At 41.0% G+C, this 72,089-nt stretch overlaps 2 protein-coding genes across 2 annotated transcripts in view; both read left to right on the top strand.

The window, feature by feature from the left end:
• LOC128970257 (carbonic anhydrase 3-like) overlaps positions 1–11,169 on the top strand; it is a 12,369-nt gene extending 1,200 nt beyond the window's left edge. Inside the window, exons 3-7 of the mRNA XM_054385367.1 lie at positions 6,093–6,211; positions 6,821–6,913; positions 7,810–7,875; positions 8,708–8,863; positions 11,050–11,169. Coding sequence (XP_054241342.1) covers positions 6,093–6,211; positions 6,821–6,913; positions 7,810–7,875; positions 8,708–8,863; positions 11,050–11,169 — 554 coding nt within the window. The remainder of the gene's footprint in view (positions 1–6,092; positions 6,212–6,820; positions 6,914–7,809; positions 7,876–8,707; positions 8,864–11,049) is intronic.
• A 30,460-nt stretch (positions 11,170–41,629) lies between these two features.
• On the top strand, positions 41,630–59,374 carry CA2 (carbonic anhydrase 2). Its single transcript, XM_054385297.1, has 7 exons — positions 41,630–41,794; positions 42,294–42,491; positions 52,686–52,804; positions 54,224–54,316; positions 55,046–55,108; positions 56,122–56,277; positions 58,578–59,374. The coding sequence occupies exons 1-7, from the start codon at positions 41,761–41,763 to the stop codon at positions 58,695–58,697; spliced, it is 783 nt and encodes a 260-aa protein (XP_054241272.1). The 5' UTR covers positions 41,630–41,760; the 3' UTR covers positions 58,698–59,374.
• Positions 59,375–72,089: the final 12,715 nt, after the last annotated feature.

Here is a 72,089-nt window from a genome sequence, read left to right as displayed (position 1 = left end):
AGCCGCTTGGAATAGAGAGTGTGGTCTGAATGCCCCATTGCTGTCAGAAGGTCTCTGTGTACTGCTGGCACGTGATGCACAGGTTTCTCCAGCTCGAGTGCACTGCCCAACTTGTAGGAAGGTCCTGGATCCTCTTTTAAAGTCCATAGGGAAAATCCTAGGGAATGGAGAGAGCACAAAGAAGCTGGTGCAGGGTGAATGAAGGTGGAAGGTAAATTTCTGAGCTTGCAGAAGCTGTTGAAGTTGTGTTGCTTTCCAGGAGCAAGGAGTCTAGGACTCTCTCTGTGAGGACTCTGTCTGTGAGGACTCTGTGAGGACTGACTTCCATTCAAGCTGTTTGAGATGCCCAGCAGAACATCATAATGTCACAGTATTTCAAAACCATACCCATGTAATTGCTTATAAATGAAGTAATGAACCAGATGTTGCCATAGAGTCATGGTTTTTAATCAGTTAAAACTCCCTTTGGCATTCATGAGATTCTGTCCTAATGAGGATTATTGAGCCAAGGAATTCCAGTGTGTCAGTTTTAATGCCCAATATCTTTTATCTGCTTGTAGTTAATGACAACATACAATGTGCTGCATATATAATAGGTAGCTTTTAAGAGTCAGTGTGTTATATATTTTGAAGAGCTATGTTTATTCTGCTTAACAGGTGCTAGAAATATTTAGTTTATGTTGGCAGAACCACTGACTTTTGTGTTAATACTGTTGGCTGTATTTCAAAGGAAAAAACATTACTGAAGGCAGTATGAAATTACATTAGTACTGTGATAAAAGGAAAAATCAAATGCATACATCTTTATTCATATGTCAAGGTCAACGGAATTGTGTTATTATTTATAGTACATGAGATTGTAAGGAAAGGGAAAAGAAGTTTCAATTTCAGTAAAATATTGAAAAGTCTGTCATTCAGTGTTTCTTAACTGCATTAAAGGTTCCAGTTTCTATTCCAATATAACTAGGATTGACAGCTATAATTACTAGGAGGAATTTTGCTAATAGGTTGATTGGCCTAATGGATTTTTAATGAATGACTTGGGTTTCATGAAAGCTGAGGATCAAAACGTATGTAATGTGGACTGGCTAATACACTGTCAAAACTTACAAATGACTATGAAGTTGAGTTTGATTACTTTTCTAGCAAAGTGTGACTCTTTAGTGTTACTTGGATAAAAATATTATTACTCTTAGATAACACAATGTGTCAATAAAGAGATGTAGCTGTGGCACATGAGAAAACCTCTGTGGCCATTACTTACCATTTTTACTAACTCTTTTTATTTGTTGAAACAGTTTGAAATATATCAATGGTTGCATTTTCTGTGTAAATGTCAAACTAATAATAGTTATAATGACTCAGATTTTTGCACAGAAGGGAGCCTCCAGCACAGCAATCTAAAGCTTGGCAGCAGCACTCTGGCCACAAAGAACAGAAAGTTTTGCGATGTTCTGAATTGTTTTTTCAGATGAGCTGCCCAGTAACTATTGTGTTCTGATCTCAGAAATGAAAAGTGACTCACTGGAAAAGAAGTAGGTGTATTTCTCAACTCTTTGAAGGCGAGAAACATTCAGTGTTTATTGTTATGTCTCCTTTGTTATACCATTGCCTGCAGGGTCTGTGGGTGGTGTTCCTTCTTCAATGTAATGCTAATTGTAGAGTGAATTCCACTGTGCATGTTTTACGGTGTTTAGGATATGTGCAGTGACTTACTTTTTGTGCAAAGGAACCACCAGCTGCATAATACATATGCAATTGCAGTCATATAGGAAAGAAGCTTTTATTCCTTTGGAACAAAGACAATCTGTCTATCTATCTGAATTGTTTCTGAGTTAACTAGAAAACTAAGGGCTTTCTTTATTTCCATTTGTCAGTTAGAGTGGTGATACATCTCCAGTTCTATCTAGATTTTCATTAAATTTTCATTAATGGTAGGTGAAATAATTTGCTGAATGTATTGCAGAGGTAAGTGATAAAACAAATTACTTTGGATGTTTCCCAAGTTCTACTTCGATTGTGTTTTTCCTGCCAGGAGTACTGTGAATATTCACCATTTGGATAGTTTCTTTAACTCAAATGATTTTTCTGGGGAAAGTGCCATCCAGTATAACCCAATTATTATGCTGGAAAAGGCCTTATTACAGTTATCTTTGTAATTAGTCTAGAGGAAGAAATTGGAGAATTTATCTCCAGCAATTTATAAAGTCTGATTGAGTTTAAGAATTCACTACACAATGACAGATACTTAACTTTACGACCTGTGTCATGCCTCTGCTCCCTGTCAGTACAAGTTAATGGATTGTTGTGCACTCAGTTGAGTTAGCACACCTATGCAGAAGAAGGACCTTAAACACTGTAAAATCATAGCAGGTGAAGGTTGTAGTCTCAAAATGCAGGGAAGAACTAGGAGCTGAAATCAAAACCTCTTAGGTGGCTGTGCCTCGTAAAACCCATACCAGAACATGGGTACTTTGGCAGCCCCTACAATAACAGTTACTTACCAGTGTGATGAGGGTTTGCAATGATAAGGCACTGATAAGGAGTAAATGCTTTTCTCCCTGGTGGTCTGTATATTCCTACAGCTCAGCCATGTTGCTTTAATGTCAGTCAATTTGAGGGAGTTAGATTTTGGTAATGCTGTGACCATCCTTTTGCTTCCTGTAGAGCAGAAACAGGAACAGAAAAACATGTCTCCAGTATTGAGAAGTAAGTCCAGACACTCAGCTAGCCATGTGAGGATTCTGTAGTATTTCAGAGGACTAAGAAAAGAGCATGGTGCTCCTGTATCAGGGAGTGAGCCTGCAGGCTCCTTTTTGAAAGCCCTTGCTTTTGGTTTCATGCAGTTTCACAGGTAGGAGCTCAGAGTGAGACATTGGGCCCTCTAGAAAAGTATCCTTTGGTAAGTGTTTTGTGATAAGGAAACAACCTTAAAACTGGGAGTCTCAGATATTTAAGGTGAACATTTCCTGTGTGATAATTGTTAGAATAATTCCTTGTTACATATATGTATGTAAAAAAATATATAAAAATAAAGCTGTATTTTAACAGTACTGAAAACCAAATTAAAGATACCATAATTTCTTTTATAAACTTCTATTCTTTTTCTAACTGCTGTATGAGTGTGGATTTATTTGTGTTAATATTTTCTGAAAGCAAAATCCCAAGACGATAAAAGTACCTTTAGAATTCAAGGTCCTAGCCACATGTTTGACAGAAGTAAAGGTTTCTTTTACTAATTTTGAGCTATGCAGACATACTTTGGGATTTTTTTTTTAAGCTTTAGATACTGGAGAACTTCATTCTTGTATCTGTCTTTTACTTTACCTTTTCTAAGGCAAAGGAAAAGATTCATTTATTGACCAGGACATTTCATTTACTTACATTGTCATTTCATGTATTTCTAAGTTTTATACAGTTGCAATTCAAAGAAAGAAAACACCTTTTTGTCCTTCAGGAGATGCTGGTTCATAGGCATCTTCATCTTTGCATCATTCTGCCTGTTTAAAGAGTGCCAAGTAAAAGCTACTGTCTATTTGTGGATGAGTGAAGCAGGAATGTGTTGGCATGTGGTGATGCACAGCTTCACCTATAAGCCAGCTGAAAGTGTCTGCTGATAGCCCACTATTAGTGGAACTAATGACATGGTTTTACCTTAAACTGGATTATTTGGTTTTACACATCTATTTTAATGGAGACTTGATGACCTTGTCAGCTATTACTGTTACTCTATCTGTATCAGCCACAGTACTGCATGTCAGTGGGAACAAGTGAAAGCAAGTTGTTGAGAATGACAGGTTGCTCTTCATGTTCAGCAGTGAATACTCTTAGTGCTGCATTTCTTGAGACGATCATGGATTTCATTCCTTTCAGATTTAAGGATATTTTTCTCTATCATATTGAGATCATAGAGTGGCTTAGGTTGGAAGGGACCTCAGAGATCACCTACTCCAACTGCCCTGCCATGGGGAGGGATGCCTCTCACCTAGACTTGGTTGCCCAAGGTTTCATCCAGTCTGGCCTTAAACACATCCGGAGAGGGGCATCTTCACTCATTCTGGGCAACTTATTCCAGAGTCTCACCACCCTCATACTGAAGAACTTCCTCCTAAGATCTACTCTAAACCTACTCTCCCTCAGCTTAAAACCATTCCCCCTAGTCCTGTCGCTAGACACCCTTATGAAAAGTCCCTCTCTAGCTTTCCTGTAGGATCTTTTCAGGTATTGGAAGGCAGCTATAAGATTCCCCTGGAGTCTTTGCTTCTCTAGGCTAAACGAACTAGCTCAGCTTATTCTCATAGCAGAAGTGCTCTAAGTCATCCTTGTTCTTGATAGAATCATAGAATCAACCAGGTTGGAAGAGACCTCCAAGATCATCCAGTCCAACCGATCACCCAGCCCTAAGCAATCAACTAGACCATGGCACTAAGTGCCTCATCCAGTCTCCTCTTGAACGTCTCCAGCGATGGCGACTCCACCACCTCCCTGGGCAGCCCATTCCAATGGGCAATCACCCTCTCTGTGAAGAACTTCCTCCTAACACCCAGCCTATACCTCCCCTGGCACAGCTTGAGACTGTGTCCTCTTGTTCTGCTGCTGGTTGCCTGGGAGAAGAGACCAACCCCCACCTGGCTACAACCTCCCTTCAGGTAGTTGTAGATAGCAATGAGGTCACCCCTGAGCCTCCTCTTCTCCAGGCTGAACACCCCCAGCTCCCTCAGCCTCTCCTCACAGGGTTTGTGTTCCAGACCCCTCATGATCTGCGTTGCCCTTCTCTGGACACGTTCCAGTACCTCAACATCTCTCTTGGATTGAGGAGCCCAGAACTGGACACAGTACTCAAGGTGTGGCCTGACCAGTGCTGAGTACAGGGGAAGAATAACCTCCCTTGTCCTGCTGGCCACACTATTCCTGATCCAGGCCAGAATGCCATTGGCTCTTGTGGCCACCTGGGCACATTGCTGGCTCATGTTCAGCCTACTATTGACCAGCACCCCCAGGTCCCTGATCTGTTCTTGAGAAGTGCTGAATGTTTTATAGTAATGCTATAACTTCTATCTCCAAATACAGTGGATGAGAATCAAATATTAATTAGTATTTTGTGAATGCAGAGAGGTTTTTCCATTTTTACTGTGAAATCCTTTCAAATACACCTCCTTCACTTGGTATATAATGCAAATTTTAAAGAAAATGTAGAATGCAGGGTATTGTTCATCACAGGCTGAACTTTTCTTTAGTAAAATAGCTTCTCAGAGATTGCTTTTCTGGCTCATTTGCTGGTTTTTTTCCTGCTCTTCCACAGCCAGAGGGAGCAGCAATTACAGCAGGAGCAGCATCAGTAATTTCATAGCTTTTTAAACAGACAATTCATAGACTGCAGTAAGAGACACAATTTGTGGAATTTTGTGGGAATTTTTTTATCATCCAGCACTTCAGTAGTTGGTCTTAAGCATAGTTATTATTGTGTGCTTTGGTACAGGTAGCTATTAGATGGAATTTGGGGGAAGATTAAGACATCCAAGTTAAGGTGTCTTATGTGGGCTTTTAAAAGCAGATGGGTTATGTCTCTCAATCCCCATTCTACTCAACAGAGATGGTGTCACACTTAACCAATGGAGTCCACAGAGCAATTCAGATCACCATCTGTTGAGTGTCTACCTTAAGACAAGCAGAATTACTCTGTGTTCTGATTAGGGGCTTGTTTCAGTTATCCAAACACAGGCATCTCCTGCCTATTTTGATGCCTTGATGCCATCTTGCTTTAGAAAGGTACAGTTCTACAGGTCTTGTATCACATCTTCCAGTCCTGTCCAGGTATCTTTGGTATATCTCAGAAGGTATTAGATGCACATTTATGCAGCTGAATTAAAAATGGTCTCTGTTGAATATAATGGAAGCATAAACCCAAATAATGTTCTGCCTGTAAGTGCATATAGCTGAAGTGCTTCTGAAATCAGTGTAGATTTCCAGGAGGTACTGAGTGGTCTCAGAACATAGAACATCTGTACATAGTAAATAGTTTAAATACATCTTTATTTTAAAAGAATTGGCAGATACTTGAGTCTAATGCTGTTGCAGATTATCAATTGCAGTGCTGAGAGGTGGGCCACTTCCAGGAGTCTACAGGCTGCGTCAGCTTCACTTCCATTGGGGTTCATCAGATGACCATGGCTCTGAGCATGTTGTGAATGGAGTGAGATATGCAGGAGAGGTGAGGCTCACCACTTTTTGCTTCAAAATAGAGCGTAAAATAACATTTGGCATTATCATTCAGGTGGGACAAAATGTGCCTGCTTCTCAAGGAGTCCCTTCTAATTATTTACCTGTGACATTTTACTCTTACTCACATCAATTCTTATAAACATGAGTGAGGCTGAAGTAATTCTCCCAGGGAAGATGAGAACTATAGACTAATAATATACAAAGCTTGCATTCCTATTGACTTTTTGCTAGAATTGCTGTAATTTGAAAGCCAAATGGAAGAGTCATATATCAGTAGATGACTTCTGAACTGCATGCTGTAGCTGCTTACTTAAGCATCTTCTCTGCATTCTTCAGTTTTTAAGATGAAAATTCTGTTATTTTGTAATTTCTGTATTAAGGTGTTTATAGCTTATCTTAAAGCAAATAGTAGGCAAAAATGCAACTCATATATGAATTGATGTCCTTTTTTTTTTTCTTTTCTTTTTTGTGGAAGGCTTAATCCTCATTCTTTGTTGCCCTGAACTCCCTTATGTATATGAAGAACACTAAATTCAACCTGTGATGGCTTGCTATTCAACAATAGATTATTTTTTACCATGTTTTTCTTTATTTCCAGATGCATTTGTTACACTGGAATCCCAAATACAGTAATTACCTTGATGCTGTGAGAAGAACTGATGGAATAGCTGTTTTGGCCATATTTTTGCAAGTAAATGGAAGCATGCAATCCTTCATATTGCAGCTGTAGAGTTTTCTATTCTTACAGGGTTAAACAAGCAAGTGTATTTCGGAGAGATGGTACCACATGGAAAGGCCTGGCTTTTAGCAGTGCATGCTTTTCAATTTACAGAGCATGAGTCATCTTATCTCAAATGGTAGGCAACATTACATACACTTATCCCAGCAGCTAGTGTGTCTCTGTGTGGCTGGTGGAAGCTGTAAATCCAGATGTATCTGCCCCTGCTTTGGGGACACAATGTCAGTAGTGGCCTTCTGACCAACAGCAGTCAGTTGTCTTCTATGCTAATCATGGGCTGACATCAAGGACAGATGCTGACCCTAGGCTTTTCATGAACTTTCTCCCAGGCAAAACCAACTCCCAGAGAATATGACTTACTCATCCTTTTCCAGAATCTTTTGGGGGGCTTGCAGTCTTAGCCTGAAATAGTGGCCCCTGCTCTCTTTAATTAATATTCATTAGGGATAGAAAGATGGTTGTGAGTATTGAGATCAACAAATGCAAGCATGAAATCAAATTTTTTAGCTAGAACAAAACTTCTCACAAATGCTGTACTGGAGACTGCAGAGTTGTAAATCTCTGTTAGGTTAAAATTCAGTGTCAGCAGAGTCAGAGGTATTGTGAAATTACCTTTGGTGCTCAGTTTCTGTACTGATATAATTTCCTCATTTGGGTCATAATTTCTGTTGGAGTACTGGCAAAGGGTAGAGACAGAAGGCAGTGTCAAGGGTGATATGTTGGGTTAATGCATTGTAATTTTATAGTTGAGCTATGCTTAGATGCACATATTAAAAAAAAAAAAAGAGAGAAAGAAGAAAACTGATGGAGCAGAACTCTTTGGTTAGCTCATGCTTTCTTCTTTACAGGTAGGGAAAACTCCCAAACCAGAGATGAAGAGAATTCTCGAAGAAATAAATGCTATCAAAACAAAGGTAACCATGTTGGGCTTTTCAATATAAGAAGATTGCTGCAAATTCTCAAGACAAAAAAAAAAAAAAAGAAGCCAAGAAGCATGACTTTCTAGTTCCCAAATTCTGCTCTGCAACATTGCCAGACTATACTCATCAATGAAACCATGGGTGGCTTTTCCTCAGCAAGGAAAGTCCTTTCTTCCATGTAGATACAAGCCTGGCTTTAGTGGGCCTTCTGATGTTGTGAAAATGATAATCACCTTGCCAAACTTTACTCACCTCAAAACTAGGCATGCAGTCTTATTCCCTCAGTGGTCAGTGATAAAAAAAGAGCACCTTTTGAAATTGATCTGTTTTGTCTTGAAACAGGCTGCTTAATGGACCTCTGGAAATGCCAGTGACTAGGCATCTGTCTCAGATAACATGTGATAAGAATCTCACCGTCATAGGCTGTCTTGTTTATTAGCACAAGTGTTACAAATGTAGAATACCTCTGTCACACTTCATTGTATGGTGCCCTGATCCAATATGCAGTAGATAGGCAGACTGTCCTTAAGAAAAGAAGCTAGAAGGGAGAGTGCTTCTGCACAGAAATGAGTAAAGCACATTGGTAATGACACTGCTTCACGCTAGCTCAGGTACAAGAAGTAGCATCATGGAGTTGTATGTTGTGTCCTGCTTCTCTGGGCATCTGTAAGGGTCATTTAGCACACTTATCTTTACACTGCAGCATCACGTCTTGTGTAGGTGTGTGATTTGTTTCCTTAATTTGTGCCTTTGAAGTATCTTTACCTAATCTTGACTAGAGCCGTTGAAGAGTTTTCTGCTTGGTTTTGTTGTGATTTTTTTAAAGGGGAAAAAAGCTCCTTTTCCAAACTTCGACCCTTCAATTCTTTTCCCTAAATCTCATGACTACTGGACATACCATGGGTCTTTCACTACTCCTCCCTGCGAAGAGTGCATCACCTGGATTATCCTCAGAGAGCCTATCATAGTCAGTTCAGACCAGGTAAACTTCAAATAAATAATACTGTGACCACTTCTTTTTAGTTACATGTCATAACCTGATCTTACTCTTTTGACAAGTAAAATGCCCATTTGTTCTGTGAGAAATTGTCTGACTGGTTTCCACAAAATAAATCTGCTTAGAGGTTTGTATTACAGATCAGCTCCAGATTTCATTGGGAAGAGTGTAGTCATTGAGCATTTACGATCTAAAATGTGGTTTTAATGGAGTACTTAATCACATTGATTCAGCTTCATGAAAGGAGTTCTGGATCACTGCTGTATTTGGGTCATCGCTTTTTTTTCTTTTTTTGTTCAGTTTATGCAAATTTGGTGAGGTTTGGGAAACACAGAGACTGTTCTCTCACTAGCCCTACTATAGAAAAGATGGAGCATTTAATGTCAAAAGGGAATAGCTACACAGAGATGAGGCACTGGCTCTTACCCTGAGATAGCCACTCTTCAGGCAGAACTGGCAGTGTATGAGGGACTCGGTACAAACACAACAGAAGGACGTTCCTCACTTCACAGTGCCTGTAGGCTCCAAAGAATGTGTTCATAAAAGAGGATTGCGTTACCAATTATTCTAATCCTAGAAAGTGTACTACCATTGCAGTCTCATTAACAGTAATTATTTGGAGTGTGTGTGCATTTACAGTGGAACACTTGGATGTTTTTGCAGCCAGATGGTAACAGTAAATTACCTCCAAGGGTAAGTGCAGTCACTGTGAATCAGGATACTGCAGGAAAAATCAATCCAGCAGAAATCCCTGGGACATGCAGAGTGGGTGGCCAGGATGCTCAGATTACTTTTAATGAAAGGGTAGGAATTTAACAGTGGAATAGCTCTATGCAATCACAGACTAATTTGTTCACCTTTATGTAACTATAGCATGAATATTTGCTGCATTTTGAGACTTGTTTTTACTAAGTAGGGCGGATCTTCCACAAATAATAATAAACCCCAGCAATCTATTCTCTGATAGTACTTTATCACTATATAGACTATTTTCAACTCCTACCGTTCTATACAAATTATACTTCATCTGAAATTTAAGAAGAATCCAGCAGATGGCTAAAGAAGGCTCCAGAGAGACCATGTAGAAGCTTTCCAGAATTCGAAGGGAACCTGCTGGAGAGGTTTTAAAAAGGCATATTGTGATAGAGCAAGGGCTAATGGCTTCAGACTGGAAGAAGCTACATTTAGATTAGACATTAGAAAGAAATCCTTCAGATTGAGAGGGGTGAGGCACAGGAACAGGCTGCCTAGAGAAGTTGTGGAAGCTCCAGGCCTGGAAGTGTTGAAAGCCATGTTGGATGGGGCCTTAAGCAACCAGGTCTAGTAGGAAGTGTCACTGCCCATGGCAGGGATTTGGCACTAGGTGTCTTTTAAGGTCTGTTCCAAACCAAACCATTCTATGATTCTGTATTTACTGGTTGCAAATGCAATGTCATTATTGTTAGGCAAACTGAGGTAGCTGTCTTTTCTGAGCTGTGCAGTGAAGACCAGTGTGGAGATACCTGGACTAGCTCAGTCCATGAATTGGGATTAATATAGTCACAGTAAACTCAGCTTTTAGATCCCAGACAGAAGTTCTCCTTCTATCAGACTTTAAGTCTGTACCATAAAAGTTAGATGCATCAATGTATTGAAGTCAGTTGGAATACATTGAAGTGTGCCATTCATGGGGCTCCATTTTCAGTGTGCACCTGGGAAAATGTTTTTATCCTTCTCCTGATGAGCCTGCAGCAGAATAGATCCTCTGTTGAAGACCCACCATGGAAATGAACAGGTAGTTTATAACTGACCCTTAAAACCTTGCAATTCCAGGTATTTCTCAACAATCAGACACTAAAGCAGGGTTATCATAGGGAGAGCTTTATTGGAGCATAGGCTGTTCTATTTGTGTTTCCCTGGCTGTACACAGTTCTGCAGACAGTAAGTGACAGCACTTTTCACAATCCTGTTCAAGCAGAACCCATTTTTATTGTTCTGTCTGTTTCTAAGAGTGTTATTGTCAAGGGAACTGTTCTTGTGGTGATGGAGTGAAGAACATCTTCACAACTGAGAAGGAGACTTTCTTGCCAGCTTCTGGGGCTAGGTCCCAGGCTCCTTGGTTTAACTGTTGAGCTCTAGATTTGATCTCAAGAGAGCTCCATCAGGACACTTTGGTTTTTGCTTTCCTGCAGATGGCAAAGCTTCGCAGCCTATCCAAGAATGCTGAGGATGAACCTGATTTGCCCCTGGTTGATAACTGGCGCCCAACTCAGCCTCGGTATTTCAGGATGGTGAGCGCATCATTCCTCTAGGACCTGGATGAGGTTGGGTGTCTCTGAGGGAGGTAACCTCTAGAACCAAGAGATGGTTTGGTTTTGTGTCCTCTGATGCATTTAGACAAAGCTCCAGCTTTAGGTTCAGAGGCTGAAACTTCGAATAGTGAAATGTGAATTTTCACATCCAGACAATATCATTTACTTAGGCAAAAAATGGAAGTGGAGAATCTGTTTGGTTCCTCTTAGTTGCTTTAACATTAGCTTTGGTTAATAGTACAAAGGAAGAAAGAAGATGCTACTAATAACTACAAAACTATTTCTCACTGCTCACGTGTCCCTTGGTGCTTAGCTTATTCCATGCTAAAGAGGTGGCAGTTAAGTAATTGTTTTCAGCATAAAGCCATGTTGTACAGTAGTTGTTTTCAGCATTGTCCATGCCTTGCTCCAAGCTGCAGCATTTGATGCACAAGGCCTTGGAAATTAATGACAGCAGTCTTTTTGTATCTGATGGAAGGATAGAAACTTGCTTCATAACCATTGATAAAGAACTGAGCTTTTATCTTCTTAAAACAATGGCCAGGTGAAACAGGTGTGCTTTGGAAAACTGCATTCACCAGGCTGTGCATCATTAAAACTAAGGAATGGGGAAGAGCTGTTCCTGTTTCTGTCACAACTGGTTGTCCATATTAATAGACTAAGTCACATTTTAATGCTGTAGCAGTCAGTGACATGGCTTTACAGAACTTGGTCTTCATATCCTGAATATATATTTTTCTCCCTGTATGCAAGTGACTTCTGTGTGAAAAGGATGTTGTTAGCAAGAGTTCTTAATCTTTTTAGTGGGTTTTTGAAGCAGATTCTCACTTCACGTGCAAATACTGTTGATTCTGCTGTCAGTGAGATTTGTCCATAACTACCTGAAAGCACAGTTTGACTTTTCTGATCAGGGTGATCTTATCTCTTGTTTTGACATAAAGAACAATGAAACTGGATTGTAAACCTACACTGAAAATAACATTATTACTGCATTAAAAAAATCCAACATTAATAAATACACTTAAGAATTTTTGTTCTGTATGTTTTATTCCAGTTTTAGAAACATGTAAAAATAACAGAATTTTAAGGAAAGTCTTGTCAATGTCCTCTATAATACAGATTCACGGAAAATGGTGATGGATGGTGCCTTTTTCAGATGTTTGAACTACAAGAGTGCTCATAATATTTTATGTGTCTGCCAGCAAGGAAATAGCATTTTAAATGTGCTATGTTACTGAGACATCCACATCTATTGCTTCCATGAGATCACCCTTTTCTGACAATAGCTTTCTTGTAACTTCATATCAGTCAACTCCTTCACCAGCTGTTCGTACAGCAGAAAAGCTCAGTCTGTACCAAAACCCATTGATCTGAATGACAATTTACATTGAGCTCTGGAGATGTAAAGCAGCTGCTGCTCTGGCCAGAGTCTTTGCTGCTGTGGACTAGGACAGGAGGATGTTGCTGAGACTGATGGTGAGACAGGGGTTATGCACCTTGTCTCTAGGTGTCCCACTGTGAAAGTTTCCGGACCACGTTTTTATTTTGCTTTCTTCCTTCAAATTAGTAGTGTTTTGACCAGGAAATTTCCTTTAGCCATTGTTAGTATTTCCCACCTAATTTTCCATCTGGATTGTGCTGTGCTGTTCAGGTTTGCACTCTTTATATGTAGCCACATTGTGAAATGAATCAAAAGAGTTAACATCTGTTTGTTTTGCATGCACATATGATTACAACACATTGTCTTACATGTACATACTTCCACGTACTCAAAGGCATGAGTTACACCAATAAAACCTATGCAGATCTCTATGTCTGAAATTATAGATATTTTAAAATATTTGATTAAATGTAATTTTTCCCAGCTGAGTTGGTCCAGGACAGGCAAAACGTAGCTTTGTGTTAGACCACCGGTACCTGACTCAGTATTAACTGTAGAACATGCTGCTGGATTGTGCTTTATACTTAGAGGAAGGTTTAAGTCCATGAAGATCTCTTTTCCTCATAAACATCTATGGAAATGTCCAAATAACATCAGGAAGTTTCCTGTGTCTGCTAACTGATACGATCCTGAGCGGGAATGCAAGTCACAGAAGATCACTGACCATGCAGGACAAGCTCTGATAGAATACCCAGTGCTTCCTGCGAGACCACACCTGGAATACTGTGTCCAGTTTGGGGCTCCAGAGAGACAGGGATCTGCTGGAGAGAATCCAACAGAGGCTACAAGGATGACTGTGGGACTTGAACACCTCTCCTATGAAAAATGACTGAGAGACCTGGGGCTGTTTAGTCTTGAGAAGGCTGAGAGGGGATCTTATCAACGTCTATAAATACCTGAGGGGTGGGTGTCAAGATGAAGGTGCCAGGCTCTTTTCAGTGGTGCCCAGTGATAGGACAAGGAACAACAGGTACAAGCTACAACACAGGAGGTTCCACCTCAACATGAGGAGAAACTTCTTTACAGTGAGGGTAACAGTGCACTGGAACAGCTGCCCAGAGGTGTTGTGGAGTCTCCTTTTCTGGAGAGTTTCAAAACCCACCTAGATGCATTCCTGTGCGGCCTGCCCTGAGTGATCCTGCTTTGGCAGGGGAGTTGGACTGGATGATCTGTAGAAGTCCCTTCCAACCCCTACCTTCTGTGATTCCTGCCTTCAAGTGAAAATGGCAGTTTTCTGATGTCTAGAAACATGAGAAGGCAACACTACAAACACCTTTCTACTTCCTGCTTGTTTTTCTCCAGTACATTCTGCACTATATAGATACATGAGAGATCTGTTTGCTTATCTGTTGCTTCATTAGAAAATGGAATTTTGAAGCAAAAGTTATTTTTCTAAACTGTGTGATTTGCTTGGAATTGTAAATTATTTTATAATCTGCTTTATTAAACAAAGCTGCATATCTTACAGCTTAGAAGAGGCTTTATTTTCCTTGAAATTTATGATACTGCAGATCTGGAACATGCAACCATTTTAGTGAAATGGTGTTTTCCCAGGCACACTGCAAAGGAGTTGTCTGGGTTGTGTAAGTGAAGCTGAGGTAAGCCTCCTCTACTTAAAGTAGAATTAATCTCAAGAAAGTGTCATTTTTTTTTTATGTAGTTGGTTTCATAATATCTGTATTAATAATGAGTAAAAGGCTAAATTAGGTTCAGGACTGTTGATTTAGTTGCAGGTAAGAGGAATTGCCTTAACAGAGGTTTTGGCAGTTGTTTTATAAACCTCTGCCAGTGTTTGAGGGACTTTCTGAAGCCATGATGACATATCAAGAAAACAATGGTTCGAGAGGCATCAGAAAGAGATTGAAAGTGTAGGAGCAGAAGGAAACCGAAAAGCCAAAGACTGGAGAGGCACTTCATGGGCACTGCAGATTGAGCTGTAAATTGGAAGTATGGGGAGATTAGGAAGAATTTCGAAGGCAGCAAGGGGGTGAATGGGTGCTGTGAGTCAGCAGCATTGTGTTTCTGTTTGATGCAATTTTTTCTCTCTGGATGTGTTCATTGTTATCTTACAGAGGTCCCTCCTTGCTTTTAGCTTGCAGCTTTCTGTAAGTAGAAGAAAAATCGATTACTGGTATGACTGAACTTGGGTCACCACAGGTCACTGTAGTAGTAACATGCCGACATCTCACTTTCATATGCACATTTCCACCATGCACAGTGAGACCAGGGAGCCCTGGGTCCAGAATTATCTGGTGAAAAGGGAAGACACCAGATTTTCATGCCTGGGCTAGAAAACAATGAGTTACTACCATGTTTGACTTTCCATACCATGTACGCCTGCCTATACTTGGTGACACCAGTGCTGATTAGGAGTGGTCTCTCTGAAGCAGTAATGCAGACATAAGATGTGCAGCCACGTTGCATAGTTTGTCAACAGCTTCTTCTCCAAATTACTTTTCATCTACTGCAGATGTCAAAAATCATTTGACTTGCCCTTGCTCTATGATGCTGTCCTGAAACTTGAGTCTTCCTAACACTTGAAACATTTTAAAGGGATGGCTCTACCTGTGTCCATGTCACTGGCAGCCTTGAACATGAGTAAGGTGCCTGTGGAATGAAATCACAGCTGTTGTAACACCAGGGACATGACTATGCTCATCAACTATGAAGACGAATCACGATCAATTTTTAGGTAGAATTTGCCTATATAAACTTTGTCAGACTAGAAGATATTGATGGTAAATATGTGGGAAGTCCATTTTCTCATGTTGCTTGTTGAACCTCTTCTCTAGCCCCAACAACAGGCTGATGGGAGAAGGTATGCAGCTGGGCAGCGAATGATCAATCAGCAGTCTCACCTCATGGAGGTCTGAGGCAGGCAGGAGAAAGGTAAACATTTTATGTGTAAAATTTTATATAAAATAGACATGAGTGTTGGTGGAGAAGAGTCAAAATCATTCAAGTGCTGGATATTTTTGAATAATTGTATCTGCTATAGATCAGGACTACATTTGATTAAATGTGGTTTCTTCCATATGCAAATTTATGCCATGGAAATTTCAATCAAGTAATCTATACAAAAATGGACAGATATTTAAGCCTCTTCTTTTATATTAAGTAAGGTAGTATTTTGCAAACTCTGTGCATAGCGGCTAAGACCATGAGAAGATTTCTGAATTATTTTGCCCAAGTTTCAGATTTAATTTGAATTTTTAAAAGTTCAATTTTCAACTTAGCTTGAAAATTTAAACAATTCCATCTACAGTAATATCTGCAGCAATGCTGTAAAATCTGACTTGCCATCTTCACTCCTGAAATTCTGGGATTTGTGTTGTTTTGTTGAAAGAAAAAAAAGAAAGGTTTTTCTATTGCATTGTTTCATCAAAAACAGTCCTTATGTCTAATGGCCACACATTTTTCTGCTCTGTAATAAAGCATCCAGTGGGGAATATTGGGGATCACAAGAACTGATTGGCATTCTGTCCTGTCCTGTCCACTGAATGTGTGGCAGCAGTGACAGCTCACTGAGGGTGAACTCTGGTCTGTCAGCTGGGAAAGCTACCCCTCCAGAAGGGCACGCAGCTAATCCCTAGCCATGGTCATTAGAGGATGTGTCATGCCTCTATGGAACATACAGAAGTCTGGCTTGTTCTGGATAATGATTCACACCCTTGTCTCAATGCCTTTCCACCCTTGAATAGACCTGTGCCTCCTTGGTTTCATAGCTTTCTGTCTGTCTGTGTATCTGCACATATGAAAAACACATACCAGGCTCTGGTTGGCCACACCTGACTGCATTTCAGAGTAAGGCAGCTGAGGAAACAGCTCCCTTTCCCTCCTTTTCCAGGAACAAATGCAACTCAACACCTTGGAGCAGCTTTGCTTCTTTCTGAGGTCACCAGGGCCATTAATTACCTTTTCCACTCTCCAGCCTACAATCTCTTAATGGTTAACTCTGAATGGTCTCTGATCAGAGTAAAGAGGGAGGAGTAGATCCTGCTGCTTATGCAAGGAGGGCAATGAAGAACTGCATGAGCAGAAGGTCTCAGGGAAGAGCTGGCAAAGTCTGGGCAGATAGCAGACAGGTGATCACAGAGAGAGGTACAGAACTGACATACAGGCAGAACACACTGCTCATTGATAAAAGTGGTGAGAATTCCTGAACTGTGAAAGGGTCAAATTCTGTCTCTTGCGCATATGGATATGCACAAGAACACTTTGTTTTGGTAAACAAAAGTACTTGTTAGACCTTAAAGAGCAAAACGGCCATTAAAAGACCAGAAAACCACAAGGCAGTCCACAGGACATTTAATCACAGAAATGTCTCTATCTCATATAAAGTGTTAAAGAGGCTATTTCTGTGGGCTTAGTGTTTTCCTAAAATGTATGAATTTAAATTGTAATATTTGTAGATAAGAGCTGAAGACTGAGCATGAGATGAATGCATTTAATCGAGGGCACATAATAAAGAATGAACTCATTTTAGTTACTGATTCTTGGTTGAAACTGGTACGTTCCTGTTCTTTGTTACTGAGATTTTTAAATCACTCCTTTTCCCCTTGCCTGGTTCTCTTTTAAGGAAATAAAAATAATGAGATTCTTTGGAAGAGACTGATAATAGGCAGATCTTTCTCGATCAGTGTTTCGGGAGCCAACACTTTCCAATTTTTTTTTTCATAATAATAAAATCAAGGCAGATTCTTAGCTGAGGCACGTACTTCAGCAATAGGAAAGTGTGATGGAAATGACTCATTTCTTATAAAGGTTACCCATTTTTTACTTTCTCGTGCAATTTTTTCTCCTATTTGCTTCTGCATAAGGCCAATTAGGAAGAGGAATGAATCTCAGTAGTCATAGTCTCCCCAACTGCAAGCACTTGAAGGCTGCCATTTAACCCTCCAACCTGGCAGACCAACTCTTTTATAGCTTTTTACTCATGACATTGGTGTGGGAGGTTTCTGAGGCAAGAGCCGAATGTGTCTGAGCAGCTGTTCTGCAAGGGATCACTGATGATCTTTGTGTGAAAAAGGTGATTCACTAGCAGATTAAGTGTATATTTGCTCTAGATACAAGCCACATAACTGACATATATTCCTTTGTTTATTCTGGCTGACCTGTGAGGACATACAGATGGGTTTCACCTCAGATACTTCAGTGTCTCCCAGAGTCTTGCTCTCTCCAGCCAGGCCAGGATGCATTTCCCACGGAGTCTTTATGGAGTGTGACAGCTCTGAGACTAACCCAACACTAGTTAGGCATCACAAAATTGTTCAGCCTATGAGTGGAGCCCAATGGCTCAAGCCACTAAGGTACTTCATGGCCTTTGCCAGGTTCTTCTTCTCATCTGGAAGCTGAGCAGAGAAACTTGTCTCAAGAGAAGCCATGTAAAGTCATGCTGATGCTTGGCTCAAGAAATGACTTAAGGTAAGCAGTCACTCAGCATAATGAACACAGCATCTCTAGAAACTGGGACATATATCTGTGTGAAATTCCCAGCTCTCCTGGTAAGGGAGCTGAGCTTCCTTTTTGCTCTCTCTAGAACTCTGAATACTTCAACCTTTTCTTCAGGAACTCAGCAGCTTCAGTTCTTGGAGAGCAAAGATTCTTCCAGGACTGAGTTATTAGCGTATTAACTTTGGCTGGCAAAAATTTTAAGTCTGAACACCTTCTGGCTGGAAAACTTCAAGGTCTCACATGCACAGTGTCCCAGCAGTCCTTTTAAACACCAGTGGCAAAACCTGCATTTGAAGATGTCTTTTTTTTCCTGCAGTTTGTATTAAGTTTGCTGTGTGGCTTGTTCTTGGGTCTAGCAAGAAACATAGCAAAATTCCAAGCCTAGGACATGGATATTCATTTGCACACTGTTGCAATTTTAGGTGCTGGGGTAACTGTCAATCCAGATATGAAAGCCTGTCTGTTTGCTCTGCAGAATTCATTTTAAAACAACAACAAAAAAAATCTATGTAGAAAAGATTTTATGGAATCACCAGATGGAAAGAATGAGATCAGATAAATATTTAACTACAATGTAGTCTTTTTTTTTTTTAACCTGGTACTGACATGTACAGCGATTTATGTAGTACATGGCATAACAAACCCCAGACATAAATTTTCTTCTCACTCACTTATCAACATAGCAGTGAGAGATCATGTTGTTGCCAGCAGAATTACCACATTGGTATGGCCACGTTTATTATCCCACTTCATGTGGATCACATGCATTGCAATTTAAAAACTTAATACACAAATACTTAGATAAAGACAGGCATGTGTATTAAAGCACACAGGTAACCTCAATGAAAATCCTGCTTTTTTTAAGGTAAGTCTCTAGTAACTTATATAATAATTGTTTTTTCTTATTTAAAGTCAAAGATATACAACTAACTATGGAGCAACAACTACACCTGCCTTCCTTTCTGATTTATAGATCCTGTAGCCTGAGATGGAGGAAGAGATGGAGGAAGGCAGGCAGATTCAGACTCAGATAATTATAACAATATGTACATTCCAGGACAGAGTTCTGGACGCAGTTTTGGTCACAAACACAAACCATAACACCATACCCGCTGCTATGAAGAAATTCCATCACAGCCCAAAACAGTACAACAGACTACTGGATCCTACATTTCATAATGCTTAAAGTCACAGTTCAGATCAGCAGGGTCAGAGTGGCTGAAGTCAAATTCAAACATTCCCAGAGTGTAGTACACCAAAAAAAGTTGTTTGCATTTGCAGCCACCTGCAGTGATGTTTATCACCCCTTGACTCTGAAGAGAAAGCAACTATCAGAAACCCTTGACAGTTATGCAGTACAGGGTGGTGCTACTTCACCATCACAGGCTTTGGATAATATTAAATACAGTTACACAGCAGTACAGCAATGGGATGCCCAAAGTGTGTTCTCTGCTGTCCTTGCGGCCCCTAAACTCTTCCTGCTGCTGTGTGAGAGAAAGGGAAGAGCACACATAGCCCCAGTGCCAGCGCTCTCCCAGTGTTGACCCAAATCTGGGTTCTTTACCTGGTGTGAATAGACAATTGGCACAGAGTTTTATTATCTGTTTTATTCCAGTTCTGTGCAGGAAAGGGTGCCAGGTGATAATTCCCAAAGCTAGCACACCTTTGGAAATACGCTAAGCCTTACAAAATAACAAAGAAGGAACTGCAGTAAAGTAAGGGATGGGTTAGTAACTCCTCACGTCTAACTTCACACCTCCAATAGCCAGTTCCCAGTAGAGAACAAATCCCACTCTGTGATAGCATGCATAGTCTGGTGACTCACTGGGACCAGCTGCTCATTAATACGTCTAAATATTTTCCTTTTTCTGCTCTTCCAGCCTCCTTGATTTGTGCAGTTGCATACCTCTACACAGACCCATTCCCACACAAGCAGGCATGAGGCTGCTGCCAGCTGGGGAAGCTGGCAGTGAGGAGGAGAACATGGCCATGGTGGAGTGGGACAGCCTTGCCCCAGATGGGCAGTGGGGTATGGCACAGGGGCCTTGTGTTGGCAACACGACACTGACTTCCCAGTGCACACCTGTCTGCTTTGTTCCTGTTCCAGAGGCACAAGTTTGGGGCGTTCAGGGCCTCCTTTCACTACTGTCGCATAAACACTCATTTTCTGCCTCATTTTCTATGGCATCAGCCACAACAGACATGGTGTTCTTCTGGAAGGGGCCTCACTTCAGACATATGATCAGACCTTGAAAAAGGGTCAAACCTCCCCCCCCTCCCCCTCCCCCCCCCCACCTCAGTGTGCCCACATGGCCAAGAAGGTGGCCAGCATCCTGGCCTTTTTCAGGAAAAGTGTTACAAGCAGGATGAGGGAAGTGATTGTCCCCCTGTACTAAGCACTTCAGTACCTCAAATACTGGGTTCAGTTTTGGGCCCCTCACTACAAGAAGGACATTAAGGTGCTGGAGCATGTCCAGAGAAGGGCAACAACGCTGTTGAAGGCTCTGGAAAACAGGACTTCTGAGGAGTGGCTGAGGGATCTAGAGTTGTTTAGTATGGAGAAAAGGAGGCTGAGAGGACAATCCCTGAAGTGTGAAATGAGGAGGTCAGTCTCTTCTCCCTAGTAACAAGTGACAGGATGTGAGGAAATGGCCTCAAGTTGCAGCAAGGGAGGTTTAGATTGGTCATTAGAAGCAGCTTCTTCACTGAATGAGTTCTCAAACACTGCAACAGGCTCCCCAGGCAGGTGGTTGAATCCCCACCCCTGGAGGTGTTTCAAAGAGGCAGAGATGAGGTTTAGCACCGGACTTGGTAGAGTTAGATAACGGCTGGGCTCCATGCTCTTAAAGGACTTTTCCAATTGAAACGGTTCCCAGTCTACGTCGAAGACTGCCCGGCCCTTGTGTCCTCGCGCTTTGCCCCTGAATTCCTGTGGACTCTTCTGCCCCCTAGTGACGGCCACCTTGCCTAACACTGCCTCCCTCTCACTGCACTGACATTGTGGTTCTGAGCCGACAACAGATGTTGGACACCTCAGGAGACCTCACAGTGGAACGCAAGGGCACAGAGCCAGCTGCTGTGAATCATCACCTGCATGCCTGGGGATGGCGCCGAAAATGCGAATTTGGAGGAGAAGGCTGTCAGGAGAAGCATGGCCTAGATCAATGTTTAGGCTTCAAAGAGGGACACATTATAGACCAGCCAGTGGAGAGGGGCAGCAGAAGCACTGCCAATGGAAGGGGGAGGCTTCAGCTCGAGACTTTGCATGTTTTCTAACCTTAACCCTAGATTTTTGCCACAGCTGAGCATTGACCCTGACTGCTAAAGATGGCCCTCCTGAAAAAAAGTAATCTGTTTGCAGCGTATCATCCCTGTTCCATTGTACACCCCTTTGCACCCCGCTCCAAAGTCAGTTCCATGCTTTTTGCTCTCTCTTCTAGCCCAAACTCTAACCCTAACTCTAAACTGAGGACACGAGACAAGATTGTATCAGTTGGAAGGAACCTACAACAATCATCTAGTCCAACTGCCTGACCAATTCAGGGCTAACCAAAAGTTAAAGCATATGGTTAAGGGCATTTCCCAAATGTCTCTTAAAACACTGATGGGCTTGGGGCATAAACTACCTCTCTAAGAAGTCTCTTCCAGTATTTGACCACTCTATTGGCAAAGAAATGCTTCTTAACACCCAATCTAAATCTCCCCTAGCACAGGGGATTTAATTTCCCTTTTATGTGTTCAGGATGCTGCTACTGTGGACCTGAGTCAGCCAGTGGTCTACATCTCCAGTGTGAGGCTCTGGCTGGCTGGTAAGTCGAAGCAGTTTAATAGTTTTCTGACTGGATGGCCAGTGAAAATCATGAATGGCTGTGGTTGATCAGCCATCCAAATTCATGTAGGGCTCTGAACAGCCAGCCAGGCAACATGGTGTAGAGGTCTGGCCTCTGGCCTGAGACAAAGCGGTTGAGGGCTGTCAATGATGGGCTAGCTAAAGTGTAGGGATACGAACATTTTTGACATTTTGTAAAATTCAACTTTTGGCAGTTGTTTCTCTTAATCGGATAATTCTTGTTAACTGAAATTTGCACTACCTAAGTGCTCAAAACTTAAATACTCTGACACAGTGAGAATAGGAACTTCCATTTCTTTCAGTTAAAACTTCTTATGTTTTACAATGATTAATAGGCAATGTACAAATAAGTGAGGGGCAGCATTTTTGCCACTGCATAAGAATCTTGGCTCATATTAGTGCACCATACAAATATGAATGCTTATTTTTTAGGAAAAATTGATGACAATGGTATCACTCAAGTGCAAAAATTACGTGACCTGCAGTCTTTAGGGTAAAGTTAACACAAGCTATTGCACAGCTCAGTTTAAATACCAGTATTCACCCAGCATTTCTCCATTTCTTATTCATGGTACTGAAGGTATTTGATATTTGTAACCTTGTCTTTGCATGCCAGTATGATCTCATCAGCTTCTGGCTGCAAAAAGTAGGATCTGTTCAGAGGCATATTTCTGATTCAGCTATCTACGTTGCACAGCCTTAGCTACAGATTTATCTGTGGCTCAGACGAAAGCAGAGTCATTACTGAGTCACTGTTGCCTCAGGGACAAGAATGTCAACATCCTGTCATCTTGCCCACCTTAGTATATTCATTTCAGTATGAAAATAATTTAGAATACAGTAGATATATACTGGCTCACTGGTCCAATTTTCTGCAGCATATTCTTGATCTCAGCTGGAATTCAGGTAGTGCTATTTTTATCAGTATTATCATTAGTAGATTTTGAAAACTATCATTCATCTGGTAGCTGGCCAGAGCTGTTCATAGTGTTCAGAAGAACACTATGAATACAGACAGAAAAATCTGCTTGATACAGACAGAAAAATTACAGCTTTGCTGGGTATTTAATAAATGTAGCTGGCACCATCACATTTATTTGAGGCTTCATTATTTCAGATATTGTCATCTGTCATTCATATACTTATCTACATGTATGGTGGCACCACCTTCAATTGGGAGGCATAACCCAGTTACAGTAGGAACTTAACAAACAAGTACAGTAGGAACAGCAAATAAGTACATGCTCCTTGCCCTCAAAATCAAGGGATTGCTATCTAACACCAGGCCCTGGATGATTTTTACCATAAACTTTATGGCAGGATTTTAAGCACTCAGGACTCTGCCTTTGAGAATAATGCCAATCCTCTTGTGGAGCTGACACACTGGGGCAGATTTTCAGGCCTGGACAACAGTCAGTGTCTTCACACCAGTTGGTCCCTCAGCACCAGGTACCAACCCAGTCAGGAGGCCAGCTGTTGCAATTCCTCCTCTGCATGTGGCACTGGTGGCAATGGCAGATGTACACACCCCTGAATAGAGAGAAATGTGGCTGTGAGTGGGTACAGCAGGCATGGACCGCACTGAAAATGAGGCTTGAGAAACATGTCCTTAGCAAGAGTCCTAAGAAACAGATGCTAAGTGCTAACTTCGGCTTCCATCACACCAGCTGGGGAGCTTTAAACATTCTCATAACAATGAAATAAACTGGCAGCTCTGGTTGTAGCTGCTCAAAAGGCTGATCAAATCACCATTTTGCTTTAATGCTGTAGTCAATAATAATGGATATACGTGCTATGCTGTAGTAGTATAATATCTCTGTCTCTGCTCACCACTGAAGTAAAGGACTTGCCAGGTAACCCTGCCTTAACCCTTCCAATGTGGGAACAATGTGGGGTTTTTTTTCTATTCCCTTAACTTGTATTTGGGTGGAGAGTGTATAGCTAAGACAGTCCAGACTTTGGGTTCTTAGATGTGAGCTCATGATTTAAGACACCATTTTCCAAGGACATTCTCTAACAGCTTCATGTTCTCTAGGACCTCAGCAAGACTGATCTCACATTGTGGGTTTTTTTCCTTATCTCTGGGACTAATAGTTATGCCACCACAACTGATGAATTTTTAGATAGATGTGATTGGAATTGGTCCATTGGGTTGGATATGTAGCTAGTGCTAAATGGTGAATGATAGATGAGAAGCACCATAGCAGACAGCTGTAATGTGTCTTGAATGTGCAGAAGAGTTGATGAATACTGAAGAGGGTAGGTAAATAAAAGTAGTGGTGTCTTAGAGGTGGTTAAACTGAAAAAGTAAAATCTTTCCAGCATTGTTCAGCATACAAACAAGTGTGGAGAAACATTTCTTGCAACAGTCAGTGAATTTCCAGCCCACTGATATCACACTCTTGGTGTGAAGTGTCACATTTTGAAGAAACTTTGCTCTCTGTTTTTTTTTTCAGAAGAAAACATTTAATGAAATGTATTGAAGATTATGCCTTGAATGTTGAATGTCCATATAGGGTGCACAGCTTTGCCTTACACAGGCCAGGAAAAGATGAAACCCCCTCTATGCAGTGTCCTGGGGCTGAGTGCTACATGTCTCATGGCAGCTCAAAACCACCATCTCCAGAGGCTCTGGGCTGCTTTTAATCTATTCATCAGTTTTGTAAATGCCATTAGTCTTGGCCAGCCATTAATAAGGAGCCTGAGATAAATGGACAACAATTGCTCTTTGTTTTTAGTTTTATGTTGTTGGGGTTTTTTTTCAGTTTTGATCAATGACTGAGGGTAACTAAGGCTCATAAGCTGCCATCCATGTACGCAGGCCGGCCGGGAAGCCACCGCCAGGCGGCAGCAGCGGGCAACGGCCGCGGGCGGCTCGGCTCATTTCTCCTTCTCTCGGCGCTCCTATGGCTGGGCTCGGCTCACTGCCCGAGCGCCTCGCAGCTGAGGCTGGCCGTTGAAGCCGGTCTGGCAAACCCACGTTGTGCACATGCAGCCTTGAGGAGCTCCTGTAACCCCTTATGTTAGTCTCCCCTGCCTGTGTCGGCAGCCTGTGGTAACAGTCCAATTTATTTAAAGAGAGAAGTGAATGCGGGACTGGCAGACTCAAGTACAAGCACGCCTGCCGTCCGCACCTTTCTCTGATCCCCTTACACGTGATGCCATTTCAACGCAGCAGTGGCAGCCGACAAGCAGGACTCTCAGCCTCTGCTGTGGTGGGGGTGGCCTGTGCTGTCTGCTGGTGGCCTAGGCTGAGGCGCCAGGTTCTGGTCACACCAGCTGGTGTGACAAGAGTAGGGCTAAGAACTGTGGGGCGTGAGGAGGCATAACTGGGTTGTGAGCTGAAAGCAGTGCGCTTAACGGGGATTGAACTCGCTGGGTGGTGATTTCAGGGCCTGTGTACAGGCTTTTGCTGTGTGCTCATTTTTGACGTAATCTTTCCTTCTCTCACTATACGCAGGTTGGATGTGATTCCACCTTTCTGAGAAACTTCTCATCAGTACAGAGGTGTCGTCACTGATACAGATGGGTGCAGTCACAAGATACACTGCAGTAGAGACGGGACGTAAGCGATGCCTACATGCACATCTGAAAGGCAGTGATAACACAGGCAGCAGACAGGCAAACGCAGCTGAGCTTGTCTCTTCTCAATATGCTATGGTTTTCAGTTCCATTGTTCTGGGGTCTTCTTGGGTCAGACCTATTTTGCATTTCCCTGTAGCCCTTCATATGCTCTCTCCTAATCTGTATGACCTAATCTGTATGCACACTGTATCCAAGTAACTAAATTTCCATGATGAAAGCAGGAACAAACCTTATAAACTCTGTTATCAGCAGGAGAAAGAATCACTGCTGTTAGGTGGCAGGTTGTAAAATGTAAAGCCTTAGTCGGCAGAACTGAAGGGCTGTTGAGTCTTTAATACAGGTCAGAGAGCAAAAAATTCATGGACTTGCAGTGGCTCTGAACTCAGGCTACAGCAGGGCCAGGCTTATGCAGATGCAGTTCAATATGGCATGTCCTGTTGTGTTTCAGCAAGTACACAAGTGACAGTTTTATCTGGTTTGGGGTTGGTTTTGTTTATTTGTTTTTTAAATCTGTTTATCTAAATCTATTGATCTAAAGAAGGAAAAAGGAATCAAGATGAATCCCCAAATAGGGGAGGTATGATTTGTATTACATAGGTCATATTTCTATACTTTCATGACTAATTCTGAGTCAACATCTTGTTTGCATAATATAGATTGATTTGAACTCGATCTAAATTGAGGAACACCCTTAGTAAAGCTGTAGGAAGTATCATTCTAGTTGCTCCCTGGCAGACTGCAGCAGCAGCAGTAGGTGATTACAGCAGCTGTCCTCATGGGACCTTTGCATAGCCAAGGGAGAAATGTTCAACCCTGCCTTCATTTGCAGCGTCTCTCAGGGCAGGCAGGAGGAGAACCAGAAAGAGCCAGACTGCACCTGGGGCTAGCCAAGTCACTGCTTTTTTTTTCTGTCACTGGGAGCAAACATTAACATGCCATAAATTGTAAGAGTTGAAGCTCTTTTCTAGTGCTGCTACCATACCTATTTTTATATAGCATGATTCGCTTCTGTATAGCTTTTTTACCCTATATGACTTCCCTACCTTTCCTAAAGCTCTGACCTTGTGCCTCAGTGAGCTTATTATCACTCTTTCCCCTTTCATTGTTTATGAAATAAACAGAACTATGCTACATTACTTTTGGTTTATCTGATTCGATAGGGTCTGTTCACCAATAATTTTTGAGCATACCCAAAATAGCTTATAGTAGTGATTATTTGTTAAAGGTCAAGCAATAGAGACATGGAATGTGGGAGGTGTCACCACAAGGTAATGTCTGTGAGTGACTGAATGCAAATCCATGTATGTTTGTATTGACAATGGTTATCTGATATATGATTTTATCTGTGTGTTGCTTAGTTTTCAAGTTATGCAGGAAACACAAAATGGAGCTGTAGGAACTGGGACTAGGTACGTTTTTGTATTCTTTGCATTTCATGGAAAAACTACTTTCTTGCTTTTTATATCTACATATTGTGGTGCTTCGTTGTTGGTTTTTTGTTTGGTTGGTTGGTTGGGGATTTGTGCTGACATAACTTAAAGACTGCATGTAATGGAGGCACCTCTGAACTTATATTCCAAGGCACTGATGTTTCCTTAAATTTTCATTAGACTTTTATCCTTAAATATATTTTTCATTGTAAGCTTAAAACTATGCAAGAGAACAAAAGATATTGAGCAAATAAATATAGCAAGAATAGCCAGTGAAGTTATACAAGCAGAACAGGACACACTAGTTGTTTCAAAAGTGAAACTATTAACCCTAAATTGATGAAGCTGAGGTTGGACAAAGGCTTGCAGACAGCTTGCCTAACAGCAGTTATATAACAGCAATAATTAGCTGCTTGTGTGCAGAGCCTGCCTTTCTTTATTTTTATTTTCCTACCCCCTGATAAAATGTTTAGCACACCTGGTATAGCGCAGCATGAGCTCATTGTTTCGTTGTTTGTACCTCCCTTCCCCAAGTGCTTGGAATTTCTGGTTACCCAGCAACCCCAGGGGTGTCCAAATCCTGCCCTTTGCAATATCCAATAATGTCTGTGTGGCCAGAAGTGGTCCTAGGCCTGAAAAGCCACAGTGCATGGACAGATCTGCCAAAAAGAACAAGGAGTGAAACCTTCTGACCATAGTACCTGGATTTCGTAAGAGAGGGCCACAAGGAGCATTTCAGCCATGGTGATTTATGAGGTTGGAACCATTTTATTAACATTATCTGGTTTCTATTCATCCTATCTTCCTGGACATTTTCCATGCAACCCAACATGATGTCTGATAAACGTACGACTGAAAAATGTGACACATTAAACAGATCTATGTGTCATGATGGTCTGAGTTCTTCTGCACCCACTGGCTCTCACCACTTTTAGAAAAGGATTGCCTCACAAAGAGCTTGTTCATGTACAGTTGCAACAGTGGTGAAAGCTTTTTGTATGGACAACTTTTGTGAAAACAGGAAGTTTGACTCCATTGAACATACAGCTTATGGAGCTTTCACTCTTGTGGTTCTTCCTCCCCAAGATCCACTCTTGTGTTTCTTCTCTCCAAGATCATCTCTAATTTATGTCCTCCCTCTCCCTCAAATTGTAAGATGTCCATTTTGGAGTAGAACACTGCAAAAAACTTAGTAAGCATATGGTTTCTGGTTAGATGCACTCTGATCTTACATGGTTGTAGTCTGCTGTTCAGAAACATCCTCGTCTTGTGCATCAGACTTGCCAGAGAATGATAGTGAGACAGTGAAAAGTTGTAGAAGGGCTCATGATGTGTGTAATGAATGTTGATTTGCTAATATCATTGATAAAGCAACATGTAGAACACCTGGTGTTGCAAGATAGTGGCCCTGTGATGCCTGGAGCTTCCAGGGCTGTTCTTTCCACCTACCTCCTAGAAATCTAATATACTTCCACCATCAATGAATTTCAGGCTGGGAGTCTTCCTTGATTTGAGAGGACAAGAATTAATATTAATGATTAAAGTCTTTGGGGAATAATGAAGACAACTACCCGTCCAAGGTATGGCGATACAGTTCCCAGAAAACAGAAGAGTGCTGGGGGGGGATGAGTTTGTACAAGGCCTGTAAGACACAGAAATGTGAACAGTCTGCCTGATGCTGCTTACTCCTCTCTCTGTTATATTTAACTTGAGAAATTATGGGGGGGGAAGGCTGGCTTCAGTTTTCTAGCTCAGATATATTCTCGTAAGATTGTTTTGCTAATTCAGATCTTATTACCCCCTAAGGCAAGTCTGCTAACTCAGGCTGCTGTTCTTGTAGACATATAAAGGCTTTGAAATCTTAGTTGTGAGGCCTATAGATGTCATTTAGCAGGAAAAGTGCTCACAGTGTAGATATGTCTTTTATTTGAAGAGTCTAGATGTCCTCCCAGAAGAGTCAAAAATTGCATATGCACTATGACAAATGTGAGGGAGAAATGAAGTTGAAATGAATATTTAGTTCCAGTAGACCTCTCTGGGAAACAGCTGGGAAGATCAAAAGCCAAGCTAAAATGCTTGAAAAATATGGCATGAACTGGTAGTATCAGAAATTCATCGAGCAACAGTGAAGAACACAGCAAGAAGAACTGCTGAATGATTACAGAAAAAGTGAGACAACAGGACTAGATGGTTTGGAATAATTAGCTACAGAAGAAGAGTCAAAATGGGAAGGGAAATAAAGGCATCCTTAAAGGAAAGAGATAGCCATGTAGTGAAGAATTTGGAGAAAGGAAAATGTCTGCCCTTAAACTAGCTCTTCTAGATTGTACAGTGAGGATCAACACATCAGTTCAGAAAGACTGAATCAAGAGTTGGACTAAGACAGAGATTGAGGTGCTTCAGGGGAAAGGTGGGTATTTTAGGGGGGAGGGAGGGAGAATAATGTTTGCTGGAGTAACCTTAATTTGTAAATAGAAAAAAATGAAGGACAATACCCTTGTCCTTCATGAAAACATGAAACATTAATGCCAGCATTTATTAAGAGAAAGCTGGTAGCCCATGAATCCTGGAAATTCAAGTAGGAGCCAGTGAGAAGAAAAGGTAATAAAAGTTCTATTGTGTGCCTATGCTGTTACCTTAATCATCATGATTTTTATATTAAAGGCACTTTCTCTAAAACCCTGCTAAATCCCCTGCATAAATATTATCATAAAACAGAGATGTCTCAGATCGATAGCAGACCCACAAGCTATTACATGCCTTGTAATCAGACAAAATATTTAGTTTGTTTCAGAGCCAAATCCTATGTGGTCAAGTTTATTTAGCATTATATTAACACTAAAGGATACCCTGTTGTCTCTTATCTGTCTTCTTAAGGAAAAATAATTCCTTTTTAATTAGGTCATTGCAGTCACATGCTGCTGCCATTATATAAACTCCTCCTGGTAAATAGTGATGGATAAATACAGCACAGCACTTACATAGGCTTGATGTGGGCCTGGAAATATGCAGGCTGTATAACAGGTAGAGCAGATAGGCTCAGTGATCTTAGAGGTCTTTTCCAACTGAAACAATTCTATGATTCACGATACTACAAACTACTTTCCTGAGTTGTCTTAGATCTGGTCAAACCTAAGGCTAGCAAGGTAAGTGAGGATCACTTTTCCTAACTCTTCCAAGCCAGAGGACACAAGTTTATATGAAAAGCCTGCACTCAATCCATTGATAAAACCAACTTTTCAAGTGCTAACAAAATTCAGTGCCTAGAATTTTAATGAAGACCAGAATACAATTATCCTGTATACCTCACTACTTTTTTTGTGTGTGTGTGCTTTTTTAATATATTGGATTGGGTTGAAAAAGACCTTCAAAGGTCATGTTGTCCAACCCCCCTGCAGTGGACACCTCCAACTGGATCAGGCTGACCCAGGGCCACATCAAGTCTGTCCTTGACTGTCTCCAGGGACAGAGCTTCAACCACATCCCTGGGCAACCTGCTCCAGTATTTTACCACTTTCATTGTGAAGAACTTCTTCCTCATGTCCAACCAAAATCTACCCTGCCCCAGTTTCAAACCATTACCCCTTGTCCTATCACTACAAGCCCTTCTAAACAGTCCCTCCCTTCAGATATTGAAATGTAGCTATAAGGTCTCCTCTGAGCCTTCTCCTCTGCAGGCTGAACAACAGCAATTCTAAGAGTAAAACATAAAAGTGATGTTGCTTGTTGTTCTTCTGGAAATGAGATGGGTGATTCAGAGAAAATTCAGTTTGGTTATCAGCTAAAGGTGTTTACTCGCTAAAGACTATACAGATAATGCATAAAAATGTATTCTGACAGAAAGTTCAGAGAAAGCTGAATTAAACCTCATTTACATTCAGGTTTGCTTACTATTTTAAAAGATAGGCTTCAAACACCTTATACATAATATACTGTTTAGGCTTTGAAATGTCACTGTATGCTTTTGCTTATGCTTTTGGGTTGAGATAAAGAGTTAGGATAAAAAGAGTTTAATATAAATGTGATAACCTAATGCAGGATTACCTTAGCTAATAACACTATGCAGAATTACCTTAGCTTAGCCTCCTTGCAGAAAAAGCACAGCACAATGCAGAAAACCCAGCATAAAGCAGAAACTCTGTGTGCTAACCATCTCCCACCCGTACTGCCGCCGTCCCTGCGGAAAAGAGCCAACACCAACAACCCAGAACCCAAAAGCAGCAACCAGAACAGCCTCCATGTTACCACCCGAACTTCAAGCCCCATAATACTTTGCTCCAGCCAGCACTTTCATTTTCAAGCTGGAAAGAAGTAGGAGGGTTTTGAAAACAGCAAAGACTCAACTCCTGACACCTTATCAAACAGAAGGTGATTTGCCTTATTACTGCCAGCAAATGGGCCTAGTCACTTCCCCTTCATACTGTGAAACCATCCCCATACTAAATGACAAGCCTCATCTGAGCACTTCCTTCAAACGAAGCACAGACTGTGTGACTTGGTGCAGTCAACCTCAGTAGCTATTTTTACTCAGTGCAGCAGCTATGTGAGTTGCCCTTCAGTACTACTTTGTATTCTGGAAAAGGGAAGAAAGTATTCAGCTGGCACAGCATGTGAGGTCTTCTAGAAAAAATAAGCCGTTTTTAATACTTTCCCATTGAAGAAGGTTGCTCACCAGTCCTTACTAACAATATGAAGTGATCTGTGAAGTCACAAAATGGTGTTGCTGCCTTTCTATGAATTTCATTGCAGCACTGTTTATAGGCTGGCTGTAACACAGCTTTACTCTGGCATCACCTCCCCTCTGCCTTCATCCCTTTCGACAGGATTCCTCCCCAGCACTGGCAATTGCAACACATCACTGCCACTGAAAGAGCTATAATGGCTTACACAGCACTATCATGGACCTTTTTCTGGGTCAATACATCACGTGTGCAGTGCCTCCACTGCTGTAACTTGTTATATATAGGTTTCCTTCACCAATTTTGCAACCAACAATTTGCATGTTAAACTTATTCAAAGCCACAGACATAGTTCAGCTGGGCAGCCATGCCTGTTTCCCAGGGAACTGCTGATAGACAAACTTATGACTATGAAACTCCTGTCCTGATAATGAAATGAAATGTGGAACTCAGCTTTCTTAAGCTATGAGACCAAGAAGTTGAAGGTAAGCTGTCTTCAGTGCTAGTAACCTAGTTGTGGGAAATCTGTGTGTTTTATGCCAGGGGATCAGGACTATTTCTCCTCTGAACTATGGCACTGAGATGTAATTAATGCTTATAGTCTGAATTCAGTATGAGTTTCATGTTTTGACAAATATTCAAGCCAAAACAAGTGGTGGGAAAGTTAATACCCTGCTGCCAGTCCAGGACAGACAGATACTGAGAACTTAAAGGCAAACAGAGTTTATGTAATCCTTTGGATATAAGATAAGTGGTAGCTGCATGTCATTTATTTGCAGTTGATATTTGTAATAGCAGACAATTCGGTACACAATGTACAGTTATTTGTACATTTGGAAAGGCTTTTTACAATGAGCTCCATTATCAAGTTTTGCGTAGTATTTCAGTCCTGGGAAAATGTTAATCTGATCAGAACCCTTAAGAAGATTGAGTAATGCTAATGCTAACTGAATAGAAATTTTTAGAGATGCATGTGAGAAATGCCATTAAAAATTATGAAATATGGAAAGAGTAGCTACAAAACCAAGCTTTGATTTTTGAATGGAAAAGTCCATTTTGAGAGCTATGTCATAAAGAAAAAAAAAATAAATTAGAAGTAGTCAGATACCATCATAATATTCTGTTTTGATTAGAACAATCCAAATTCAAACTCATGTAACTGAAGTAATCTTAAAATCTTAAAAACATGAAAAGCCATGAACAACTTTTTTTCCTTATGCTTTCTCTTTCTGTTTGAAAATCTTATCATCCCACTTCCTGTTTCTGGAGAAAATTACAGTTTAGCTCTGATAGCAGCAGGCAGCCAACTTCACTTCACCAAAACCCATCTTTTCTGCAGAAAAGCTGTGGCAAAGCTAACTTCTGCTTCTAGTGTGAATAATTTCCAAGGGGTGTTGCAGGGTGACACGAATGTCTTTACTGAGCCTGGCTGTTTGCAGTTTAACTGCACAGTGATTTTCATCTGAAGCAAGCAGGATAGGTATCACTGCCATCAGTATTATTGGTCTCTAGGATGGAAAAGCATACAGAAGATTTTCACAGAAAGAGTGAGTGTGTGTTTTCCATATATATTCCAACACAAAGCCTTAAATGTGGTTGGTGTGACTGGTGATGTTATCCACTCACAGGGGCTGCATTTTCCAGTAACATCCTGCTAAAGAAATGACTGGAAACTGGTTCAGCCAGCTTCAGACTGCTTTTCATTTTCACACCACCTCAACCCCTAATTTGAAGAGCACATTCTGGGTTCATGCTCAGAGCTGAGTAGTGTCTTCACTTTAAATTGTGAGAGAGATATCATACCTGAAATAGCCATCCTAGTAGTATCTATTAGTGGATGAGGAAGCCATCAGCAACCCTGTAAGACAAAATGCAGAAAATTGATATAAAACCACCTTTGCTTTACTTTTTTCAGTCTGTTCTGAAAACAGGTTAGCTAGGTCAACAAGACTGGTCTTACAGTTTGCTTTCCTTCCACATACCAGTGAAAACGTTGAACTGAATTGAACTTTGTGGGATGAACAGCATCTATTCTTTCAACCATCAATTTAGGCTTAACCATTGGCTGAGTAAACACAAAGCCTTAACCATACATAGTACCCATAATGAGCTTTCCTTTTTCACTTTCAGTGGATGGAATTTGTTTTTCAATCAACAATATTTTCCTGCCATATAATTCTAATATCAAATTTTCCTTCTCCAGGTACTTAAGTATCTTACTAAACAAGGAGAACTAATAATGAAGCAGGTGAGTTTATTTTCACTTTTCATGAGTGAAGTCACTGTTCACCACTGCTGAATGCAGAGCAGCTCTCCCCTCCCTAAAACAGAGTTTAAAAAAGTCCCAATATTGGCATCATGCAACAATCTGAAAAGCTATGTCTTTTGGGTGTGTCTCTATCTGTATATGTGTAGATCTCATACATTTCTCGAATAAAAGAAAGATGAAGCTGATGAGAAGCACAGGAAACCAAATCAGCCTATAATGTCATGTGTACTTGCAAGAGAGGCTTGCCTAGTCTTTAGTCCAAAAATAAAAACATAAATATTGAATAAATAAGAACAAAAATTAAAACTGAATAAATATTGAATAAATAAGAACAGGAAAAGTTTCAAAGCATTCCCTCTGAACTCACTAAGTTGCTTCCTTATCACTAAGTAAGGCATCTAATACAATGCTGATACAAGTAGCATAATGATGTTCATTTTTTACTCAGGTAGGAGAGAACAAGTGAGCAAGTAGTAGTATATGGATAGAAAAGCTACTTCTGAGACACAGGCTTGAGGTTTAGCTCCTACTACAATCCAGACTTATACTTAACCCTAAAACAAAATGCAGGTACTTTTCCCAGTTAAGTAGGCCTATCCAAGAATTTCTTGGGAATGCAGAAGCTGGCACTTAAGAGGCAGCTTGACCTAGAAACAGATAGCAAAACAAATTTTTCAGTATCTTACTCTAAGTTACTCCGAGACAGAAATGTAACCAAACCAACAAACATTTTGACAAAACAAAGCTTAATTATTTTCCCAGGAAGTACAAAGGAGATATGCATTCCATGGCTATTTCATTGATTTATTAAGTATTTTGCCAGCCTTGGCAGGTTTCATTACTGCTTTGAAACCACATCCAACACAATGACAAACTCACACAGCTGGTAAGATTGCCCAGTCCAGTTTGCCAGTTTTCACTGGAATTAATGGCCCCAGCTGTAGGCTTTGGATCGAAGGCTTGGGGTTTGTATCCATCATTCTTGTTTCCACCCCATGGGTGGCAAGCATCACAGATTCACACGAATGACCTTTGGAGAAAGCTAGGTGAAGGTTAGTTATTATTGATAGGCTTTGCTCTGCAATTTCCTGCTCATTTGGATGTGAAACTTGTGTCAGTGTGAGCTGAAATTCTCCCCACACCAACAATAACCAGGCTAGCTCAGTCTGGAAGCGAATGAAAGCAGATCTACAATCTATGATGAAATGCAATGAATATGTACAAATAAAGAAAATTCACAACATTTACAAATATATACAATCAACAGAAAAGCACAACCAAGCTCCCTTTGCTTCCCCCCGAAAGGGGACCTTTCCCAAGGGGCCTCTCTCCCAGGGGCCTCCCCCCCAGACCTCCCTGGCAGAAAGCAGTTAGCTAAAGCAGAAAAGTTGTTAACTTAGCTCACCAAGGTCAGTGTGTTATCTTCAGCCAGAAGAGAAGAAACAGCAGCCAGACAGCCCAGCAAGTTGCCCTGACTGCAGACTGCCCCACTTTGTTTTGAGTAGTGGTTCTTAAACATTTCTATCTATCCAACGGAAGTGTTTAGAACAATCAGTATTTTGCTTGCTTACACCCAATAGTGACTTATTTACATTCTTTAGCTTTCTCTGCTTGAACTTTGCAAGGAAAAATTAAAAAGACAGTTTCAAACCATCCAAAACTTTAGGAAGAGAAACTCACAAAATCAATAGGGCATTTAATATCCTGTGACATGACATTTGGCAGTTTTGCACAGTGCAGTCACTGGTGTTCAGCCACCATCCATCTCTGTGCAAGCACAACCCATTTGTAAAGGCTATGGCTTTCCATCCTAACTTCCATCCCATGAGCAACTCATGAGCTCCTGTGCAACTCTTCCTTGGTCTGCTCTACACACAGCAGTCTCAATACTGATATTCCCAATCCAGGAGCATTTTTGTGACTGTTTATGACTGAGGTAGAAAGTTCTTTCAAAGAGTAAAAGCATGTCACCACTCTCTCTTACCTTAGGAAGCTACATTCCTGTGTTCAAATTAAGATATTAGTATAAGACCTCATATGAATTAAATCTTATAATTAATAAATCTTAGAAAGGGTACCTGGTTGAATACCATTTTCAGTGTCTTCACACATTCAGCAAACAAAAGCAGAACATGTCATGGCCTCTACTAACAAAAACAGAATGCATCACACTATGTTTTTTTTTTTAATTTCAAATACAAGTAGGGGGTTGCCACATCAGTTCAAGCCCTTCAAATCCTGTGTAACTTCCTACATTTTACATTTCTACCTGCCACAAAGGTGAAAGAGATATGGTTGGTGGTTGGTTGGGTTTTTAGGCACAGGTGATTTAGTTGATTTACATTATCAGGTAGATGGCAGTCATAAACTCATCAGAGAACCCAATGGAATTACTCAAGGATATGAACATTGTGTTGGTGTGAGCTGAAATTCCCCCCCACCAACAATAACCAGGCTAGCTCAGTCTGGAAGCAAATGAAAAGCTGTATTTACAAGCAGAGTCTAAAATCTACAATGAAATGCAATGAATATGTACAAATATACAAAATTCACAACATTCACAAATATATACAATCAACAGAAAAAGCACAACCGATCTCCCTTTGCTTCCCCCCAAGGGGACCCTCCCAAAGGGGCCTCCCTCTCCCAGGAGCTTCCCCCCCAGACCCCCCTGGACAGAGAAGCAGAGTTTAGTTGGAGCAGAAAGTTGTTAACTTAGCTGCCAAGGTCAGTACGTGTTATCTTCAGCCAGAAGAGAAGAAGAAACAGCAGCCAGACAGCCCAGCAACTGCCCCCACTGCCGAACGCAGAATGTGCAGAGTGCCTACTTTGTTTTGGGTAATAGTTCTTAAACATTTCTATCTATCCAATGGAAGTGTTTAGAACAATCAGTATTTTGCTTTCTTACACCCAATAGTGACTTATTTACATTCTTTCACTTTCTCTGTTTTGAACTTTGCAAGGAAAAATTAAAAAGACAGTTTCAAACCATCACAAACATTTTTATGATAATAACTGATACCAAGGTAAACACTAAACTTTATAACAAAACATGTTTTTTGGTATTTCTTCCAGCTTAGTACTTAGAATTAAAGTTAGATTCTTTCCCTACAACTATCTCTGCTTTTATTCTTAGATACTCCTCTCTTTTTGTCTCTCTCCTCTGTAGTTCAGTTTCATAACTGATTTCCCACCTTTTCCTTTGCAGTTGGAAAGATAAAGTTCCTGTTCTGTCATTTGTGAATTGCCTTCTAACTCAGCACAACAGGCATCTCACAGTCTTGTGCAGGACTCTATAAAGTCTAAGCAGTTGTCACATTGTGCTATCTGCACTGAGAAGCATCTTGTTTACATCTTGGATAACTCTATCTATTATTTTAGGAACACGTGGAATATCTAAAAAGCTGAGAGAAAAGAAGACCAAGATGATCGTAGGCAGAATATGATCCAGGAGATGGTACTGCTGATGCACTTACACCTTGTGGATGATTATTCTAGAACCAGAGAAAAGCTCTGCAAGTCTGGGGTTCCCAGAAGCCTGCATCTGTCTACTTGAGCCAAGGGATGGCATGTATGTACAGTTTTTCTCTGTGCAAAAACACCAGCTGATCACCATGTCAAATGTGTTCTCACTGGTTCATGAGAAGCTCAGCATGGCCTTTCCTTGTGCATTTGCAAGCCAGAAAGCCAACCATATCCTTGTCTGCATCAAAAGAATCATGGCCAGCAGGTCAAGAGAGCTGATTCTCCCCCTCTACTCCACTCTGGTGAGGCCCCATCTAGAGTAGTGTGTTTAGCTCTGGTGTCCTCAGACATAGACCTGTTGGAGTGAGTCTGGATGAGGACCACAAAAATGATCAGCAGGCTAAAAGCTACCTAAAAGGTACAGGAAAGATGGGGAAGGACGTTTTACAAGAACATGTAGTGTAATGGCATTGAACTGAAAGAGGGTAGATTTAGATTAGATATAAGGAAAAAATTCTTCACACTGATAGTGGTGAGACACAGGAACAGGCTGCCCAGAGAGGTTATGGATGCTCCATTCCTGGAAGTGTTCCAGGCCACACTGGACAGGGCTTTGAGCAACCTGATCTAGCGGAAGGTGTCCCTGCACGTGGCAGGGATGTTGGAACTAGATGGTCTTTAAAATTCCTTCCAGCCTGGGACAAGAGAGTAAAATGAAGCTGGAATTTCCAGAATTTGCTCTGCCTAAAACGCCACAGTGTTCTGCATAGCATCCTCACTGTGAGGGCTCTGCATTGGACCAGGTGAACTCACTAAAGATCTCAGAAGCAATAACCTTCTGGCTGCTGGGAACTTTTCAAAGGAAAAACCTCTAACTTGCTGACTTTGGTGTACAGGAACTCTGAAGTGACCATATGGGTTACCGCCTACATTTTGCAAAGAACACTGGCATCTCTTGCCAAGATTTAGTCCTCAGAGGAGTAGGAAGTAACGTGCCTTGTGACCAGCTGGAAGCTGAAGGCTTTAATTAGTTTATAAACCATTTTTAAATCCTTTGCTTGTGCAGTGTTGTACTGAGTCACACTGGTGAGCTCCCGCTGCTGCTGCCTTGCAATACTCTTACGTGTGTCCTGGTAAGAGCCTTACACTGTGAGCTGCTACCAGCTTACCACATGGTGTAACATCAACTGCCGAAGTCACAAGAAAGTATTTTGCAAGACTAATGGAGCATATCTGCAAAAGGGTACATAGATAAGAAGTCAGGATGGTGACCACTGACACATTCCTGTGTGAAGATGAACTCATGGTAGCACATAAACAGGGAAATAGTATCTGGAGCTGTGAAGATCAGTCTGTGAGGCAGTGGAACACTATGAGTGAACTAATATGTTAGCCTGGAGTGAGAAAGTGTGTACACTAATACATCTGTAAGTTCTGAGACAACCAAACCAAACACTAAAATGCCCTTGCTGACCTTTGATTTGCACCACACACGGCTTTACCAGTAGATATAATTTCAGTGAATCACAACAAATAGCTTTAGTCTGGAAACCGAGCTTATTTGTGTAATCAGTCGAGGTTGTTCACTTTTACATAGCAGGTAACTTAAACAGGGTGTATTTCAAAGTGCATCAGAAGGTGTGTTTCAAAGCAGCTTGTATCAGCAGTGGCCAGAAATCAGCAGTGTGTGGTACCAGTAATGACTGAGAGACAAGATTACACTGGCATCTCTTCTACCCAAAATGTTAATGTCAAACTCATGAGTAATCAAATGGCTACAGTAATTAGCTAATCTGTTCCCTGTATTTGTATTGCTTGAAATGTATTTATAATGCTCCTGCCATCACAGGATTTGTGAACATTTGCTTTAGGCAGTGCTCCTACACATTCTCTATGTGCAAGCAGGCCTCACTAGCATGCGTCATTCCACCAATGTCAGCAGAACTGTGGCAGAGGGACAGATTTATGGAGCTCAGTGTAGGTTTTTGTGAGGTGCCCGAGCTGGTGTATGTACTGTGCTGGTGTGTATAGTATCCTTTTGTTATTGAGAACATGCCTTGCTTTTTGTCATTGCTGAGCAGCTTCATTAGTGTGCAGTGTTATCTGGACTGTGCTGTTTCCACTATCCAGCTTCTCTTCAAAGCTAACTTTATGGCTTTTCTTAAGGCACTGCATTTTGCCATAAAACCACAGCCAGAGATTAAAAGAGTCTGATGCAGGAAGGAGACAAAAGAAGGAGCCTGGAATCAAGAAGCCAACCTCTCAATAGAAGTTCCTTGGCATGGGCTCAAGCCTACAACTACTAACTGCTGAATGATCAAAGCAAATGGCTATTTGACATTAGGAACAATGGACATTCTCTTTATGGATGCATGTCTGTTATGTGCTTAGCCTGTACCACATACCTACTGGTAGAAATAATGTGATAAAATGAAGATCCATGTAATTAAAATCCCAGTTCCTCAGTGATAGTGTTGACTGACCTCTCTTCCCTGGTAAGAACCCTAAGTACATCTTTTAAGAAAGCCTACCATGCCAAACATTGTGTCGTGCTTAATCCTGTACTTGTCCTTTACGTGGTGCTCCCTTTGACGTCAGCAGAAACTTGACACCCGAGAGTGCAGAGGAATCAGGCTGAATTTTTTTTTTTTAATATAGTAAGAATAAATGGAGGAAAGCCTTATGAAATGTGCAGGCACCCTACTCCTTCCTACAACAAAAAGGGATGTTTTCTGCTTTATCCTTAAGGACTGCTGCCTGTATCGATCTGTAACAGCACAACCGGCAGATTTAAAGTTCATTTCTGAACAGCATCTATAAAGAGCGGACCAGGAATTCCTAATAGATCTGTAACCTGTGCACGCCCATTTGCTGTTCTACATCTCATATGCCCGTGCCACTTCTAAGTAACTTCTGTATATGCAGTTTTGCCTTCATGCTTCCATTTTGGGGTGGTTAAACCATCTTGCTAAGAGGCTTGCAAATGTGAGAGGACACACACTGTGTTAATCTGCAATAAGCATTAAATATTTTCTGCTTACACTCGAAGGGGTCTGAGAAATGCCTCTAATTTTTGTAAGCTATTTCCCAGATGCTTCCTTCTGCCACTACCAACAGTAACCACATTGTATGCACGCACTTTTCTCCCCCTTCTTAACAAATAAAAACAAATGACGCGTTTTACAATGCTGATTGTAAACGATGCAGTCATTCTGCTGTTGTGATTCTAGATTTACAACGACCTCACTTACAATCGAATTTAGACCTCCAGGGCTGAATCACAACAGAATGAAATTAGAACTTTTTTTTTTTGTTGTTGTTGTTATTTCAAGATTAAAACCACATTTGGGTAAACCATCCAAATAAGAAAAATGGGATAAACTAACAGTACACTTACAATGTTATTGCCATATCAAACACTGCTCGGAGTCAGGGGACACGGCAGAGCCCGCAAGAAGGTTCATCCGCGAGCCCAGCTGGGTGCGAGCCGCGGGTCGGTGAACCACCGAATTCAGCCGGTTGGCAAAGGGCTGGCAAGGTCTGATCCCTGCCGTCCTGCGATAAAGTACCGGGGTGTTGAGCAATATAAAAACATCTCAAATATGTATTGCTCAATTTTATTCTCTCACGTCCATCTCCGGGAGCGGTGGCAGAACCGCTCTCACAGAAAGTACGTGCTTCCTAAACGTGGAGATGATAGAAGTACAGCTCTACCTGCCGGCTTCTCCCAGAGCGGTTAGGAGACACACGCTCTCCAGTAACACGAAAGCCTGTTCTCGTTCTTCTGAAGCGTGCCCGCAGCTCCCTCAGCTAAGCGCGTTGCTCTCCACCCCCAAATCCCCGCTGATCCCTTCCAAAGCTCTCCCCGCCGCTGCCTTCTGAACCAACTGCCCTGTCAGACGGGGCCTTTCTTTCCATCCCCGCCAGGGAGCAGCAGCCGCCCGGAGCGCCGCTTCCTCCGCACATACACACAACACCGGCTCCCGCCGCGCTGCCCCCTACCCGCCGCCGTCTCCCCAAGGTCACGGCGCCCGGGGGTGTCCGCAGCGGCCCGCGTAGCGTCCGGGCGGCCACAGGTGCGCAATGCGGTAGGGGAAGAGCGGAGGGGAAGAGAAGAAGGGGAGAGCGCGCCGCCCCCGCCCTGCCTGAGGCCGTGCTGCTCCGCACCGCCCAGCTCCCGGGGGGGCGCTGCTGGCCGGGGCCCGCCACAGCTCCGCGGCTGCGGCGGATGGCGGATTATAAGGGACGATTCTCTCCGCCCCCAGCGGAATCTCCCTCCGCCTCCGTCCGCGCTCCCCACCCCTTTCTTCGGCCGCGGAGAAGGGCATGGAGTTGGTGGGAGCCTATAAAAGCCCCTGAGAGGCGGCTGGGGCCACGGCGCTGTGACTGCCTCCGCGGACAGAGCCGGGCTGCGAACCATGTCCCACCACTGGGGGTACGGCAGCCAGGATGGTGAGTGCCCGGGGTGTTAGGGGCTCCGGTGTGGCACGGTACGGGCCACCTGCCGGCAGGTCCCCGAGAGCAGTGCCCGGGACGTGCGCGTCGCACCGAGCCCTTGTCCGGAGCGGGAAGGAGCTCGATAGAGCCTTTTTTTCCCCCTTTTAACCTTGAGATGCCACCTGCGCCCGAGCAGCACGCCGGGCGACGTGTGCCTGGAGCATCTCATGCGTCCCTATCGTCATTCCTTTGCTTCGGGAGTAGCGCGAGGGGGAACGGGGTGGATTCTGGAAGGACGCCCAAGTACAGTCTCAGCCTACGAGTCTCATGGGCTGCCGGATCGCCGCTTTGGTCCGCAGGTGGGATCACCCCCCGCCGCCTGCATTGCCAGCACTGCAGCTTGCACAGAGAGTAGCGGCTGATGCTAGGGTTAAACATCCCGGTTACCGAAGCTAGGGTTGTCACTGGTATCCCCCAAGCTTTTCCCAGCAAGCTGCTCCGTGCTGTCTTGCAGGACCCGCGCACTGGCACGAACACTTCCCCATCGCCAACGGCGAGCGCCAGTCCCCCATCGACATTAGCAGCAAGTCCGCGAAGTACGACCCCGGTCTGAAGCCGCTGAGCTTCAGTTATGATGCGGGCACGGCCAGGAACATCGTCAACAACGGGCACTCCTTCAACGTGGAGTTTGATGACTCTTCTGACAAGTCAGGTGAGACTTCATCTTCATGTGCAGGGGTGGAGATGGGAGAAACTACTACTAACGCTGCTGTCTCCTAAGGCCAGGGTTTTCTTAAAGATAGAAAAATACCAAGTGTTGTGGCTAAGGGAACGTCAGGATTCAGCCGCCAAGGATCCAGCATCCTACACGGCACCTCTAGGCTAGCAGGAAGCTGAACTCCTGTTAGAACAAAACTAAATATATCTGGGCAGTTTCGAGCTGCCCTGCTCTAAAGTCCAGAAAATGGATTGCTTTATTTTTAATCAGAATGACTTGGATAAGGGCTCTGCTGTGGAAATGAAAAGAAAATACGATTCTTTGACAAGAACAATTTCAGGCATACTTCATCATGAGCCACCGACCAAACGGTTAAAATAAGAGGCAAAATACATTGCAGGAAGAAATCAGCCTTAGAATAACAAAGGATTACAGTTGAGAACTTGAAGTGGAAATAGTTCGGAAATAGTTTCTTTAGTTATCAAAATATTTTTTCATATTTCAGAAGCCAGTATTCTCCCAGGTTAGTACAGGAATGATTAGAAAATACCTCTTTCGTTCTTTTGTCATTTAAACAAGTATTATGCCTGACATTTCTTGATGCTGGGCTTTCTAGATGAAGATAATGCATGTGACACATTCCTCCAAAGTTTGCTAGCAGGCAGTCGTTCCACAGTGTCTCCCTGTTCATTGTACTGTGGTGAAATTGGGTGCTGAATCCTGCGAACCGTCTAGTAATACTTATGGAAAGGAATGGTCACAGTGATGGGCACATGGAATCCAAGGTGCAGTTGCAGAAAGGTCTTTGTAGGTTATCCTCAATTGTAATTTTTCATCTGGGTGAGTTTGCAGAAATCATCACTGTTCTACAAGGAATGTGCCTCTAGTTTTTAATTGGGATAGCAAAACCAATCCCATCGTAAGTCACTGCCATCTCTAGACACAGTCTGATTTAACTTGCTTGAGCAAGTGCTCTGTTTTCCCCAAGAGTCTTGTTGGCAGTGCAGTTTAGGGAATGGTGCTGAAAACAAGTGGTTTGTGCCTGCTGAAAACGTGAGGGTTTTGCAGGTAATGTAATAGAACAGCATAACAGACTGTTAGCCTTGTGTTTTAATTACAGTCTTTATATGGAGCAGTATTAAGGGTCAGCCTTTAGAGTTCACTGTTATATAAATACACATAGGTTTGTGTATAATTCACATAGAGCATCCCCATTAATGTTTGCATGGTTGGACTTGAAGATCTTAAAGGTCTTTTCCAATCTAAATATTCCTATGATTTTTCTGAAGCACTGAGGAACTAAAGGAGATGAATGAACATTCATTTTAACACCGTCATGGGGAATAAGGTAAATGATTCAGAATGCAAAAAAGGGGATTGTGTTTTCACTCGGCTCTCATTGAGCCAAAAGGAAATAGGTTTGGGTCTTTACAGTCTAACAAAACTATTATGTGTTCACTTTGTGTGTGCATAAATTTGAAAAGACTAAAAATTAGATTGAATTTGGTAACTTGGGAGGAAAAAATGGCAGGAACATACAGAATTCTAAAGAAATGTCTGTAGGAAGAATGCTTTCTATGAGGAAAGTCAGCACAGACCCAGAACATCTGTGGCAGGGATCCTCTGACAGATAAGCAGTGACACAGCTTTCAGAGTGGGAGGATAGGAGTTGCAAGTAGAAATATTCTCAGTAGCTCTATTAGTGAATCAGAAACTGATTATTCTTTAGAAAAAGACATTAAACAGATGTCTATGAAGACAGGTAATGGTGGATCCTTCAGTATCACACTTCCTGTTGAGAATTACAGTGCATAGAATCTACCTGGCAGCATGCTTAATGGCTTCATTTGTATGCAGTTAACTAGGTAACCTACTTTCCTTACACAAAATAGAGCTGTCTTTGACTTGACTGTGCTTGGTGCGCTCCGATTTCTGAATCTGCAACTAGCTGTAACCAAGTTCTTGGTTAGACAGCATGCAACAGTCAGAGAGGAACTCTCTGAGATGGTGTGAGGTGCTGGTAGTTTCACAGAAGATAATGGCTCAAAATCATGTGAGCACTTCCCATGGGCTGGATTGCTTGCTTCTCAGTGCTGTCCTATATACAGTAATGAGTTGTCTCTGGCCGTAGGCACAAAATGAGGTCATAAGATCATTGTTTATGAATAATCTTCAAGATGTAATTGCACACAAAGAAGGAGATCCATTCATTAAGAATTTTCAGACTCATCACTAATGACAGTGAAGTAAACTGAGCAGCAGTTCTAGGTATTAATGCCTGCTTGACCGCATCTCTGCAGTATGCAAAATGAGTTCTTGCAATAAAAATACAGGTAGTAATAGTGTAGTAAAAATAGGTAAGAAAACTAAAATGCACATTTGCATAAAGCTCTTTGAATGTGACTTGATTCAGAAAATATGTAATATTAATACTGTTGATCACAAGTAACAAGAAGATACCAGAATATGCAACATTTTGATGTAAAATATTTTTCCTCCAAGTAAAAGGCTCTTCCCCTCATGTATATTTGTTATGTGAGTGCATGCAAGAGTAGGTAGTGTAAAGCTTCTGTTTTTCTGTGAAAAAGCAAAAGTCTAAAAGAAAAGGTAGGAATTCTTAATGATACCCCATTTATATATTTTTAGTATAGTAAGGATATAGAATAAGTTTTGCTTTTTTTTAAGCAAAAAGTATCTATATGCAATTTCTGTGATTAATATATCTTCACAGAAGATGTTCTCTGCTCTTTAGAAGGTCTCAGGTGGAGCTTCATAGACATAACTCTTCATGTTGTGATTCTACCTATGACCAATACATTTTTTTTCTCTTACAATGATGTTTTAACAGAGAAACGATGTTAAAATCTTTGTGATAGCTTTAGAACCTGACTTTGTTTTGCTTTCTTAGTTTTTGTTTGGTTTGGTTTTGTTTGTTTGTTTTTTTTTTTAATATGCCTAGATGTTATTAACCAGTCTTGGAAAAAAAATTTTCCTAAGCAATTACCTGCAAATCATTTATTTCAGGTCTTATAGTACAGCTTTTGAATTTCTTGGATTGTGTGACAGCTGTTACATTCCAGAGTACACTTCTAAAGACTCAGTTCCTAAAGTGAATCCCCTTCATTTTTTATAGTTTCTGGTTGATGAGAAACGGTATTTGGAAAGGAAACTCATAAGCCAGCATTCCCTTATTTATGAACATCTTTTGTTTATTGTAATTCCATTATTTTATCTTAGATATTCTTGTATCTTCTGTCTTGTCACCTTGTAGTCTTTCAGGATGTTTTCTTGGACTTGAATGTAGAAAATGAACCATGAACTTCCTCTTCCAGTTTTACTTAGTCTCTCTTCTTCCTCAGTTCTTGGAGTTGCTTTCTTAGTTCTCGTGCCCACTGTCTTTTAATAATAGTGAAAGTCCAAGTATCTGTAAGCATTCATCTTTAAAATTTCTATAACTTTAAATAAAAGCAAAAATTCATTATGATAAAAATGTCACTAGGAACAGAACTCCAAATTCAGATTCATCTACTCTTGTGTCCTGGGTCCTGAGCTTCCACATGAGTGAGTAAATGGTGTGATACGTGTTAAATTGAAATCACCTCCTTTTAGGAACTTTATAGTAAAGGAGTATCTTGTTAATGGTACTTATTTTATCATAGTAAACATTTTATAGTCTGCTGTAAGGACACGTGTCACTTTAAAAGACAGAATTAAACGGCGACTTCTCAGGGCTGTACAACCACAGGAAGTGACTTTGCTCAAGGAAACCTCAAAAGCCCAAAGGAGGATTTTTGTGACATACTAATAATGTGTTCTCTATGTAGTTTCCAGGAAAACTCCAGAATTCACATCAAATCTGAAATTCACGTGGGAAATGCTCACAGTAATAGGCACTGTATTCTGTATTTTCTGGTTGTGTGCCCAAGCTTATAAAAGGAAGAAATCAATTGGCAATTAATTTATTCTATAACAGAATATTAAAATATCATCATTTAGCTGTACAACCTGACAGAAGTGAATTGCAGCATGGTCAAAGGCTCTAGAGACATTACTGAAGGTACTGGTAATTTTTGCTCGTGGACAAGTCTCCTAATTTTTTCTTTTCCTTTCTTGTCACTGAGCTAGAGATAGTAGTGAAATCCAACAGAGTCCCAAGTAAATCTGACATTTTTGCAAATATTAAATCATAGTAGAACCTCAAAATTATGAGGAGACCCAAGGAAATTAAATCCTGCATCAGCCTTGATACTAGCACCCCTTGGGAGACTTCCAGTAGTTGTAATATATTACACAGTTCTTGCTATAACTGTAAATATTAAATGAGGATGCTTCAGCTGTCTCGAGTTCTGACTCACTATAAACAAACCTATCTTTTTGTTACACTGGGTTAGTCAAGAGCCAGCATGTTAGCACTGCTTGGCTGGCACTGAGCTACTCTGAAAGTTGTGCCCCTGTTGCTTTTTTCCTACACTTCCACCTCATCTGGTAAGTGGAGAAAGAAACAAGCATGTCTGTTGCCTTTAAGGCACAACACTTCATCAAAGTGACTGCCACTGGTCTATTTTTAGGCTTCCCAGTTCCAAAGCTTTAATACTAGTTATGCCAGAATAATATTGCATGTTCTCAGTATCCAGTCATGGATATAGCCTACACTAGATATTTATTGACCCTTTAGAATCATAAATTGGAGAATTGATGACAGCTGCTCATGTGCCACAAGTATGTCTGTTTGACTAGTCAGGGTCCTACAGGAGGTGTGATCATTAAGTCTTTCGTGAACTGGGATCATCAGAAGCTGCAAAGTACGTAAACAAGTAAAAAGAAAAGCTCTAGTGCTTCCAGGAACAGGAAAGCAAGATGAGAGGGCTCGAGATCAGTCCTGCACGTTTCAGGCCTTCCTTTCTTTACAGAGCCCAAAAGTGCCCTTCTTCACTTGGATTGGATTCTTTTTTTTTCCCTTTTAACATGCGACTTCTGGCAGAAATTTGACATGGATTGTGCATTTAAGAATCATGGCAACTTCTTACCCTTCTTCCAAATTCTTCCACTAGAGGCACTTCTAGTGCAAAACCAGGAGCACCTAGTCAGCTGTTATCAGCTAGGACCACTTGGAATAGTTTAAGATTAATGAAGATGTGTGCCAGACGTCGCCATGACGGCCCTTCCCAGCTGATATATTTGTTGATTTACTTAGAGGCATGAAGGACTGCTGTGTACTTAGAGGCAATGCTTACACCTTACGTTTCTTCATCCCTCATTAGATCTCAACATGGTACAAGCACTTCTCAGTACTGTAAGCAGTCACTGAGATTAGTATTATATATACAATCAGAAAATAAATCAATTGTTGCTTTTAAGAGAATTTTAATGCTTCCAGCTCAGTTCTTACATTGTGACATGAGGATTGAAGGCTGATAAGGGACTTGGTTCAGCACCTTATAACTAACTCTCAGAGAATCTCTATTTAGGAGACTACATGAGAAATAAACACTGATTCCAGGGAGTGGGAGGAAAATTAAGAACCTAAATTACTTTGTCTCCTTAGCAGGTCAGATTCTCTCTGGCTGCTAGCCAGTATGAATGAAATAGTTCAACTGAGGTAAGTCAGAATCACTGACCTGCTGTCAATACAGACATCTGCAGACCTTCTGTGTTTTGGCAGCTGATTCATTCTGATCTATCTCTGTGAAACATCCTTGTTGCCTTATCAGGCTAACCCTCTAGCAAGAGTGGGGTTTTTTTCTTGAGATACCAATTCTGTAGTTTTGCCGAAACCCATTACAGATGTTTTCTGTGAGCGTGATGCCTACAGACAGCTTGCATGCTGTCTTGCTCTCTTGCCTGTCATGATACAGTGTCCTAGGAGGAATGTCCAAAAGAGATAACATAAAGAAGGAAACATCTCATAAAATATGGTGCTCTGGACTCCACGTTTCACAGAATTGACAGCTCACCCTATCTGAACTATTCAGTCTGTCAGGCAAGGAAGCCCATCCTTGCATAAGAACACAAGGATAATCCCTGAGCATCCTCATAAGAGCCTCTTTTGTGCCATTAATAGTGCATGATGCTCAAGATTTAGTTTATCAAGTAATGCTTCATCTGCTGTGTCTCAGGACTATTTTCTGTTGTACAAATGGCTGTGCATACACAAAAGCTTACAAAATATTAACATTAATGTATATCCTGTGCATGTATTTACATAACCATCTACCTCAGAACATCACATACATGTGCACATCTACCATAGACTAATGGAAAAATTGTTGCATTCCTTATGCCAAAGCAATAAGTGTGCAAGAGGCCTGTCATCAAAAGTAGATGGTTGAAATGCCCTTCTGCTTACTGGGTTTTTGTTTGGTGGAGTGTGAATTTGAACTAAATATCCTAGATGTGGAGCTCTGGACATCTGTTGTGCTATAGTCGACCCATTATTTCAGCTCCTGGAAGGAGCTTTGCTGTCAGCGACTTGCATTTAAAGAATATTTTCTCATTCTGCATTTTCTTAGTACAAATGTTAGAGTAGTATTTTTCTTACCACACCAATTTGTATGACAGGAAGGAATTCACTCTCACTGATGAAACTATCTTGTACTTCAGCCATTTTGATCATTTCTTTGACTGGTTTATTGCTGTTATGAGATTTATTAGTGCCCTGCTCCGTATAGAGAGAACATTCTGTAGGAGGTAACTAAATAATAGTAATTCCACAGTATTCCTGCAAAAATTCACAGTTGTGGATGCTGCCAGTTCTGAAAAAAGGTATGAAGAGGTCCACAGTAGTTTTGACAAAGCTGTTCTCTTCTTCATGGGAAGGGCAACTACCCAGTGACTTGCCTTTAAATAGGACAGTATGGTGTGTGGCCTCAGTAAACAACTGTCCCAGATCCAGCAGAATGCTCTTTGATTTTTTGTGTGTTGCCAAATGTCCTAAGAAAGTGTAATGGAGACAAATTGGGTTGACCTCTTTCACTTAAGAAATGCCACAGACATAAATGGAACAGTTCATGGGGCTATTTGACTTTCCAAATTAGCACTGCTAAGACTTGCATGCACCTAATTTAGAAAGTGTTATGAGATGATTCAATAGCAGTGCAGCAGAGTTGCTGGATGTTACTGGTACAGCTCCTCCAGTAAAGGGATGAAGATTGAGAAGTTATTGTTTTGTAGTCTAAGCAAAGTAGGTGAAAATGTCTCACTTGTAACATTTCAAATAATTGTGAAATATTGAAAAATAGCATTTTTAAGCTGTCACCTCTTGGGCTGTTACACATCTATATGGAGACCAGGTTATGACATAGATTGTATTGAGTATGTTGAACCTGTAAGAAAATGTTCTTTCTGGGTTGGCTTGTGCTGTCTTCAACCTGCATCTGAAGCTGTGCTGTGTAACAAAAGGGACCACAGCTACATATGTATATCCAGGATGCTTTTCACTAATAGGAATTTCAAAAGCTAATGATCAGTCAGATGCTCAAATATGGAACAAAACTTCCCTGCCCCTCAGGAAAAAAAGGAAAAAAATGGGGGGGGGGGAGGGGGGATGGGAAGGTTGGACTTTTGTTGTCAGTGTGGCCTGAAGTGATTTTTCACATCACATGGGGCAAGGACAGGGAAGTTCCCAGTGTGTATGTTGCTCTGATTCTAGATGAATCAGATGCAAAAGTTTTGGTGATGCAAAAGCTGGTAGCATTTATTTATGGTTTAAAAATCTTGTTCTGGAAAAGAATGAAGCTCTAACATTGTTATTTAGCCTTTTAAGTTTTACATCTTTGGAAAGGGTGAGAAATACTAAAAAAAAAAATAAAGGCCTAATGTAGGCTGAAAGAAGAAGGGCTGTTCTGTAATTAAGCCTGTTGAATTTGTATTTATTTACACTAATCTAATTATTACTTTCTTTGAATGCTCTGCTGTGAGTCAAAATAAGCTAGTGCTGGATTTGAGAACCACAGAATGAGAAAAGTAAGCAAAAACTATGAAGAGATATTTCTGCATCTTCTGAATTTCATGAGACTATAGCAAACTTTGCATAGAGAAATAACACTTCAAGTGGTTTTAAGAAGATTGCATGGTTCTGCTTTTCAGCATGCTTTTCATTGGTTAATAATGGCAGATTAACCTGTGCTGTGCTAGTGCTTTCTGAGGTGCAGGAATGGTGGAACCTCAGTCCATTTGTACCTGCGACAAGCAGCAAGTCCATCAGGCAAAGGAACTGAAACACTGCAACTCCATGGCATCTTATTTAAATGAAACGTGATACTGTATGGATTAAGTGATTTTGCTTCTGTGAAGGCACAGCAACTGATTACTTCATTTTCCAAAGGAACTAATGCACGTTTACAGTCACCAGTCTGGAAAAAGTATTCTGATTTGTAGTCCTGTGCTTGAAACAGTCATGCTTCTTGGCAACTAGCACATGGAGAAACATAACAGAATAAGATATGTTCCTGTTTAATTATTTAAGTAGCCATTCTTTGTATCACAGAGCTTGGCAATAGGTAGGGCAAGTCTTGGTCTGTTGGCTGTTCAGCGTTGGCTACAGTATTGAAATGACAAAGACTACAGTGGAACACAAATCCACATTTTCCAAATAAAAATACATGTTGTGAGACTTCTAAATATATTTACCAAAAGAGCCCCAGACAAATGCTAAATTTGTCCACTGAACCCAAATTTTGCATGTGTAAGGCAGACTGTGAAAATTTGTGTGTTTTATATATATCTTAATTTTCATGTAATCCTGTTTTTCAGTCAAATCCTTCTCACCTGATTGCACAGTGTCCACAGCTGTCGTTGTCCATGCTTGCATATACTCAGGATTACTCAAACCTGAACAGACAGTGACCATTTCCTATCTGCATTTGATGTGTATTGTTACACATGCACGTTCCGTGATTGTGTCTAGACTAACTACAGACTGAGAGGAAAGCATCTTTACTCCACAGAATCATTCTGTTTGTGGCACATGCACAGGGCACACTTACATGTGTAAGACCTGATGTCAACGCTCTTCTGTCACTTTACTATATATGTTTATGTATATATAGATAAATTAATCTCGAAGATATATAACACTTCAAATTACACTTTAAAATATTTTTATTTTTAAATATGAACACCTTAAAGGTTTAATTATGAATTTGAGGCACTTAGCAGGAAAAAACCCAACCCACAAAGCAGTGTGAAACCTTGCTCTAATAACTTAGATAAACAGCTTTATTTAATAGAACTATTTGTTACTGTTCTGTGCTTTCTGATGCACTAGAGGGAACATTGTCCATGTCTTGAACATTTTGCAGCAGCAGGGCTTGATCCTGCATATCATGGTGGTGATTGGTCACAGTTTAAGTACAAGGTTAAAACTAGCAGGCAAATAAGGGTGCTCAGGGGAACTTGCTGCTGTATAATTGAATGTGTGGCTGTGCTCTCCACTTAAGGCAGTCCCGTAGCAGGAATGATCTCAGCAGAGATCAAACCATCACATGGTGGAGAGCAGAAGTAAATGCCTCATTTCCAATCTCTAGTTTAAGGAAAAAAAACTATCTGCTTCTGCAGGCACTGCCATTTTCACCCCCATTTTTAAAACATTCTTGAGGACTAAGGGATGAGAGAGACAAGAGCCCTGAATTCACACATCTGCAGTGCCTTGCACTGTGCCTAGCACTTCACTTTGCTGCAACCCCCAGCTAACAGGTGTTTAGATTTAATTTGGAACCTAAAGCATTAAACTCAATCCAATCAGCCACAGGATTTGCAGGATTAAGGTGTAAATGGCTAAAGTGAAGGGACAGAAGTACATTAGCAAGTGAAAGATGATTTTGTCTTCAATTGTGTACTTCCTTACAAAAACTTTCTGAGCCTCTTGCAAAGGCTGTTCCTTCTTGGCCTTTTTAAATTTATTTGGTGACAGAAAAGTTGCATTCTTAGCTCTCCCCTCGTCACCTCTAATATTGGCATGCCTGTTAAATTGCTGATGAGATGCTCACTGTAAAGTCACATTTCTATACATTTATTCTTGATTTTGCTGTATTGCAGCAATGTACTATTGAGGATAGTCTGGGGTAGCATGGCAGCATGCAGAGCGATGAACTGTCATTCACTTGAGGGACTTGAGATGAACCTTCCAGCTCAAAGTGAGACTCAGTAACTCAGTGTGGGAGATGCTAATAGCGGCTCTTTGCTTTGCAGTGCTGCAAGGAGGAGCACTGGATGGAGTCTACAGGCTGGTCCAATTCCATATTCACTGGGGATCCTGTGAGGGCCAAGGATCTGAACACACTGTGGATGGTGTGAAATATGATGCAGAGGTAAGACTTGTTTACCTTCCCCAGGCTTTTGTGTATAATGAGTTTTGATTTTGTTTCTTTTAATGATCCACCACAGTAGCAGCTTTTGTACAGATCTTCATCTACAGAGCAAGAGGTGGTGGAGGTTACCATGGAAGATTTTGGTACAGTGCTACCACAGGACCTACTCCTTGCAAGAGCAGAGATTAGACTTGAAGGACTCTTGCAATTTTGTTTGGTGTTTTTTTTTTTTTTTTAATATCTATTTGGTGTCAGACTACAGAAGCAGAAGACCCCATGTTAATTATCCCTAATTTTTCCCTGCTTTCCTGAAAATTATGAAGAAATAGAATGCAGCACGTCAATACTCATGCATCTCCTTTTCCTGGCCTCAGTTTTTAACATCAAGAAACATTTATGTAAAGAATAGAATCATTCTGGAGCAAACCCTTTTGATAGCAAAGAACCTGGAAAGAGGGCAGGTAGCAAAGTGAGAGCAGGCACTCTTTACAGTATCTTTAAGACTCCAGGTATACCTTGGACCACTTAAGATAATTACAGTCTCACTACAGGCATGAAGTGCATCCCACCTTTGTGTTCCCTGTCTAGTAATCTACCTCTCAATGCTGTGGCAGACTTTAAGTACGCATTTTCATAAATACATATTGACTGAACACAGCTGTGATTTGCATTGACAGATAAAGGAAGTAGTCCCACAAATTCATTGGCTTTCCACTTTTTCATGAGAGAGGTAGCTTTTGTCTTATCTGACAAACTTGATCTTGCTTTGCATCTGTTCACAGTGATGTAACTACTTGCTCAACTTAACTTGCAGATGTGGGGAAACAGCCAGATGAACTTAAATTAGAAATAACTAGGAAATGAGAAAGAAAGCAACATGCTGGCTAATGTAAGCTGGAGAGTCATTTAATGTTATTTTCACGAGGTTTCCAGAAAAGTACAGGACTTAACTCCAGATTTGACCTGCAATCTAGACAGTTTTTAATGTGTCTTCTCTGCTGCTTCCGATGCTGATAATCCTGTGTTTCAGTGTTGATAAGAACTCCAGGATATATAGCATTAAAATACTACATCAAAATCCTGCAGGCTGCATGCAGGAAACACTCATGGTGAAGGTAACAAGAGTTTCACCAGACTAAGAGCAGAATGATAGAGCCACAGTTCACATTTAAAACTCCTCTGAGAGTAAGAGTGAGAAGCAAAATAAAATACATGACAGAAATCTTCTTCCATAGATGAAATTTGAGAGGAGATGAATGATGCTGCAAATTCTTAATTGTTTTCAGAGGTTTTTAAATCTCAGCAGTAGAACCACCATCTGCTTTTAAAATTTAATAAATTACTTCCCTGCATCCTTATTTGTAAACCGTTGTGGATACAATATTATTTTCATAGTGCTTCTTGTTTTCTTGCTTCTAGCTCCATATTGTTCACTGGAATGTAAAATATGGTAAATTTGCTGAAGCTGTGAAGCATCCTGATGGTTTGGCTGTGGTGGGCATCTTCATGAAGGTTAGTTAAAATTTTTCTTTTGTATTTTTTCAGTGAGTCCAGTATGTTCACTATGTTGCAGGAGAGCCTAAGAGGCTAGAATATAAAATAAGACAGCATTATGCTGTACTGCCTGACCCCATAGCAAACTAGATGGTGCTCCAAATTCTTGGCCTTCTCTACATATAAAAATTGTAATCCAGCCCTGCAGTATGACTGCCATCCATCATGGTGGTAGTTCTATGGCAGCAGCCTTCCCTTCATCACGATGGTGACGCTGCCCTAACTCCTCTCAGTGAAAGGCAATGTGCTGAACTGGCCAACCCACGTGTACGAGTCTGCAGGAGGATCAGCCTGACTGACACCTCTTTTCCTTTTCTGTCATTGTTAAATGTCCAAGGCATTTTGTCTTCATTGAATTGTCTTCACAGCTAGTTGGAGAAGGTGACTGTGCCCCAGCACCGTGCACTATGTCCTGGCCTCACTGTGTTTTATTAGGAGGGTGACTTCTATGAAAGGAGAACATATTGTAAATGGAAATAACTTTATTCTGCCCAGTGTCCTTGGCTGACCCATTATTTGATGGCCTACTGGCATGATTTTAGAGACCGTTCCAGTCACTTTTGCTGTAATACTCCCGTTATGTAATGAAATGATGCTGGGAAAATGTTGCCCTGAGAACTGCAACAGAAAGCTAAAGGTATCAGGAGAGTGCATGGTTCTGATATGTTCATATGCTTTGTGTTACAGGTAGGAAATGCCAAGCCTGAAATACAGAAAGTTGTGGATGCTCTCAGCTCCATTCAAACCAAGGTAATAGTTGCTGTGTGTGGTGACTGACACCAGCCACAACTGTGTTGTGCTGTCTTCTTCAGGAAGTAGATTTTTTTGTTTTACTTCAACCCAATCTGCTGTATGAACCAAAGTCAAAGAAACCTTTCTGCCACCAGCGCTGGTCTTGTAATCCTAAATGCAAAAGAGGTTCTCATGAAGTTGTGGTAGAGGACAGGGAATGATGAACACTGATCATTTTGCATCTCTGTGACTACATTTCTCTGTCCTTTAACTGCATTATAAACCTGTTAGGGTAGGATTCATCTTCCTAATCTAACCTACTCGTGTAGGTACGCTTTCTAGTAAGTGGAGACAGATGCAAAAGGCACTTCCCCTCATCTCTGCATCTGTGGGGTAAATGTCATTCCTCTAAGAGGGCATGCTTCTCTTGACTGTTTCTAGAGAGTCCAAATAAGAACTTTGGTGAGGCTATGTATAACTCCTAGGAGGGAAAAAACCCTCACCATTTCTGTGCTTCAAATACCATGTGAAGCATGTGCATGATCTTAATGAGCTGAGTAATGAGGAACTAAAAGTATTTACTGAGTAACTAGGTACCTTGATGGGGGTAAAGGGCTATGCCAGTGCGAAGCGTGGACAGGAAAGGTAAAGAATGAGACTGTGTTATCATCTGTATCAGCAGACTCCATCTGAGGTAAATGGTTGCTGCCATTTACTACAAGGGACTGTCCCAACAGGTCTCCCAGGTTCTGCATTTCCAGTGCCATCAATGTATATGGCATCTGAAATGTCATTGTTCCTTCAAGCAAGGTCAAATAATTTTGCTAGTAACAAGGAACATAAGTTAAACATTTGAAATGAGAAACAAGTACCTTAAAGGTTTTATAACATAAAAAAATATATTGCTGAAAGTCTTTAATCCTGAATCTGCTGTAGGAGACACTCAACACTTCATGCCAAACTCTATTTCTACCCAATGTGTGTATGTGGTCTCTGCCCTGATGTTAGCTGATCATCTTCCTTTATTGTAGGGAAAGCAAGCTTCTTTCACAAACTATGACCCTACTGGACTGCTTCCTGCATGCAGAGACTACTGGACATACCCTGGTTCACTGACCACTCCCCCACTGCTGGAATGTGTGGTCTGGCATGTTCTGAAGGAGCCCATCACTGTGAGCCCTGAGCAGGTAAGTCTGCAGTGACTAGTGCCAGTAGATGTGTGCTGGAGTCAAACTGAATGTTCCAGTTCAGCCTTCCAGGCGATCTTTGCAGTGGCAGTTTGTTACTGCTATTGAGGATCTCAGTAGCATCACATGTCAAGAATGTCTGTCTGAAGTGGTTAGCTCCTTCTGCCAGCACTCTGCTTCTGTGTGTGGAAGTAGAGTCTGCTGTAAAACATAACACTGCTCTCATTTGAACACAGTCCAGGGAAAATTTGGGGTGTTTAAAAAAATGTAATCAGGCTTTCCAGATACATGATAAGAGCTGCTATGTGGTAAAGGTCTGGGAAGATTGTAGCATGCTTGAAAGGACTGTTTGCACATGCAGAGTTAGTCTAGCATGTGTTGTGAGCATCAGCAGGTTTGCTGTGTGTGCCCATCACCTATCCCCATGGGTATACTTGCCCTGAAGATACTGCATCTAGCAAGCATCTGAAGAGCTTCATATCTTCTGCATCCCCAGAGTCACGCTGTAGAACCATAACCAGTTTGTTGATTTCCCTGCATTGCCAGGACACGGAGCTCATGAGCTCGTTTTTATAACTTCTGTTTAGCTCAGAGCAGACTGGGAAATCCCATACAGAATTGTGACAATCCTAACAAAACTGCCTTGTTTGGAAGAGGAAAAACTTGCATATTCCAGAAGTCTGCTGGCTAAAAAAAACCCTTTATTCTATTCAGCAGCTTGTAGAGGATAGAGTCTTTCTAGGAGGAAGGAGCTCATGCAGATTAAATCACTCCTGGCTCTAGCCTTCTGCACCATCCATTAATGAAATTACATAGAGGCAAGATTCCATCCTGGGGTTCACCATCTGTGTGCTTGGGAGATATAAATGGAATCTAGACCCTATAAATAAAAACTAGCCCTGAAGGGCTTTAGTTTAACCTTCAAACTCTTAAATCCCTTTTATCAATGGCAGACATGCTAACAATGTACACAATTCTAAGGGGTTTAATCAGCTGGTGTGAAAAATGTGCAACTGAGCTGTTGTGGGACTTAACATAATAAAAGATAGAATAAATGGCAAGGATGAACTATTGGAAACAATTATAATCATGACTACCATTAATAAACTGCCAAGGAGCATTAAAGCTGACACTGTTTACTTGTTCTAGACTCCTGGTATTGCTATTGATAGCCTAGGGTTTGCAAATACAGTGTTACTGAAGGACAGGAGCACATTGACCAAAATAGTTGTTTTTTCCTACTACACAGACTTTAACCACCTATTAGTGGTAAAAGACACAATTTGTTTTTCCCACTGCTCTCCCTCCCCCCACACACTTTATTACCACTGACATTTCAAAGATGGAGTTGAGATTAAAACAGTGTGTGTGGACAGCTTGCCTTTTTATTCCCAAACTGATCAAAACAAGAAACCATAAAGGAGATTATTGATACTGGATTGAAGTTGATTTCTGAAGACAGAAAACAGCTGGATGTTACAGCAGGGTGTAACGAGCACATTAGCATTTACTGTAGGTGACACAGCAGTTCCTGGCAGAGGTTTACTTCTGAATGTTGCTCTGGTTGGTCCTGAATGTAAAGTCCTCTCCTGGGCTGATCACTACTGAGCACCTTCCCCCTTGAATGAGACAAAGCCTGGCCTGCAGCCTGGTGTGTGTGAAATCCTCAATCCCACCTACAGATTTGTCAGCAGTTTGTCTGTCTTTGTGAAATCCCATTTGGGGTGGGCTATTATTTTGGTACAGTCTTTCTACTGGTTTTGGAGATGCCCATTTAGACATCAAGGTGCTTTTATTACTGATTGTGCAAATACCAATTTTGCTTTAGGAACAAGCACTAAAACTTTACAGTGTGCTCCTACTGATGTGGACCAGCTTTCCCTCTCACACTATGTGAAACTTGAGAAACCTTGAATGAATTTTTCTGCTTTAATTTGACCCACGGGTAAGAAAACTCCAACTTCCAAAAGAGCCAAAGCTCTTGCAAAGGATTCGGAAAGGATTTCAGTTCAGGCCTTGATCAAGGTGCACAGAGTGCATATAAAATGTGTGCCACATTCTTGTTTTCTCTGCTTTCTTAGCTCTTGCTAGGATATTTTGTGGATGGGAGAGCCTGTGTCAGGGGCAGGAAGAGGTGTGGATGAAATGCAAGAGACACGTGGGTGATGATGCAGTGTCTAGACCATGAGCACTGTCAAAACTTTAAGTTGGACCTCTGACTCAGGCCCAAGGTGTACAATTCAAATAGTGCTGCTGAAACAAGAGTATGGATTTGAGGATGTTTGTGCTTTTCTCCACAGATGTGCAAACTCCGTGGCCTTTGCTTCAGTGCTGAGAATGAGCCTGTGTGCCATATGGTGGACAATTGGCGCCCATGTCAGCCTCTGAAGAGCAGAGAAGTCAGAGCTTCCTTCCAGTAACCTCAGCGTTGAGTGTGTTAGAAATTGCTGTGTTTGTGAGAAGCCCCTTTGCTAAGCACAAATCAAACCTTTGCCATGTGTGCCCTGGCAACATCTTGTCTCCCAGATCTATTCTTTCTTTTGCTCTGCATCTAAAATGCCAGCTAATGAAATGTGAAAGGCTCTTGGCCAAATAGGAAAGGGTTCTTAAGGTGTGGGGTTGGGAGATGCATATGGGGGGGGGAGTTGTTACAGAGGGGTGGCTGTGTCTATTTTGGTGACTATTGCTGCAACTGACACTTTGGTGTAATTGTGTTGGCTTCTTGGGGGAGGATAAGGTGATAGTGAAATAAGCCATTTTAAGAAACCTCATCCACTGGTGTGATAGTACACTTAACTAACAGTAACTTGAAGCTTTGTGAAAAGCACAGGAATACAGAATCTAGATATGATATAGGAAAAAAAGTATTTTAAGAAAGTAAAGCAAAATGAATATTGAGAATTAGACTTTTTAGATTTTAAGAAACTGACATGTAAATATTTTTAAGACTGTTTTACATTTTTACCCATGCTATCAACAACCTCCATTTTGTCTTAATGGTAGTGTTGGATTTTTTTAATTAAATATGTTCTCAGTTAAGTATTATCTTCAAAAGTTGTTATTACCATAGAAATAATACAAAATATCTTTTAATTGAAATAATATATGCTCTAATTTAAAGAGTAAAATAATATTGTATTTTAGATAAGTTCTCTAATAAATCTATAATTCTATTTTTGCTTCTATGCTGTTATTTTAATCCAGAGAAGGAGTCATTCTGTTGTCGTTGTTGCATATTAAACACAATTACTAAACAAAGGATATTGGGTATTGGTTTTAATGGCACTGAAAATAAGTGTAAACCTTATATGGATATATTAGGAAATTTTCTCTAAGTAGCTCTCTGATAAACAGCAGAAGGAGGCGTTAATTTTGAGCAAAGTAAAGCTCTTGTCAAATCTCCTCTTTTGGAAAGCTTCCCTGTTTAAAACACCCCTCTACACACCAAATGGAAAAAACAAGCTGCAAACCAGAACAAGAAAACAATGTTCTCCTGCCACGGGTCATTTGTTGTAAGTTCAGCTTCTCTCAATGGACCTACAAAGGTACTTGTCTCTTCTGCAGCAGGTTCTTCACATTGAGTGGTGTGAATACTCTTCTGACTAGTAATTGTCACCCACAGGCCTGAGTGCTACAGAGAGCCCCATAACTATGTAGTGGAGGTTACAGCTCTCTAAAATAGGAATTACAGATCTGAGACATGTGGCTTGCTGAACAGCTTTAAGCCACAGAGGAAACTCACCATCAAAGGATGGCTAAAGATGGAAGGGTTCACTGGAGGTCATCTGGTCCAACCCTTCAGCTCAAGCAGGACTTCCTAGAGCTTGTTGCCCAGGACCATGCCCAGATGTCATTTGAGACTTATGACTAATTTATTTCAGCAAGCAGGTTCCTTTTGAAACAAAGTGCTTGCTAGCAGTCACAAACACTAAGCTTTTTCCTGCTGTCAGAGATAGCACCCCTACACTTTGCATAATGACTACATGTTACACAACTCCCAACAGTAAAAAAATCAAATACAGGAGCCCCAGATTTTCAGTTTTTAAACATATGTACTAAGTGTTAAGACCTTCTGAGAAGTGGCAATTGCATTGGTATACAGCTTAAATAGTGTCTGGTTTGTGACAAAGACTGTGAAACTCTGCCTAACAACTACAGTAAAAACCTGGAAACATCTCTGAAATCCTAACCACTACTGCAATAAAAAGTTTTATATCTCATACTCCATTGCACTTCAAAGTTACTTCCATTAATTATACACAATAACAAAGACAACCAACATCAGCCATATATTTATCTTGTTTGCAGGAGGCTGTTTACCTAGAATGTTGCCAGTGCCCTATGTTTGCTTCTGCTGCATAGGAAGGGCACTGCAAGCTGGTGTTCATAAATCATATGCCTGGCATATAGGAAGAGCCTTACTTTATGTCTCACCTCTGTGGTCTACTAGGAAACACTGTTCTTTTTTTTTTTTTTTTTTTTTGCTTTCTTTTTAAATGAATAAACTTAGCTGCCCCAAATCCATATAAAAAGGAAACTTCTTCAGCATGAAAAGGTACATGGTCTTATCACAAATCCATATTGTGCAGTTAGATGCTTGTGCAAGGGATAGGTTTTTTCAAGAAAGATGTCTGTGTGAAGGCCAACCCAGAAAATAAAAAAAAAAGTTTCCCTGGCATTATTATTCTATTTCCTGAATGGTGAGTTAGATTAAGATAAAGGTGATTAGAACCATCCAGTTGCTCTTCCTGACCTCTGTTCTCCTATTTGCTTGTATGAAGAGGTTATAATTAGGTCTTGCAATTGTTCCACAGCAGAATTAGAGTAACACCCAGTCTAACATCACACTCAAGCCTGTTTCAACTGGAAAGCTGTTTATGAACTCGTCACATTAAAAAAAAAAGATACCACTTTGATCATAGAACAGAAGATAAGTCGCTGCAGGTAATTGTGTTATTTTCAAGTAGGTAGCCTTGATTAAAGGAAAAATTGTTTAGAAGGTAAAAAAAAGGCAAGAAAGAAGGCTAGTGTTGTGATTTGAAATCATAAAATACTCATCCAGCACTTTGGTGGGGGAGAAGAGAGAAGCATGTTCATTTACAAACTGTTCATTTTGCACAGTTTGTGATCCTGTCTCGCACTTGCCTGCCAGCTCCATGTGTTAGAACATTTTATAATTTCTCCACTGCTATTTTGAAGGGTCGGCAGTGTCCTAGATTGACATGGGTGTGCAGACTGTGATTAGAGATGCTCCCTGGGAGATAAGATAATAATGCCCTGCATGGAGTCAGCAGTATTTATAGAAGGGCAGATAGTTTACGAAAGATTATCACTCACTAAATGACAGCTTTAGGATTTCCTAACTCATCAAAGAAAAGCCCTGCAAGCAACAGCTGTGTCACATCTAGTATCATAAAAACAAGCAGTGATGAAAGTACAGGCAATGGCTTTATTGGAAAAGTCCCATGGACCCTATAACATCAGCCACTCCTCTTCCAAACCACAGCATCTCATGCAGTCACATAGCACCTGCTGACAGTTGCTTACACTGTTATATTTTAAGTCCTTTTGGCAACTGGACACTCCACTTCCTCTTTCAGTATGTACTGCCTTCATACCATTGATGATTCCCCCAGGCTGTGAGACTCCCCAGCCATCAAATTGCTAAAGGTATGACTGCAACAGGCAAATGTTTGAAACGATCATGGCTCCACATGAAACAGTGAGTGGTAACACAGCAAAACTTTTCAGGGATCCAGGACTAATTTTACACAAAAGTCTTGCTATTTTTTATCCAAGCCACAAACCAAAGCCATTTTAGGTCCATCCTCAGCTCTGTGTGGATTACAGTGATTCCCTAAACTCTCATGTTCATCCAACATTGAGCTCTTCAGGATGATCACTTTGGAACTCAAAGCAACATAGCTGTGTTGCTGGAGGTCATGGACACAGATTCTCATCAGGGCTTGGTGCTAACATAGTGTAGCTGTGTTGTTCCTAATCCCAGAACAGAGTCACTTTTTTCTGGTGGGGATGTCAATACACTGCAGCATATTTACAGTAAAAAAAGATATCCTCAGGACATTTGAAAGGTGCAATATCTAAGCCCTGTTTTTATAACCCTACATGGTATGTGGCACTGCTTGTATCTACAACAACAGGCAGTCTGTGCTCTTTCGAGTTCACACTCTGAAGCACATACGAAATGCACAGGACAATATACAATGAATAAGTATTTAGAGCACACAAGTGGCTATTAACCACATATTTTCCCTGAAGGGTAGATGTTAATGAGTCTTGTAACATCACTCAGTATTCAAGGACTTAGAAAATTGGCTGCAAGGTGCTGGCCACCTTCTGTCTGGAAAGCCCCAGGATCAACCAGGGAAAAAGAGCTTGTGAGGCACTTGAGTGCTTTTGAGCAGGGATAACAGAAATCTTTCTCTGCAGTGCTACACAATGGGTGTTTCTGAAAGGCATGACAGCCATGCCAAGGTTTCACAGAAAGCAGAGCTAGTCCCTCTCTCCTGGACACTGATCTACTAGCCCAAAGGCTAGGTCCAAAGGTTCAGCTCGCTCTGGTAAGGTGGGAGAACCCACCTGCAGGGTTCCTCAGTGTAAGAAGTGGAAGCCATGACCAGAGAAGGATCCTCCTTGCTGTTCTTCCCCCCCCCACCAAACAGACAGATGAAAAAGCAGGCTAGCCTAAGAGCTCATGGGATCTTCTCTCCCACTCTCTGCTCCATAGCTGAGCCTCCTCCCTTGCACCTGAGCAGGGAAGGACAGTGGAAATGGAGAGCCCTTTCCCAAGCAAGGAGGAAGGATAACCAGTGATCTTGGTTTTGCAAAACTATGTAGCAGCACAATACTTTTTTGGAGTTATTCAAAGGTCCGGGACAAACTTCCTCTTTCCTCTTTCTAAATTTCAACCAGTTGACTTGTACTTGATACAAGAAGCAAAAATAGGATGATACATCAGAATATTGTGATTGGGATCATGTGCCTTTTCACCACTTTATTAATGGTACTTTTTCCAAAAGTCTCTATAAATAGTCTAATTGCATTATTCTTAAATGACAGTCTTAAATAAAATATTCCTTGAATCAAAAATCAAAACCAAAGTGCCTCTAGATACTTGCAATGAATGTGACTTCTGATCATTTTAATAATTAATAAGCATACCCCAAAAAAGATAGAAATATTACAGAAAACAAGAGCAACATTTGCAGACAAAAAAGAGAAAAACAAGTGCCATCCTCACTCAGAATCTGTTCCTGGGAGATGTTTCAAAGCACAGCATTCTGCAGATCAGCTTTAAAGAAGGTGGTAAACATTATTTCCTCCTACTCTCTGTAGAACTGCATCAGACTTTCTTAAATACTTTCTGACTAGTGGTGAGAATCATTCCCAGACAGCATTTTTAAATGGAAGTATTTTAAAGGATTTTTAGAGGCATAAACAAGCACTCAATAAATGGTAAAGTCTACAGATAGAAAAATATAGTAATCCCACAGTGAGTAAAATGCCCCTCTGTCACTTCTTAAACATCATCCTCTGCTTTACATTTCCTAATGTTGGGAATGTTTCCTGATGGACTCCTCTCTGGAAGAGAACCTGTCACATCAAATATGGTGTGGGGGGAAACAATGTAAAAAATATTAGGGCCTGATCATGAAAACTCTGATGTGACTAACTAAAGACATGAGTAATCCCATCCACTAATCAAAGTTCCCTTGTCTTGCCACACTCAGGAAAAGCCATTCTCCTTCCATGTGGAGGGGACTTAGGTGGCTGAATACCCAAAAGGTCAGTTATCCTGTTCCTTTGGATCTCAGCTTAGGGCTTTATCCTGAGGAGCAATGGGAAAGAGGATAGGATGGAGGAATTACCTCTAGCCTAGAAGGTGGCTAGAGGAAAGGCTCTTGTTTGTCCTGCTGCTTCACAAAGGTTCTCTAAAGGTGTGTCAAACAAGGACTGTGCTATTCCTTCATGCTCTGCACATGCATGGAGGGCTATTTTCAGTCCTTTCACTCCTTATGTTAATAATCATTCTAGTGGCTAAAGGACAAGAAAATCATGAATGGTGCAAGCTCCCACTTTTCAAAGCTGTTCGAGTGTCCCATAAGAATTAACAGAGAGGCCCTCAATGAAGTGCAGTGTAACACATTGTTTCTGCACAGCTGCAACCTCCACACTAGGACCTTGACCCTCTGAATATCTCACAAGCCCACAGACTATCAGGTAATGGGGTAAGTGTAGCCTTACTGAAATCTCTTTCTTCCTTTGTCACTCCAGAGATGGCTTCTGTCTGAATGGGAGTGGGCTAGGCTGGTGGGACTTCTCATGTGAAGAAAGCTGACCATACTCTTCAGTAAAATCATAGAATAATAGAATCAGTCAGGGTTGGAAGGGACCACAAGGATCATCCAGTTCCAACCCCCCTGCCATGGGCAGGGACACCTCACACTAGAGCAGGCTGGCCAGAGCCTCATCCAGCCTGGCTTTAAACACCTCCAGGGATGGGGCCCCAACCACCTCCCTGGACAACCCATTCCAGGCTCTCACCACTCTCATGGTGAAGAACTTCTTCCTCACTTCCAGCCTGAATCTCCCCAATTCCAGGTTTATTCAATTCCATAATTTACAGGATCTTAATTTCTGTTGAGTAAAGTTCTATTTTCATCTAGTTATCTAATCCTTGTAAAGTCTCCAGGTAAATGGAAATGTCAGATCCTTCCAACACAAAAATCCATTCTTAATTCTCAGAGGATTATGCAAGCACTGAGCAGCTATCTAGGTTAAAGGAAAAGAGGGGACTGTGAAAATATCTTTGCCTGTCAGAAAGAAAGATAGCAAACAGGAAAAAAAGTCTAAGCTTGTTGAATATTGAGATGATTTTCATTTTGAGTAACAATTATGTCAGCATAATGGTGACCGCCTTACTGTGTTTAATAAAGTTGCATAATAACAAAATATGTGAATAATGCTTTGTTAGACCCTAGGTCTAATATGTAGTTGATGCAATAGATCTGGCTGCCTTGATAAAAGTCAACCCCGATTCATGAGAAGGAAAAGCCTTTCTTCCTTCAGCATGTTATGCCTTCAGTAACACAAACTTTTGAAAAAGTGTTTATTTTTGTCATTCTGAGTCCCTTTGTCTTAGAGAGGATATGAAATAGAAAACCAATATACCAATTATCACTCAAATAATCCACATCAAGCCAAACAAAATATTTTCTCTTTGGTTAGTCAGTTAGTTGCTTTATCTTTGCCTTCAGCCCTTTGCACTTTGTTCAAAACTGTGCCTTTTGAAGCATTCACTTCCTAACAATAGGGGAAAATGGGGCCATATGTCTACTCCAGCAAAAAAACACAGTGCATTTCAGACACCATACATTTGCTCATGGTTTTGCTTACAGGAACTAGAGAGTCCTACTAGGACAGAAAAAAACAAAAAAAAACCCCTCTTTTAAAAGATGTTTCAAGGACTCAAATGAAGCTAACTGCGCAAGAGGGACAGGGAGCCAAGCAAAATGCAGGCCGTAGGCAGACATCACTCCTAGCCATTGCATTACCAGTGGCTGAAGAGCTAATGACACCAGACTCTTAGGAAATTCAGCACTTGTAAGCTTGATTAGCTAAGACAGCAAATCTAATCTGCATTTAAAGAATGATTCAGGAATGACTTTAAGAGCCTAACTTCAAGGTAGCAGGATCTTGAGAGAAATAGGTAGGATCTCCATGCACACCTTGTGAACCTAGATAATTATGGGTTTATTAAAAAGTTATTTCATTTCTCCCACCCACTTTTGAAATCTGTCGGTTGCTTGTTCTGCCAGCTGAGAAGATCTAATGTTTTGTTAAAACTTGTGCTACCATGAAAGCAGAGCCTACAAAATGAGAGAAAAAGGACTAAGCCTGTTATTTCTGCAGTGCAGGGTAGGCACACATATTTATGCCTCCATGGAGCCCCAGTGTTATTAGTGTGTGTTCACAGTGATGTCTGCTAATCAATTACAGGATTTTGACCTCCATGACTTCGAACACCCCAAGTAAAGAGTGCTAAAGGCACACAAGTAAATGCAAAGAAAGAAAACCAATCAAATATAACAATAAATTCAGGACCTTTTAATTCTTTTTAATCCCAGTAGTATTTTCTCCTAAGATGAGGAAAACCCCCAAATTCCTTTTACAGAAGTGATTATTACATATATTATATTTCAGCTAAAAAGAATCTGTGAATGCTGTCAACACTGTGAAATATCACAAAGGGAAAAATATATTGGCATGCACAGCCTTCAGTGACACCCTCTTAGAGTTTGAAACCCCTACCTTCCTTTTGATTTATCAGGAAACAGTTGTAAGGCATATCTAAAGCTGACTGTACGTCAAGGTTCCATGAGAAAAGTGAGGTGCTCCAGAGACAGATAACTGTCACTTACACTTTTAAGGCCTTTCTCAATGCTTTGGTCCTTTTGTCACTGAAATCCATGTGCAGAATTGACTCAGTACCACTGATGCTTTGCTCCATGCACTTTACTGCAGGTCCCATACAACAGCCCTCACATTCTAAGTTCCCACAGCCCCCAACACTTGCCACCATCCTCAGTTTGCAGCCCAGTTCAGTGATCTCAACCCACCAGGTAGTTTCAGAATAGATACCATCTCATGTCCCCTATTCCAAAAACACAAAACCTGGGCACCATGGAACAAGTTGCACCCTGTGACAAGAAAACAGCTATTGCCAAAGCAATGTAGGGGCAACCTACAAGCTGAGCAGCTGAGTCTTGCAACTTGCTCCTTTGTCATGGTTAGCAGATGATGATTTTCCTGTCTGTTTTGCTGTGGTTTTCTGTTTTCTTTAGTGCTCTGGACAGCAGCATGGATAACATCAAAATATTTGCAATAGCAAACTATTATCTGTGTTTTACAATGGAGGAAATAAAAGCAATCACAGAAATAAAAGTGATCTCCAAAGTCTAACTCTGTACAATCAGAAATAAAACCTAAGGCTCATATATTAAGACTATTCTTACTTCTCAACAGTCAGAAATGAGCTACTGATTGCACGATCAGTAGAGTCATGCTTGAGAGAATGAGGGCTTTTGGTTCTTTGAACAGTCAAGAGAACCTGGGTTATACCCAAATACTTGCTGCTCATGCAGCATCTGCTGAAGCAACCACCTTTGCACCACAGAGCCTTTCTGCTGTATATACCACTTGCCTTCTGAAGACTATGACTCAAGATCTCTGCAGACTTACAGGGTTGAAAATATCCTCAACAGCTTCAGCTCTTGCAAAGCATTCTAAGATGCAAGCAAAACCTGCTGCAGCATGCCCAGTCTGGATATGCAGACTTGACAGAAGTGGCACACTTCATGGTATTTCTGTTATAAATCCTTTGATCCGAGGGACTGAAATGCAACTGTAATTAACCACTGCAGGATGGAGCTAGGCAAAAGAGTGTTCCAGACACGCACATGCTATTTTTCTTTCAGTGAATCTGAAAATGTTTTATGTGTATATGGAGCTCTGGAGGATAACTCCAGGGCTTTGGGATAATTTCATTTTCTGTGTTAATAAAAATAGATTTATCAGCAAAAGCTGGCATGCAATAGGGATTTGTCGCAATGGAATTTCACCAAGTAAAAATGCTACGACCAAATTAGAGCCTGTCTACCTCTGTTCCCATGTCTCAGGCAGACATCCTTTACTTAGCCCTTCCCCAGTTGAGTTCTGTAGGGTTTCTTTGCACACCAATGTTAAGCTTTTCTCATGACCATAAACTAGACCAGTGCCACAGAATTCCTTCACAGAATGCCATTTGTAGTGAGTTTGGGCATTAAAACGCGATCCAGAAAATGCATACCTCTTAAAGTCCATTTTGTGGTGGTGGCTCTGTGTCTGCTGTGTGACTCGTGCTGGTGTTCTGGCAGGAGCTGTGCTGTCAATGACTGTCACCTGTGAGTCCTACATCCAGATCATCTGGTTAAATCTCTTCCTACAGTCACAGCATCAAGACAAAAAAAAAAAAAAAAAGTCTGCAGTTACTTCAAAGCAATTTCCCAAGGAGGTGGCAGGCAGGAGCAGATTTACCTGACATTTTGCTCTTAGTTTTTCTGGATAGAGAAAATCTCTGTTAAGTTCACCGATGGCAAAATAGCCATAAGAGAAATGTAATCTGGATAGTGTAAGCATGAGAACACTTGTATTTATATATTGTTGTATGGAACATAATCAGGCACTGTGGAAGAAGATGATGGTCGACTTTGAGATTATTTCTAGCACGTAAAGACAGACCCTGGAACTGACAGCCTCTGGTAAGTGCTACACTCTAAGGACACTAACAGCTATAATCACACACCAGGCAGTCTTCTGTCAATGTTTATGTGCTGTTTGTTTCATTTCATAGATGATGAAGTGCCACAAGTCATGTTCCTTATCCCCCCCCCCCCTTTTTTTTTTGACAAAACAAACCTTTTGTTCAACAGAGTCATAGTACCCAGTGAAAACTGTCATTTCATCTGCCTAAACTGAATGGCTTCTTCTAGTTGGACTCCGTAGCAGTGTCATTCCTAATCCTTTCCTATGCTAAGATATTTTAAGTGTTCATCTATAAACATATGCTGAAGAAAATGTGGAGTTTATAAACTGCAAAGGGATATAATACTTTTTATCAACTTAAAGTTTCACATCTGGGCTTATTACGGGCTAGGCCATAGTTTCATCATCACATTGAAAGCAATAAAAGAGTATACTAGAGAGATATAAATAGAAATGTTTAAATATGTCAGTTGTACAATAAAAGCACTTGCATATAGCAACTGAGCACAGAGAAACCAGCCAAAGAAAAAGAGATGGTAACAACTTCATTACTTTTTCAAGGTAGCTGACAGAAAATTTTCTACCCAGAGACTATTCTTCTCAGCCATAAAAATAAAACATTATCAATATTCTGGAAAACTCAAGACACTAACTTTCAACAGTTCTTCAGTATTTGATACTGTTCATCCCAGAAATCTGGAATAAAAGTACAAAGGCCCTCAACATGCTCTCAGTGTTTAAGATTTTTGTTTAAATTCCAATAGCACTACATTGCCCAGTGTTTTATGCTGATAACAAAACAGGTAATTTACCACTGACAGTAACTAACTACTTTTTTCTTTACTTCTGTTTTCTTTTATCTATCTTTCAGAAGATGCATATGCTGGAGTAGCTACTACACTGGGGCTTGGTCATGAGCAACGGAGTCTTGTAGCCCTTGCTGGAACCAGGAAAAACAGTAAGATGAGAAAAAATATTATTTATTGCCCAAACAGGCAATAGGAAACATTTTTCCCCTCATCTTACTGTTTTGCAATCTCTTCTGCATCACTGTAGAAAGTTCAACGTTAATTAATGTCTATGGTAACAATTCCTGAGGTGGGACAGGGACTGAGATTCTAATCAAGCGTTCATTAAAGTACACTTGTGCCTTCACCCTTCATAAGCACAGAGAGAGCTTTACCTCCTGTTTTTGTGAGGTGAACGTAAAGTCAATTTCTTGCAATACCTTTTTCCCCCCACATACCGTTCAGACTTAATGGAGAGTTAAGGTTTCCAAGATTAGGTCTAGTAACTTCCATGAGTACTACTCTAACTTCACACCACTTTCCAGTTTTTATTTGAATGTAGCGAAAAGCTGTGGTGGGAGTAAATTACTCTCTGTAAAGTTGAACATGATGAGGCATGTGAGGGCTTTTAAAAGGGTGCTGAATCATCCTAGTCATCTTCACACTTTCCCCACTGCTTGGCAAATGGTACAAGGCGTCTTTCATTTCTAAAGGTCTGTTACAGGCTGCCTGGTATAGCGTGTGATTCAGCCTCCTTTGATTTTGCAGAGAGTTCTTTTTTTGGAACCTACACAACAGGGAGGCTGTGAAACAACTTCAGTTCATTCAGTCTCCAAGACCCAAAGTTGAGTGGCAATTTTCAGAAATATATTGCTAGAGAAATCATTAAAAATCTCAGGTATGCTGCCAAGGATTTGCTTTATTTTGCTATAGAAAAAAAAGAAAACCAAAACCCAAACTACCTCAACCAAGGTCCACAGCCTGTATTTGTTTGTATTTCTATCTTTCACATGCAGCAGTGGTACAAATGATTGTCAGAATGTAGACCTTGAAACAACAACCATCAGGCTGATAAGACCTTACTAGCAGTATTTACTCAGTATAATAGTAAACTTAAATTATAGAGGTTTTTCTCTCTGTTAATGTTTTTGTGAGTTAGACTCCAAAACAGGAACTATTGAATGGGGCTTAAATGTATGCTTAAAAAAAACCAAACCAAACCAAAACAAAACAAAAAAAAAAACCCAGACCAGGCAATCAGCTCTGAAATGATCGTAATTATTTCATCTGGTGGTTTTTTTTTTTTTTAGAGCAAGAAAAAAGGATGTTCTTTGGATGCTTAAAACAAAGGAGATATTCTGATTATGGGTGAAATCAATAAATGTAAATAATTTTGAGCCATTTTGGTCCAGTTATAAACAAAAGTATCACTCAGTAAATTGCAGTGGATTTTCTGGAATACATTTACCCATGACAGTGGAAGTGCTTATTAGTTTGATTATGATAATATTTCACTTTGGTTTTCCAGATGAAGGTTCAGACGTGCAATATTTTCTGAAGCTAATATAGGATACCACACAGTGGGGACTGAGACACCAGCTCCATGCTTCATTGGGATAGAAAACTCTCACAAGAGAGGAACTGCAGTGTTGTAGTGATGGGTTGCACTCATGTTCAGAATGAAACAGCTGCTACTGCAGTTTTCAAGAACAAGAGAATAACATTCAGTCTTATATTCATTTACTAAAAGTGACAGTCTTTGAGTAGCTATACTTTGTGATACTATCAATGCAACTTCCCTTCTTTGACTTAGCACATAAAAGAAGACATACATGCCCATCCTGTCTTCAGTAGCTCACCACATAACTGTAAATCTTACATAAATCAACACAAAAATGTCTACTTCCAGAAAAGGAATAGTCATGGAATGAAAGGACCAACACTACAGGTTTTAGCTTGAACAAACTGAAAGGGCTTTAAATAGATGCAACTTTTTCTAGTGTCACTCATCACATTTGCTTTTAAATTCTTAATGTATTGGGCATATATATGAATGTGCTTCAGATATTTTGAAATTTTATTGCATGTCTTGTTGCATGTGTTACATTATTTACACTTTGGGAGTTCCTGTATTCCCAGCCTGTTGTTTTAATGATTCATTTTATTGACCTCAAAATCGACTGTTTTAGGCAGTCACCACCAAGTCTGGATTCTATCTGAGCTTCTCAAACACACAGTATTGGCCATCCCTTGCCACCGACTATCAGATAGAACAGAAGCAGATGTCAAAGAGCTCTGTTTCAAAACTGATCACGCAATATAAACTAAATTAATCTGTAGTCCGGCTCTGGGACCACAACTACACTGATCTATGAGATCTGATCTATGAGACTGGACAAAGTATTCTGGGGCAGACCAGTAGAATGCCTCCTCAGAAAAAACCTTGGATGGCTGCATACTGCCATTTCACTCCTTTGGTACAGGGTTAATTCACCACTTAGAGCAAGAGAGTCCCAAATGGCTCCCAAGAGAATCCCTCACAGTAGCTCCTACTCAGAGAAAAAGCTGTGACAGGGTGGTAAGAGATCTCTTTGTCAGGTGTCTGCTCCCCAAGACTTCCCTCAAGGCAAGAGATTTCCCAGATAACTGATTGCTCACTTAGGGCCCTTGAGACAGAAGGGGGATGCTTTAACCATGTCA

This window comes from Indicator indicator, chromosome 12 (assembly GCF_027791375.1).
Source record: "Indicator indicator isolate 239-I01 chromosome 12, UM_Iind_1.1, whole genome shotgun sequence".
Classification (NCBI taxonomy): Eukaryota; Metazoa; Chordata; class Aves; order Piciformes; family Indicatoridae; genus Indicator; species Indicator indicator.
The sequence above is the reverse complement of the archived record's forward strand: the minus strand, read 5'-3'. Positions and strand labels throughout refer to the sequence as shown.

What these genes read in the sequence shown, in the direction of transcription:
- CA2 (XM_054385297.1), top strand. Translation starts at nt 41,761, where the DNA reads ATGTCCCACCACTGGGGGTACGGCAGCCAGGATG. An exon ending in GTGTGAAATATGATGCAGAG is followed by an intron (nt 52,805 to 54,223) that starts GTAAGACTTGTT and finishes TCTTGCTTCTAG; the next exon opens with CTCCATATTGTTCACTGGAA. An exon ending in TCACTGTGAGCCCTGAGCAG is followed by an intron (nt 56,278 to 58,577) that starts GTAAGTCTGCAG and finishes TTTTCTCCACAG; the next exon opens with ATGTGCAAACTCCGTGGCCT.